The 64,447-nt window shown below is 40.7% G+C and overlaps 5 protein-coding genes across 14 annotated transcripts in view; 2 read left to right on the forward strand and 3 right to left on the reverse strand.

Moving 5' to 3' along the window:
• LOC120421755 (zinc finger protein 883-like) overlaps positions 1–1,789 on the reverse strand; it is a 1,999-nt gene extending 210 nt beyond the window's left edge. Inside the window, exons 1-2 of the mRNA XM_039585028.2 lie at positions 1,617–1,789; positions 1–1,559 (exon numbers count right to left, since the gene is read on the reverse strand). The exon at positions 1–1,559 is cut by the window's left edge and continues 210 nt beyond it. Of these exons, the coding sequence (XP_039440962.1) occupies positions 1–1,539 (1,539 nt within the window). The 5' untranslated portion in view covers positions 1,540–1,559; positions 1,617–1,789. The remainder of the gene's footprint in view (positions 1,560–1,616) is intronic.
• A 723-nt stretch (positions 1,790–2,512) lies between these two features.
• Positions 2,513–4,892, forward strand: LOC120421749 (peptide-N(4)-(N-acetyl-beta-glucosaminyl)asparagine amidase). The gene is made up of 2 exons (XM_039585022.2): positions 2,513–4,351; positions 4,408–4,892. The coding sequence occupies exons 1-2, from the start codon at positions 2,614–2,616 to the stop codon at positions 4,563–4,565; spliced, it is 1,896 nt and encodes a 631-aa protein (XP_039440956.1). The 5' UTR covers positions 2,513–2,613; the 3' UTR covers positions 4,566–4,892.
• Positions 4,893–12,691: 7,799 nt separating this feature from the next.
• Positions 12,692–29,095, forward strand: LOC120421740 (cell division cycle protein 27 homolog). 10 transcript variants are annotated; one of them, XM_039585002.2, is made up of 6 exons: positions 12,692–12,870; positions 13,920–14,543; positions 20,940–21,015; positions 21,084–21,231; positions 21,500–23,297; positions 27,757–29,095. In XM_039585002.2, the coding sequence occupies exons 2-6, from the start codon at positions 14,520–14,522 to the stop codon at positions 28,570–28,572; spliced, it is 2,862 nt and encodes a 953-aa protein (XP_039440936.1). In that variant the 5' UTR covers positions 12,692–12,870; positions 13,920–14,519; the 3' UTR covers positions 28,573–29,095. The 10 variants fall into 10 exon arrangements, with proteins under 10 accessions (XP_039440936.1, XP_052565716.1, XP_039440935.1 ...); XM_052709756.1 differs by having other exon boundaries at positions 13,967–14,543; XM_039585001.2 differs by having other exon boundaries at positions 14,011–14,543.
• A 5,387-nt stretch (positions 29,096–34,482) lies between these two features.
• LOC120421766 (mucin-17-like) lies at positions 34,483–58,788 on the reverse strand. Its single transcript, XM_039585037.2, has 8 exons — positions 58,629–58,788; positions 57,281–58,433; positions 56,855–57,220; positions 42,970–43,086; positions 42,660–42,905; positions 40,791–42,591; positions 40,149–40,738; positions 34,483–35,121 (listed from the first exon to the last, which is right to left on the reverse strand). The coding sequence occupies exons 1-8, from the start codon at positions 58,649–58,651 to the stop codon at positions 34,483–34,485; spliced, it is 4,935 nt and encodes a 1,644-aa protein (XP_039440971.1). The 5' UTR covers positions 58,652–58,788.
• On the reverse strand, positions 54,612–55,772 carry LOC128093424 (uncharacterized). Its single transcript, XM_052710105.1, has one exon. The coding sequence runs from the start codon at positions 55,730–55,732 to the stop codon at positions 54,692–54,694; it is 1,041 nt and encodes a 346-aa protein (XP_052566065.1). The 5' UTR covers positions 55,733–55,772; the 3' UTR covers positions 54,612–54,691.
• Positions 58,789–64,447: the final 5,659 nt, after the last annotated feature.

A 64,447-nucleotide genomic window follows, 5' to 3' on the forward strand; every position in this document is an offset into this window, starting at 1 on the left:
ATCGTGACAGTGAACTTTATAAATGTGCTTGTTGAGATTGTTGGACTGGTTGAACCGCTTCTGGCATATTGTGCACTGGTAGGGTTTGAGTCCCTGATGAATCCGTAGGTGTGTATTGAGGTTGTTTTTCTGGTTGAAAAGACGATCGCACACGAAACATTTGTACGGCTTTTCGCCTGTATGCGTACGGACGTGTGTTTTAAGGTTGTTGGATTGGATAAACTGCTTGTTGCAATACGGACAGCTGAATGGTTTTGGCGATGAATGGACCAGCGAGTGGCGAGCGAATTCTTCCTCGTTCTGGAAGGACCTCGAACAAAAGTGACATTTGAATGGATCCATGAAGATGTGAGTTTTCATGTGCGTTTTGAGATTGTTGGACTGGGTGAAGGTTTTTAAACATATTTGACAGCGATGTGGTTTGACCTGGTTGTGCTGCTTGTTCGTGTGTTCGGTTAGTTCTTCGTTGTTTATAAACACTTTGTTGCACACCGTACAAATGTTCGGCTTGAGGTCTGCGTAGCAAACGCGTACATGTTTGGTCAGTTCTGTTGGGTGATTGAACTGGGCCTGGCAGACCTTGCAGATTAGCGAATGGGTTCGCATGTGTGTAGTCAGATTGTTCTTCTGATTAAATCTTTTTTCGCAAATTGGACATGCGAATGGACGTTCGTTCGTATGGGTGCGGATGTGTGTCTTCAAATTATTTGATTGGCTAAATTGCTTCAAACATATTTCACATTTATACGGTTTAGATCCTGAGTGAATTTTCATATGCGTCGATAAATTGTTTGACTGTATAAAACCTTTGCCGCAAACAGAGCAATTGTAAGGTTTCTTGACTTCTCTGTGCTCACGCAAATGAATCGCTAACGAAGCCGCCGTTGGAAACTTCTTATGACACATAATGCAGTCAACTGGATTTCCATCGCCAGCCTCTTCCGGCTCTTGTTCCTTCACCTGTATCTGCTGCTGCTGCTGCTGGACACTTCCGGCCTGGTACAGAGCCCGGTTACGAAACTCGTTCTCGTGGATTTTCATGTGGGCCTGGAACTGGTCACCCGTGCTGAAGATCTTCTGACAAATTTGACACGCCTGACCAGTCGTAGTTCCGGAACCGGATGCCACCTGAAATCCTGGGTAAATCGGAGGCGACAGCAATTGGAAGGGTTGCGGCTCTGACTTGATGACGGCACCTGAGGCCACCAGCTGTTGTCCATTATAGCCGGAACTTGCGTGCCGGTAGTCTTGTTCGTGTGTGCTCAAGTGAGCCGTTAGGGTGGCCACACTAGCGAAGCACTTTAAACACAGTTGACACTGGTACTGAAGCGTCGTGGACGAGGTGGTGGATCCATCTTCAGCAGATGATGAGTCATTCGGTGGTCGACGGACAGCCGTGGATGGGACTACTGTTGTCGGGGTTGTAACCAAGGAAGGTGCTGGATATAGCGGGGGCGGTGGCACCATCATGGACATTACCACAGGATTTGGTCGATTTCGGGCGGCCTCCGGTGGCTCGCTGTATTTACCACCAAGCATCGTGAGTTGTGTCAGAGGATCTGCAAAATTCATACAAATAGTTGACCAAGAGCAATTTGTAGAGTATGATTACATACCACAACAGCAAAAAAAAGTTTTGATTTGATTGATGCTAGACCTCGGGAACTTAGTTACTTAAAATTACTAAATCTATTTATTTGAAGAAATTTATAATTTTTTACACTTTTGTTTTTATGCTGTTATTGCTCTTGCACTGGAAAAATACTTCTGCCACATTACTTTGACACTTCGTTTTTGTTTAATTTTCATCGACATATCCTTTTTGTGCAGTTGATTTAGGTTTGTCGGAGTTAGAAGGTCGGTCGAAAATGACGCCTCCCACTGAGAATTTTGGCTCGAGCCTCGAGTCCATCTTGCTCGAGATCGAGCCTGAATCGAGTCGAGGCTCGAGCCAAAATTCTCAGTGGGCTGTATAAAAGTCCACTCAATCCATGGTTCAATATACGCGTAGGTTTGTATAAATCTTGGCTTTTATGTATATAAAATACATCGACGCGTTTGCAAATGTATACATCGCTATTATACCGAAGAGAACCGAGAATAAACAACATGAGAATGAAAAGGAAATCTACTTATTTTTCAGACTATTGAACTAATAAGTTTAGCAAAACAAATATAGTGGTACTAAATATAAAATGTGACGTAGTAAAGTAGAGTGTACTCCAAAATGCTATCTGATAAAAATGATGATTACGGCGTATACCGATGCACCAAGAATAATTACTGAACATGTTTTTTTTAATTGCAACGTTTTTCGGAAGCTTGTCAAAAAATCAGCAATGATTTTGGACCAATCCAATAATGGTTGCTGTTCCCTAGTGGCAGTAGTGTCGGAGTTTGTTTTGTTTTGGAAGCCCGTTTTACGGTTTGACGTCTGTTTTTGAGGTATCATCCTTCGTGTTTTGTTTTGTTTTGCTGCTTAGTCATTCTCGAGAGCCGTGTCAGCAAAAAGTGCAGCAGTTTGTTACGAAAATCGTGATCTCCAGCGTCGTGGCCTCAATTCAGCAATCTTAGCGAATCAGAAATAAAGGTTGAGTGATTGAGTAACGCAAAATGACCACCCTGAATGAATCGCTGGTGATTGCACTAGAACGGTCCAACGGACGGGATAGTTTCTTGACCGGAGCGGAAACTCTTCTGCGACTTCTGGACAACATAATTCGAGACCCTCAAAATGGGAAGTTTCGGACGGTGCGCCTGGAGAATAAAACCATTAAGGAAAAATTGCTTGCTTGCAGTGGAATGAAACAGCTTATGTTGGAGATTGGCTACGTTGAAGCGAACGGGACGCTGTCGCTGCCTTCTAATGTGGTTATTGCCAAGCTGCGAAAATATCGGGACTTTATAGCCGAACGAATGGAGTTATGTAAAAATCCCGGGGCTGCGAAACCGTCCACTTCGAAGGACGTCCAGCAGCCGCTGCTGGAGGCCAAGGAGCGGGTTATTAGCGTGCCGAGGCCCACGATCCGGGCCGGGAGTGCTTTCCAGAAACGTATTGCCTTCCCGAAGATCGTGTGTGCGAGGAATGCTTTGTTGCAACAGTTGGAACTGCTTTCGGACCAAGTCATGCAGTACGAGGATGAGGAATTGCTGGAGAGCGGAAGAAATTTGGTTCCACTGGAAACTTTGAAGACACGAGCCAAGGAGAAGCTTCGGCAGGTGCAGAAGCTGGTCAAGGCTGGCACGTTCGACGGAGAGGAGCCGTGGTTGGAGGACTTGATCCTTGAAGAACTGGTTGGCTGGTTCAAGGCAGACTTCTTTCGTTGGGTTAACGCATTGCCTTGTACGGTTTGTGGCAACGAAAAGACCCAACAGGTGGATAGTCGAGTCGAGGACGGCGTTCGAGTTGAGGTCTACAAGTGCTGTAATGAACTGAGAAGATTCTATCGATACAACGACGTCGAGAAACTGTTGCACACTCGGTGCGGACGTTGCGGGGAATGGGCCAACTGCTTCACCTTTCTGTGCCGAGCGTTAGGCTACGAAGCTCGTTTTGTATTCTCTACTGGCGATCACGTGTGGACAGAGGTCTACTCGGCTCGCCAGGGACGTTGGATTCACGTTGACCCGTGTGAAAACGCTATCGATTCTCCGTTGATGTACGAGCACGGTTGGAAGAAAGAGATTTCCTATGTGTTCGCCTTCTCCAAGGAAGATGTTACAGATGTGACGTGGCGATACTCCAACGATCACCAGAAGGTGCTGAAAAGTCGTCGAACTTGTTCCGAAAGTGAACTGCTGGACACGATCCTTAAGCTGAGAGCGAAACGTCGCGGCAAGCTGTCCGAACCAAGAAAGGCCTATCTGCGCAAGCGGACGCTTTGGGAGTGTCTGGATTTGCTGGCGACACGAGCTCCTTCGCAAGCCGAACTAGAAGGACGCAGTTCTGGAAGTATGGACTGGCGGCTGCAGCGTGGCGAGCAGAAGCTCAACACATTTTACATCTTCATTCCGAACGAACAGGAAATTCGTGCAAAGCAATTCAACGTGCGCTACTCCTGCGCAAAGGACACTTATGAGCGATTTTTGAAAGAATCGACCGGAGTTCAGGTGCTGGAAAGTGCCAAGGATTGGCAGAGCCGCCAGTACACCAGCGAAAACGTTTTCAGAAAGGAGGAGCACGATTGGAAGATGGTTTACTTGGCACGGACCGAGGGCACCGAGCGAGGCAGCGTCTGCTGGAAGTTTGATTTTTCTATCCAAGGCATGCGAGTTCGAGATATCAAACTTAAGCTTGACTCGATGGTTTATGAGGGCGCAAAGGTGGAGCTGGTTTATTTTACCGATGAAGGTAAGGGATTAACGGTCTAATGAAACAACCAAACATAATGCTTTTAATTTTCCCAGGCAAGCCCACCACCAATCTACAAAGTTTGGTCGGGTCGGGCAAGTTCACGATTCAGGCGCGGCTTTCCGGAGGCAAGATGTGGCAGCATTCGCAAATTTTCCGCCAAGGAAAACACGCCGAGGACTACCCGTTTGAGCTGAACGTTCAGTTTATGTAACTGTTATCGAACTTATTGTAATAAGCAAGTGCGGCACCACCACCTGTGAATCTTTAATGAGAAAGCACTTTTTGAGCACATTTTACTATTACTTCCTAATACTTAGTAAAGCATTACATCGAAAAAAAATATGTCGCGTAAACGAAATTAACGTTTAATATAAAATAATTCCTATTTGAACCAATACTATGAGGTTATTACAAACAATAATCAATGAACAGTGATTTTCGAGTTTTAGATATTCTAGTCGAGATATGAAGAGTCGGGGATTTTATGACGATGCATTATTCAATAATAAATAGTTTCTATCAATGTAATCCACCTCTGTTAAAACTTAGTAAACTCGTGTGAAAGTCTGATCCGAATTTTCCTTTATTTAAACTTGTTATTGTTGAAATTTGATCAGTGAAATTCGTCATCCATGTAGTAACTACGTCACACTTAAATTGGCCTAATCAAAAATTCAAAATATTAAAAAAAAAATCTACAATTCTTGAGTTGTTTAAGTCCGACGGAATTTTACAGAATATTTTGAATTTCTCAATCAAAATTTTCATTTTTTTTTTAATTATTGACTTTTTGGTTTTGGAACTTTAGACATTTTTAATTGATAAATTTTTGCATTCTTAATATTTTTCAGTTTTTGAATTTCCAAATTTTTGTAGTTTTAAAAAATTTAACATTTAGGTTTTAAAATGCTCCTTTTTTAAATTCTTGAATTTATGAATTTTGACATTTTTAAGTTTATAAATTTAAGAAATATTATAATTTTTGATTTTCTTTAAATTCCTGTTTTTTTTATTTATTATTGCGGCTCTGCTGCGATCGTATTCCGCACTGCGGAAAACGCAGAGGTTCCTTAGCAAGCTTAATGGAGCATTTCCATTCGAGCAGTTTTAGCTTTTTTCTACAATGTATTTCTTAGATTACTTGCAACGCGTCTCTACTTTGTTCTAGCTGTTTCATTTTTCAAATGGAACTGAAACAATCCACCCGCAACCACCAAACCGAAGTGCGCATCTCTTCTGTTGCGCGAAAAAATCTGTTGCGCCGTACATAAATTGAGTGGTTTGTGGCGCAACAGGCTTTGACAGGTTGCGCTTGTATTTTGATTTTTGTCTGCCTTCACAATAAATCGCAGCAGAATCATAATTTATAATCCTGAGAGCCGCAATAATGAGTTTTTTTTATTTTGGAACTTTTACAAAAGGAAGTTTCGCAAAATTTTTGATTTTCTAAATCATTAATTTTCAGATTTTTTTGTTACCTATTGAATTTTTGGTTTTTGGGATTTAGACCATTTGAATTGGTAAATTTGTGAATTCTTATTTTGTTAAGGTTTTTAATTCCCAAATTAAAAGTTCATTAAAAATAACCAATTTTTTTCGTGTACCTGTTTTTTTTTCTGAATAGTCCTCATGAATGCAGCATTTCCATCCGGTGCTCCATACCTACAACTTTGCTTAAGACACCAAATTAATCATAAACTTCCTTGAAAATTAACAGATTTTCGAATATTTACGTATCATCTTTGTATGAACAGCTGCTAAAATTTTATGGAATGGAAACTTTTATTTTTTTCATGACACAAAATGGCTTCATTAGCCATTGAGAAGGCCCCCAAAAAGTTTGAGCCAAATGAAAAAAATATAAGTAAAATCCATTTCCGGGTTTGGTGAAGAATTGCTCAGTTTATACATTTTTAAACAAATGATTGAACCTGTGAATACAAAGAGACGAGTTGTTCCTTTTAATTCCGCTATATATTTTAATATCTTGACAGATACGTATTTCGTCTACTACTTGCAGACTTCATCAGTGTTCTGTTCTCGACTGAAGGTTCATCGCTGGTGTATCCATATTTGTAGTTACTGTAGGTACTACCTCCTCGTTCTTCTTTTTTTTTTTTTTCTTTTTTCCTTTGGGCTGACAGGCTAAGACCGCGGTTGGTCCATCTCGCCTCGTTCTTCTTTTGTGCCTGTATAGGTAACAGCTTAAACAGCCACGTTGAGCCGTTACCTGAATCCTTGTTGAGTAAACGTTTGTTGCCTGCCTTGAAGATTTCCAAACTTTCAGCGACAGCCAGCTTCGATGGGTTAGTGATGTGTCTTAAGATGACCGCGTCGCTAGCTGTGATGTTATGTTTTTCCTCGATGACGTTTACTCAACAAGGATTCAGGTAACGGCTCAACGTGGCTGTTTAAGCTGTTACCTATACAGGCACAAAAGAAGATCGAGGAGGTAGTACCTACAGTAACTACAAATATGGATACACCAGCGATGAACCTTCAGTCGAGAACAGAACACTGATGAAGTCTGCAAGTAGTAGACGAAATACGTATCTGTCAAGATATTAAAATATATAGCGGAATTAAAAGGAACAACTCGTCTCTTTGTATTCACAGTAATGCATTCTGCTAAAACGCTCAACCAAACCACAATTACCATGGCAACCAAGCCTTCGGAGCACAACAAGTTCATCGGACTGAAGAAAATCATCGCAGGTATCCACAAAGACATCGCCTTCTTGAAAAAATGCGTCGAACACCGAGTTACACCAACTAGCCACAAGATTAGGACGAAGGGTCATACGGACAGCAAAATCATCCGGAGGGTGGAGTTAGAGCTTGTCAAAGAGAGCATCAAAAAACTCTACGGCAGACTGAGTATCAAAACTCTCGAATGCTATTCACTCCATCTGAAACTAGCCAAAGAATTCCCCATCGAATTCGAAGCCTTTTTGACGAAGGTTAAGGTAGCCGAGAAGTGCGAATCAGAAAGGAAACGCAAGATACTGGACAACAAATTCCGACAACTGATTTCCCACATTGCCCCTAAACAGGGAAAAATATTCACTACAACGAGGATACACGCTAATCGATATGGTCAAAAAAGTAGAGAACACCATCAAAGAATGTGCAGGCCTTTTGAAATCGGTTGGGAAAACTGCAAAATCGTTGAGAGTACCGAACCCAACTCTACCAAGGATTAAAGCACTACCTAAAGTGCATAAACCAGGCAACGAGATGCGAGAAATCATTTCAGCAGTGGATGCCCCAACCAGTCGGATCGCAAAGTGGCTTGTCGAGGAATTCAAGAGTATGCCGAAACCCTTCCCGAGCCGTTCGATCATCAGTTCGCAGGTGTTCACAAAGGAGCTCTTAGAGTCGGGACCGATAGCTGAGGATGAAATAATGGTTTCCTTCGACGTAACAGCACTGTTCCCAAGCATACCAGTAAAAAACGCAATAGGAACTCTACGGGATTGGCTGCAATCACAATACGAGGGAGAACCATGGAGACAAAAAACGATCCAGTATATAACATTCGTCAAATTATGCATGGAACAGAGCTACTTCCAGTTCAGGGATTGCATCTACCAACAGAGGATGGGAGCATCGATGGGTAACCCACTGTCACCGTTCATGAGCGATGTTTATATGGCAGCTTTGGAACACGAACTACAAACCAAAAACCTACTACCAGAACGTTGGTGGAGATACGTAGATGACATCTTCTGCATCATCAAAAGGGACTCACTAACAACGGTACTGGACACCATAAACAGTGCACGCAGGAGCATCAAGTTCACTTACGAAATGGAAGTCGAAGGAAAGTTACCTTTCTTAGACATCCTGATCCTAAGAGAACCAGGTTGCCCATCTTCGTTTTCTTTCGAGATCTACAGGAAGCCAACAAACACCAGAAGAACAATCCCAGCCACGTCAAACCATTCATTCCAACATAAGATGGCAGCATATCATTATTTTATACATAGGATGACAACTTTACCCCTCAGCGAAGCAGGAAAACAGAAAGAATTGGAGTACATATTTGAAACAGCATTCCTTTGTGGACCATCATTCAGTGAGGTACTCCTGGATTTTAGCTCCTGAAAAGTGCTTAAAAAGTGCTAAAATGCCTCAGGGCAAGAAAAAGAGGCGGTCCTCTCCAGCAGGATCGGCAGATTTGAAGAAGCTAAAGAATGCCGAAGCGCTACCTGCAAAGCCAGGCAGTTTGAGCAAGGACGCTCAAAAATTGTCTGGAAACCAGTTCGCTACCCTCCCTGTGGACGTGAGCGAGAAGGAAGAATTTGAACGACGGGAAAAGTTGCCACCCATTTTTGTGAAAACATCGTCATCGGACTCGGTGCGAAAGTGGCTGACCGGGTTTATCAAATCTGGTGCTTTACGAGCTTCCATTCGCTTGTGTGCTGATGGACTCAAAATTCTGCTACCTACCAGAAAGGATTACAACTACGTTCGGGATTTCCTGAACAACACTAAGATTGAATACTACAGCCATGACGATCCAGGTAAACGTCCCATGAAACAGGTCCTCCGAGGCCTGTACGACATGGATGTGAGTGTGTTGAAAGAAGAGCTCAAAACTCTTAAGTTGAACGTAATCGAAGTCTTCAAGATGACGAGACACAACAAGGACATCAAGTATCGTGATCAACTGTACCTGGTTCATCTCGAGAAAGGATCGACAACGCCGTCTGAGCTGAAAGCAGTTCGGGCAATTTTCAACATCATCGTGACTTGGGAACGTTATCGTCCAGTGCACCGTGACGTGACGCAATGTTCGAACTGCTTACAGTTTGGACATGGTGGAAGGAACTGTTTCATCAAGAGTCGTTGTGCAACCTGCGGAGGTGAGCACAAAACACAAGCTTGCGAAACAATCAACGAGAACATCGAAGCGAAATGCTTCAATTGCGGCGGCGACCATTCTACCAAGAATCGAAGCTGCCCAAAACGTGCTGAGTTTGTGAAAATTCGGCAGCAAGCGACGACGAGGCACCAACCAAATCGTCGCAAAACACCACCAACTTTCACGGACGTGGATTTTCCTGCTTTGGCGTCACCTGGAGCGGGATCTGTTCGAGTGGTTCCAAATCTGCAGCCATTGCCGTTGAATCAGCGGCAAAGAGTTCCAGAGCATACAACACCTCCAGGCTTCAGTCAGCAACCGAGGGAAAACCAACCAACATCAACGGGTGAAGGCAGTAGTGACCTGTTTTCACCACAAGAACTTCTGAACATTTTCATCGAGATGACAACAACTCTGCGTGGGTGCAAAACTCGCCAGGAACAAGTAAGAACTCTTGGAGCATTCATCTTAAAATACAGTTCGTAGTTTAGTTTGAATATTTCAATGGATTTATTTTTTTAGTTTTAGGTTAGGATTAGCTGTTAAAGTGATTTTTTTTTTCTTTTTTTACCCAAATGTATTCAATTCAATGCAATAATGTAAAACAATTTGAAGCAAATAAATAAATGTGATCAGTTAATAATAAAACGAAAAATACAACAAAGATGAAGAGCATTAGGCCATACCACTTATCATGTAAAAGAAATGTAATTATTATAAGAATATTCAATAAAGACATATTTAATTTCAAAAAAAAATATTTGAAACAGCGGAAATCAACGGTTACAGCAGAACAACTATCCAAGCAATCATCGATAAGAAGGAAAGAAAACTGCACAGAACTTCACTCACAACCCTTACGCCATCAGCAGAGCCACTGCGAAGAGCAGCAGTAGAATTCGACTACAGGATAACACGCCCATTACGACAAAAACTGGCTAAATTTGGCATCGATTTAGTGTTCAGCAGTAGAAACAGCCAGTTGGAATCCATCTTAGGTTCAACGAAAGACCCCATACCGACTTTAGGCAAACCCGGCATCTACGAGGTATCCTGCGGCCACTGTGATATGAGCTACATTGGACAAACTAAGAGATTGCTGCAAACCAGGTTGGATGAGCATATACACACATATGTCAAAATTGCCATGGAGGAAAAACGGAAAGGATTTGTCCCCCATTTCAAGTCAGCAGTAACCGAACACATCATCGAGGAAAAACATAACATCACAGCTAGCGACGCGGTCATCTTAAGACACATCACTAACCCATCGAAGCTGGCTGTCGCTGAAAGTTTGGAAATCTTCAAGGCAGGCAACAAACGTTTACTCAACAAGGATTCAGGTAACGGCTCAACGTGGCTGTTTAAGCTGTTACCTATACAGGCACAAAAGAAGAACGAGGAGGTAGTACCTACAGTAACTACAAATATGGATACACCAGCGATGAACCTTCAGTCGAGAACAGAACACTGATGAAGTCTGCAAGTAGTAGACGAAATACGTATCTGTCAAGATATTAAAATATATAGCGGAATTAAAAGGAACAACTCGTCTCTTTGTATTCACAGTAATGCATTCTGCTAAAACGCTCAACCAAACCACAATGATTGAACCTGTTTTCTTAAAAAAGCGGAAACAATGGCTTGATTTTTTTTTAGTTTTGGTTCCTCGGTCAAGGTAGATGAGAAGTACTTTGATTTAATTTTGAGGTTAAATTTTCTAATTTATACGTAATGAATTTTTAAATGTGGGAGTTTGAATAAAATTTTGTATTTGCCTTATTTTAATTTATCATTTCCGTAGTAACAGTTCAATAGGGCGAATCTGCGATTGTAAACAAGCAGTCTATCCCCTCTTACTTCTAGCAAAACATTGTAATAGGGCCGAAGCCGAAGTGTAAACAAAGAGTCTATCTTGCTCGTTCCTAATGTAAACAGCAACTGACATGAGCAGGATAGGGTCTTTGTTTACACTTTGGCTTCGGTCCTTTTACATTGTTTTGCTTGACATTGTCGTGATCGGGGACTTTCTTTTATAATAAAACCCAGATATTTTGCAATTAACAAACAACACGTCTTATTCCACACAAATTAACCACAAAACTGATTTGACAATCTTCATTCTCCCTTTCGTCGGCCGAGCGCATCTCGTTGTTTTCCCGCTCGTTGTTCTCTCTCGCAGCTCGCCAGCGCGCTCTCGCACTCAATCCGCAATCAGCTAACAAGGCAATATTCATGAAGGTGCGCACTTTTTTTTTGCGCTCTAAATTCTTATTTATGAATTATATCAGTCTTATAATAAATACTCATTTAATAATTTATTACATATTCAATCCTGCAACCCATAATCCCTACAGACATGAACTGTCACTTTAGCAAAAGGGATAGACTGCTTGTTTCCAATCTCAGATTCGCCCTATTGAACTGTTACTACGGATTTTATTGTTGTGGAGTGTTGACTGTCTGTTTTTTTGTTTATTTCGTTTGGTAGCGTACACTCAAAGTAAAAAGTATCCTTTTTTCAAGTTCACCCGTCGTCACCCTTTAAAAGGGTATCGAAAATGTACTGAATTTGACATACCCTTTTGAAAGGGTGATCTGATAACCTAAATTTAATTATTTGATTCACTAAAATTAAAAAAAAACTAGAATGACAGAACATATCTGGAGTTTTTTTTTGAAAAGGTCCAATAAACCAAATTTTCAGTTTTTGCTTTTTGGGTGTTTTTTAATACCCCTGACTCAAGACGGTTTCAAAACACCCAAAAAGCAAAAACTGAAAAATTTGGTTTATCGACCCTTTAAAAAAAAACTCCAGATATTTGCTAGCTTAAATCGTCCTTCTCGTTGTCGTCTCGTGTTGCTAAGGGAGCGTTCTTTTATTACGTAACGCAATAGGGGGGGGGAGGGGGTCGGAGGCCGTGTTACGCTCCATACAAAATTATTAAAATTAGTATGGAAATTTTGTTACGAGGGGGGAGGAGGGGGTCTAAAAGTCCGATTTTTCGCGTTACGTAATAAAAGAACGCTCCCTAAACGGTCAAACTAAAAAAATGACCCCGTTCGTTTGATAGCAATAATTGGTGTCAAATCATCGGGGTTTCAGTGTAGTGCAGCGTAGTCGTGCGTCCAAGGTTCATCGAAGGAGATGGAGTTTTGCCCATTGTATGACCTCTTCTAGGGAGCCTTAGGAGCCCGTATCAAGTTAATTTAGAGTAAATTCACTTGAAAAACATAATTGTGTTCAAAACAGAAAATTTATTTTTAAAATATTAATTTTCCTCACCACACTTGTCAACCCCACTGGGTATTCCTGCACGATAGCTGTCAAAATTCGTTAAAGCACAGCTCTGTCGAAAATTCAAAATTCGTCCGCGCTCGAATTATCCCAGCATAGACACAAACCATTTTGGTTCTCGGTTTGACCGCATGGTGGCGCGCACGCATGGGCAAGCCGCAAAAAAAAACTGACGTTTGGTTGAATCGTCGTCGAGAAAAGAAAAAAACGGGAATTTACTCGCGTACGGTTTCAAGTGCAAATTTAAGCGTAATCCGGGCCACTTCCGGCCCCGAACCGTGCTACGTCAGTTGGACGGAAGTCCCGCGCGTCGATTGGTGATTGTGGAAGGTGGATTACGGCAGGGGAAAGGTGCGAAAAAGTGTTTTCAAAGGGGGTGAATTTATGGTCCGAGGGGAGACCGGGGCAAAGTGAACCTTTTTTTCTGTGAGGAGGTCGTTCGTTTGGAAGTTGTTGCCTTGAGACTGGTTGGTTGGTTGGCTGGTTGGAGAGGGGCAGAGAAGTTATTATTTCGTGGCTGCTGCTGCTGTTGGTGGATTGGCCAAACACGGGGCCATGGGCTGTGCAGCGCCGTGGATGTTTGTGGTTTGTGTGGTGTTCGACTGCGGCTGCTGCGATTAGGCAACAATCAAGAGTAATAATACGCAACCGAGGCAGTAGCAGCGCCAACTTGGATGCATGACGGCAGCGCAGCAGCATCGGAGAAGAGCCACCATCGCTGAGGGGGAGTAACATTGCATTGGGGTCGAGGGAGATGGATTTATGATATTTTGCATTATTATTTTCTGCTTAATGCCGTCATTATATTCTAAAAGTATTCGAGCAACTATTTTAATTTTGAATGTCAAATAATAAAACTATTTTAAAAATTTCCTGTCTTCCAATAAAAATATTTTCAAAATTTGCAAAAAAAAAAACAAGTTTGAGATTGAAATTTTTCTGGGCATGCTCAATCTTCCAGAACCAGTTTTAGCGTTTCGATGCCTCTGTGTTCTCTTGCTAACTAGATAGGAAAACCAGCAAGCTTAGTACAAGAGAACACAGAGGCATCGGTTTATGTAATGTTCAAAAAGATACAGCAAATCTAGATTTTTAATGAACCTAGATTAAATCAGCTACTTACAAGTAATAATTTTAAATAAGGAAAAGGAAAATTTGATAAAAAATATTTAGAAATCTTACCTATTCATAATGACAGAATATCTGCCCAATCGTTTTTCTTCAAATCCATTTTGAAACCAAACTTAATTCAAGGATTTATAATCCCAATTTGTAATCCCAATTTATAATCCCATTGCGACATTCTCCCTTATGAAATGTTGCTCCCAAACTCTCTACGAGTGCGTATAATGTTTTTAGAAGGGGACGTCTTTGGCTGATTATTGTGTATCCAACCAAAGATCGGTGAAGCGCCAGCCCAGCCCAACCCAGCAGTTTCTTGCGGCAGCAACCCAACAACCACGTCTCTACTAAACTCAAACCCAACGTTAGTCAGTGTGGATCATATTGTGTAGAGCACTAGTTTGGGAAATAAAATAAAAACATACCCACTACCTAGTGCTGTGTGTGAAGCAAGAAGAGGCAAAATAAAACTAGATTCGTCCGTGAACAATGCTCTTCGCAGCAACAACAGCAACCCCCTCGAAGTGCTCAAACGTATTGATGGTCGTCGTAGCTCCGGTGGCCAACCGCAGCAGCAGCAGCAACTCGTCGCTGAGAAAGTAGTGTTGTAATGTATTTAGTGAAATTTCAACGCGATCGTCGTGTGGAAGTTTGTTGCCTTGAACAGCAAGAGCACCACTGTTGAGGAGACCCTGACTGGAAGAGAGTGAAGAGAAGGGGGTGAGGAAATCCTTTCGATTGTTTTGGTTCTGCGGGGAGGAACCCGGAAAATTCGGGATTGAGTTTGACATACGAGGGCAAGCAAGCAGCCAGTTTACTTCCGGGATATCGAGTTTTGGCTGGCTCGAGGGTGAGGAGGAGCAGACGACGGCGACGAGATGATTGTGCAGGAACCTGTGCAGGTGAGTGAGCTGACAGTTATGTCAACGCGTGAGCCAAGTGAAGGGCGTAGTGTGAAGAAGAAGAAGAAGACGGGCAGGAATAGTTTTAAAGAGGGAGCAGTAAAGTGCCTTTGCATGGGGGTCATCAACTCCAGTCGTCCGGACGCGGGATTCCCGCGAGCCGGTTGGCCAGGAACACGATGGCAGAGAACAAGTTTTGCTATCGTGATTGGCATGAGGAAAGTTTGAAGGTTGCTATTTTGGGGCGGTGTTATGATCAATAAATCGATAAACAGACGAGATAGTTTCAAGGTAGTTTTGAGGAGAGAGTTGCCAATTATGCAATTTAAATTTTTTAGCTCGTTTGTAAGCTATTTCGATCAACCGTTGGCTAATTTTGGAATCACTTGTGAATTGTTTAATTTCCTAGTGTTAACTAATTTTCATTTCAAAATCTTCGAGTGCTAGTCAGTTCTCATGTATTCTCAATAATAATAGTTCTTTCTAGGATTTATTATATACATTTGACCAAAATTGTATTTCAATACATTTAAAGTTTGTGAAAAAAATGTGTGTATACCCCTTAAGCACTACACACAATATGTGCTAAAACTTGCAAAAAATTGAAAGATTTCAGGATAACCACTCAAATCGGAAATATCGGAAATTTGCTAAAATCCTAAAAAAAATCGGAAAGAGTCTAGAAATTTTGTCTTTTGAGCAATTCCAGCTCAAATCGGGAATTTTTCTGGTACTTCTGTACCCGACCCTCTCCGATTTCAATGAAACTTTTAAGACATGTTATCCTAGGCCTATATAAGCCATTTTTGTGTATATGGAGCCAATTGTACTCAAAAATGACATTTGAGAAGGGCGTAAGTTATTTAAATATTTTTGTATTTTGTAATTCAAAAATTACTGTATCTCGAAGCCGTTGCATCGTATCAAAAAGTGGTCAAAGACAAACTTGTAAGAAATTTGATGGGTTTTCTGAAAAAAAAAATACACTGAAAGAAAAATACACGCAAATTTTATGAGAATTTTCAATAAATTTAAAAGTTAAATTTTAAGGTGATGTCATGATTTTTTTCGTTAAAATTTTTTGTGAAAATAGCCTAAAATGTAACAAAAAAAATCACGAAAAATGCAGTATGTCTCTCCTAAAAAAAACAAAAATCATTTACTAAAACTGTTTTTTTGAAAAGTGGTCTAAACGTCAAAATTTTCAAAAATGATAGTGAGAATCGATTCCCCAGACAATTTCACATCAAAGTCTTCATATTGACCATTGTCCTATGTCCAATCCTTGTAAAGATACAGCGGTCTCAAAAAAAAAAAAAAAAAATGAAAAAAAAAGGTTTTTTGCAATTTCTATATGACATACTTGATTTTTCAGTCTCCTAAATATTTTTACCGGAAAGCTCGTCCAATTTCCCATAAGTTTGCCTTTGACAGCTTTTCAATTTGACTCGTTTAAATATTTACATAAGCTTATTTATTATCCAGGTTTTTACCACACTGAAAAAAATATTCAATTTTCAGTATGAGTAAGGCTACCAACTCTTGCTGAGTAAAAATCCGTATACTTTACCGATGTGACACCATGGTATAACAAAAACTGTCAAGGAATTATTTAGATAAATTTGGAATTTAAGAATTAAAAATATTTTTGTTAAACGTTTAAAAGTTTACGAAATGTCAAGTTTGCCTTTACGAATAATATCATTGTTAGTGTTTTCACGAAAACATTTCTAGAGTTTTTATTGGAAAGGTCCTATAAATACAAGCACAACACAAGGTTTTCACAAGCCAAAATTTGATCTTTTATTTAATAAATATGTTTTGTAAGGAATTTGAAAAGAACAATTATTGAAAATCAATTTTGAACTGAGGAAAACCCGGAAAATTTTGCAAACGGAATCGACGTAACACCTTATAATGGACCCTCTTAAACCTTGCGGTTTCGTCAACGGATCCACAGGCGTGTATTATCCGCGCACCACCAAACCGAAGTGCGCAACACTTCTGTTGCGCAAAAAAATCTGTTGCGCCGAACAAAAATGTAGTGGTTTGTCGTTAGCGTGTACATCAACCTGTGGCGCAACAGCTTTGACAGGTTGCGTTCGTATTTTGATTTTTGTCTGCTTTCACAATATCGTTCTTTTTGCGACAAGACTCCGCCTCCCGGGTCTCCTAAGTGTGAAGGTATGGCACGGGGAGAGGGCACCGAATAACTATATTTACACTTAGAATTTTTTGCGCCCTCCTCGGGATTCGAATCGGCGACCTCCGGATTGTAAGTACAGTGCGCGGTCCGATTGATCCACGTAGGCAGACGATTATGCAAGTTATCCCTTTATAATCAAACTGACAGTTGAATAAAAATATCTAATTAGAGAAAGCTTTGGCCCAACTAAAAAAGCAATGAATTTTTTAAAAAGTTGTTAAAATTCCGTACAAATCCGTATTATGCGAAAAATTCCGTACAAAAATTCCGGCCTGTTAAAAATCCGCGGAAATGGTCGAAAATCCGTACGGTAAGGAAAAAATCCGTACAGTTGGTAGCCTTAAGTATGAGCAATGTAATAAAGCTTATATCTGTAAGCCCATACATCCAATAGAAATGCTGTCAAGGGCAATGTTATGGGAAATCGGACGAGCTTTCCGGTAAAAATATTTACGAGACTGAAACATCAAGTCTGTCATATAGAAATTGCAAAAAAACCACCAAAAAACCTATTTTCACAACATTTTTTATTTTTAAAACCGCTGTATCTGTACAAGGATTGGACATAGGACAATGTTCAATATGAAGACTTTTATGTAAAATTGTCTGGGGAATCGATTCTCACTATCATTTTTGAAAATTTTGACGTTTAGACCACTTAAAAAAAAAACGGTTTTAGTAAATGATTTTTTGTATTTTTTAGGAGAGACATACCATCCTGCATTTTTCGTCAGTCTTTTTGTGTCATTTTAGGCTATTTCACAAAAATTGCGAACGAAAAAAAATCTTGACATCACCTTAAAATTTAACTTTTAAACTTAAAAATGGAAAATACTCATAAAATTGGCGTGTATTTTTCTTTCAGTGTATTTTTCAGAAAGCCCATCAAATTTCCTACATGTTTGTCTTTGACCACTTTTTGATACGATGCAACGGCTTCGAGATACTGTCATTTTTGAATTACAAAATACAAAAATATTTAAATAACTTACGCCCTTCTCAAATTAATGTCATTTTTGAGTACAATTGGCTCCATATACACAAAAATGGCTTATATAGGCCTAGGATAACATGTCTACAAAGTTTCATTAAAATCGGAGAGGGTCGGGTACAAAAGTACTAGAAAAATTCCCGATTTGAGCTGGAATTACTCTTTTATCAAAATGTCGAAATTCCAGTACGTTTTGCAAAGCAAAATATTTTCTAGTGCTTGAAGATATTTTTAAAGATTTTGAACAGTAAATAACACATTTGATTAGTTATTCCAGATTTTTTTTGTTCAAATGTGAACCAAAAAAGGGGATTTTTTTCAGTTTACCATTTTTTCTCGAATTGTCCTTACCTGTACCCTAACATTTGCACTTCATCCAAAATACCGTTAGATACCATTTTTGTATGGTTTCTTTGATCAGACCCCTACAATGCTTGAATAATTTTAAAAAAGATACAAAAAATATTCAATCGATGTTTATCATTTCTAAAGCTTGTTTTTTTTTTTACAAAAAAAAACGTTGCTTTATCCACCTTAAGGCGGTTGATGCCTTCCTCACATTAATATACTTTTGATAGTGTTATCAAATCTTCAATATTTTTGGCTAAACCTAAAGGTCATTTGACTACACATCTTGCGATGAGTCGCTTGATTTATCCACTTTTTTTTTTAATTCAAAATATCTGAGACCCGGCCTAAAAAAATACAAATAACACTTAAATGCTCATAACTTTTGATAGGGTTATCAAAACCGGCTCCGTGGCTTAATGGTTGCGGCTTCTGTCTTAAAAGCAGAAGGTTCAGGGATCAAATCCCAGTCGGTTACCTTGAAATTTGGAATCAGGAATTCTAAAGTTTTTTTTTTGAAAAGGACCAATAAACCAAATTTCCAGTTTTTGCTTTTTGGGTATTTTTTAATATACCTGACTCAAGGCGGTTTCAAAAACACACAAAAAGCAAAAACTGAAAATTTGGTTTATTGGACCTTTTTTAAAAAAAACGCCTTTTGCTGTGTTTTTTACTAACATTTCACATATTTTTAGTAAAAAGAAGTATGCAATAATTTTTGTAGTGTCCCAGACTATGTATCTACGCATTTTTTTAACAATTTAAATTATGATGGTGCCATTCTATAGCAAAAAAATGAAAAAGTGACTATAAAATCGTGAAAAAATAGATAGGCAAAATTTAATTACATTAGGTGGTAGAATAGGCCAAATACTACCAAAAACAAACATAAACTAAACAAAATAAATGCCAAATAAAAAACAAAAAATACTACAAGAAAAACATAAAATAAGGGAAGTAATATTATTCGTAGAGCAAATGTCGCTCATAATGACCTCCTAAACACGAGAAAAATAAACATTTTCGAAAAAAAACTGGGCAGTAGAGGGTTAACTGAAAACCAAAAACATTTTAAATCGTTCAAAACTTGACAACTCAACGTTGATTGTGTACTATGAAATAAAATTTATACTGTTTTCCAAATTATCTCCCATTGCATTTTTTACGCGCGTAATTTTGCAGATGTTTTGAAATCTTTAAAAGAACAAAAGTTGTCAACAGTTGTTGAGCATTTTGTAATATTTTTCCGACACGAAGGCACATGCTCTCTCTCTCTCTCTCTCTTTCTCTGTCTCTCTATCTCTTTCTTTCTCTGTTTTCTCTCGCAATCTCTTCTCTTTCTTGCTCGTATCATTTGGATGCAGTCGAGGGGAAGGTTATCGAAATTTCGGCAAAATTTGTAATAAACTAGGGGAAATATGCCCATTTCAAGCCCAATAATAAGCGGTCGTGTTTGAATGATGCTGGATAATCTGGATTGTTCACTAAAACCAAGTACACCAACGAGTAGAGCAACTTTTTGTGAACATTTCTGTTTATTTTCACTTTTATTAAAGGTTATGCTATTCCTTTTACAAGCATTTAATAAAAATATTTCAAAAATGCATTCTAATCGGTCGAGTGCATTGGGCCACGCCCATTTTTCTATTTTCAGCTAAGTTCTTTTTTTTCTTACAGTGCTCTTTTGGGTCTGCTTAGTGCTACCAAAATTGATGAAATTTTGAGCGAACACTCACAAAAAGTAGCATTTATAGAGAAAGTTTCCTGGCAGCACTTGCTCACTCCAACAGGCGCTACACCGGCATGTTGGTGGCCACCCTTTGTTCTTTATTTGCCTTCGCTCCTCGCTCGGTTTTCTTCTGCCTTCGATTGGAATGGGTATTCAAAATTCAATCGTCAGAAGACTTAGCGTGTTTGTTTTTTTGATGGCGCTTGCTAATTATTTACATTTTTCGGGATTATTTTTCAAGTGAGGTACTAAGTAATGGTCAAAAGAACATGTTGCCGGTAGTTGGAAGCAATTTTATATCTTAAGCGCTTTGAAATCGTTAGCGCAAGTCAAAAAAATATTGATGGCAACTTTCGTTAAGCAGTTAACCTCTGATCTTGCGTGTGGATGTGTGTGCCACCAAAATGATGAGAGATAGTCTCGCAAAATAGAAATAATGATCAAAAGTGCATTAAATTTGATCTAAGTGGCATAAATTTGCATGCTTACTCGAGGCGGTGCTGTTGCTGGTAAGTTTACAGCCTAAATAGTATTTTTGAAGCTTTAATCGAGCATCAAACTCTCCATATGACGAAGATAGGTGTTTGATTAGAAAGGGTATATTTCCCCTAGTGATAACTTCGATTTATTGGACCTTTTTTTTAAAAAAAAAACCCTGGTTATTTTCTTTTGTATTTATTAAAAAAGTCTAATGAAATCAAATTATAATTCGCTCAAAACTATTTTTTCAACCTTCTTTGTTTTTTAAAAGTATGGGAAAGAAAAGAAAAATATAAACATAAGTATGCAGAGTAGTGAGGTAGATCGCTTTGCAATGTTCTACAAATAAATTACTCAGGATGTCGTGATTTTTCATAGATGAGGATAAGTCTATATGGCTATCGGAGTTATGAGGAAATAGTTAAAAGAATATCGAGCATAATAATATGAATATTAAAAGTTATTCAAAGGGAAACTGTCGAGATGCTGTCCCGACAGAGATGAACAAACTTCATTATTCCCATCCCATCTTCGAAAATAGTTTCCGTGTGACGTAAATGCCAGATTATCGATCGAAACGTGAACTATATTTATAGTAAATAAAAACGCCTTCGCGCTTTTCGTCTTCCCTTTTATTTCCAGGCCGCAATATGGCACTGCCTGAACCATTACGACTACCAGGATGCCATCTTCCTGGCGGAACGCCTCTGTGCGGAAGGTAAATAACGGTGTTTGATTTACGCTAATTGGTCCGGATATTAACTGAGTTTGTTTGTTGTTTTTCAGTGGAATCCGAGGAGAGTCTGTTCCTGTTGGCGACCTGCTACTACCGGGCCGGCCAGAAACACCAGGCCCACTGGCTGCTGTCGACGAAGAGCGTCCGCTCGACGCAGTGCCGGTTCCTGCTGTCCAAGTGTGCCTTCGATCTGAAGCAGTAAGTAGTTGGTACCTTTTTGTTTGGTTTGGTTTAGTTTGATAAGGAGCAAATTGAGTCACAACAAATGCAAACGTGGACAAGTGACCTTTTCTTTGTTTGCTTGTCCCACCACACCCCAGACTGTAAAATGTAGAGTGGTGAGGGTAGTTTGTTGGCTTTATGATACGAACACTGGATTGTAACACGATACACGTGAGTCGTCTCGCAGGTGTCACGTTGTTGTAGGAGAAACTATTCTGACCGGTGAAACATTTTTCCATTCCAGATATTCCGAGGCGGAGCACACGCTGATCAACGATGACCACCTGCGGGCTCGGCACCTGGACGAGGTCGCGAAGGAGTTTGGCGAGATTGGCTGCTTCGCGTTGGAGCTGCTGTCGAAGATTTGTCTCAAGACTGAGCAGGCAAAGCTGGCGAACGATGCCAGCCGGAGGGCGGTCAAGCTGAACCCGTTTATGTGGCAATCGTTTGCCGATCTGTGCAACCGGGGTGAAAAGCCCGACCCGGCCGCGGTCTTCCAGCTGTCCAGTACGGATGTATTTGCGACTAGCCAAGCGCCTCATCCGGCACTCAACTCGTCGGTCATGTGGTTCGGGAATGCTGGCAGCGGTGGGGGAGGAGGAGGAGGAGGAGGGACATTACTGGAAGAGTCACTTATTGGAGGTGGCCTTGGCGGTCATCCGTCTACGCCGATCGATCAGGTTTCACAGTGTCTGATTCAGAACATTATCAATACACCAAATAATCCTCCACAACAGCAACCTCAGTCCCATCAGCAGAGCAGTATAGCTAGCTTCAGGACGGCATCGTCGACGATGGCCACCGGAGGGAATCTCAGTGACGAGCAGACGCCAAACGCCGACATCGGAACGCCCTTCCGAAAGCAGCAGTTCAAATATCTGACCGCGTTGAGTCCGACGACGCCCAGCTTTGGCGTGCTTCCAATCATGCATAGTCCGGCGACAATCGGAGATCAGTCGGCACTCATAATGACCCCCTCGCCGCAGCAGCTATCCACGGCAACCGGTGGAACCTTCCAGCAGATCGGAGGATCGGCAGCGGCGATAGGCGGCAGTCAACAGTCGCAACAGATTATTCCCGAAAGCGAACAGCAAAAAATTGCCCTGCTGAGCAGCAACAAGAAGCTGCGTGGCCATCACAACCTCGGAACGATGGGCAACATCATCAACCGGAAAAACGACGCGACGGCGGCGACGATGCTGCTGCAGTCGCAAAGTGCAAACACCAAACCGATCTTGTTTAGCCAAACTGGCAACCAGCTGCCGACGCCGCGGACACCCAACACGACGGGTGGAGCCCTCCAGGCGCAGAATGTCCGCCGAAGCTCGCGCCTCTTCAGCAACAGCAACTACTCCGTCAAGGAGAACACCAAAAGCCCCCAACTCAACAACAAATTCGTTGCGCCCAGGTCACCTCCTCGCAAGTCCAAGCAGCGCATATCCAAAAACCTCAACAGCAGCACCAACAGTCTGCTGGAGAACGTCGTCGAACGGAAAGGATCCACCGACGGCAAAGAAAAAATCGAAACCATCACGTCGAACGAGACGCTCAGCGAAAAAGTACTCTTCAACAACAGCATCAACAGTGCCCAAAAGATGGCCCAGCACGTGCTGGCCATGAAGAAGCAGAGTGCCGACGGACTGATGACCCTCCTTCGAGAACTCGGCCAGGGCTACCTCCGACTGCAGAGTTACGACTGCGACAAGGCCATCGACGCCTTCTCCAACGTGTCCCCCCATCACTACACCAGCAGCTGGGTCCAAAGTATGATCGCCCTGGCGTACCACGAGCAGCGTGACTACGAGTCGGCCGTCAACATCTTCCGGGAGATTCACGAGCGCGAACCGCACCGGCTGCAGTACATGGAGATTTACAGCACGGACCTGTGGCACCTGCAGAAGGACGTGGTGCTGTCGGCGCTGGCCCAAGATCTGATGGCCCAGGACAAGAACTCGCCCATCACGTGGTGCGTGGCCGGGAACTGCTTTTCCGCCCACAAGGAGCACGAGACGGCCATCAAGTTCTTCTTTCGTGCAATACAGGTGAGTTTGGGGCTTTTGCGGGTTTGACTGTTCCTGATTTTGTTTGTCTAACTTTAAAATATGTCAAAAATATCGAGTTTCAATTACTGAACAGTTTGCTAAATCAAATCTACCGAATTCGGTAAAATCTTAACTCTACTGTTTATCGCTTAACCGGTTTTCGGTAAAATATTGTTCGTTTTGACAGACGGTTGCCGACTATTCACCGATTTTTCATTTACCGGATTCGGTAAAAAATCTATGTTTTACCTCAGTTTCAGCCGATCTAAATATTTAAAATACTCTAAAAGTATTCTAGAGTTTTTTTTAATGGGTTCTAATAAACATATGAAACACAATAGCTTATCGAGAAATTAAAAGTGAGAGTGTGTGCGTGCAACATGGAGTTAAACTTTTCGATGTGCCTTGGAAAACTTCACAGAAGGTTTAACTTCATGTTGCAGAAAAAAACTAGATATGAACAAACCTTCTCAACACTCTGAGAACAAAAAAAAAAGGCTCAATGGTCCAACAATTTAAAATATAATTAAAATTTTTAATTCTTTTGGTGAATGAAATTCTCAAATTTAAAAATTCAGGAATGTTTAAGAGCGAGTCCACGAGCAAAGCATACCCATCTCGCATCGACCTCACCAATCTGCCTGATATTTTCAGGGGTTGTTTGTACATATAAAACTAGCATCTGGCCAAAATATGAGCACTCTAGGTCAACGGGAAGTGGGGCAAATCGGGACACAAAGTTTGAAGGTTCAAAAACGTCAAAAATCTTAAAAAGGCTATAACTTTGGCAAAATTCAATTTAATTTCAAAATTCAAAATGCATCTTAAAGGGCTTCAAAAATGCAACAAAATGCAGGGTAGAACATCCCAATTGGTTAATTCTAAAGGGAGTTATTGGCATTTTAGTGAAAAAATAGCATAATTTTCAAACTCAAATAAAAAAGTGTTCCATCCAGTTATCAACTCGGATCGACCTGCAGCTTGTAGGGGACATCTGGGACTACCATTTGAGACTGAAAACACTTTGGGTAAGGCAGTTTATCATATTGAATAGACACTTTTACTTTTAGTGAATTTTTTGGTATTAAATTTTTGCTCGGAGGACCCCTTAGATCCCATTTTCTGGTGATAATTTTATCATAATCGTGTTCCTGAGACAATTTCACATTAAAAACATGCATAAAAATGCTTGTTTTGGTCCATTTTAACCCTTTAAAAAATGAAAGTTAAAAAAAAAACTTTGATTCACATTTATTGAAAATCAAGTTCGTTTCCAAGGATACTAGATGACACCAGAAAAAAGCAGCTTCTTAATTTTTCTATCTTTCATTTTTTAAAGGATTGAAATGGATGATAATATACATTTTTATGTATGTTTCTATTGTGAAATTGTCTCAGGAACACGAATATGATAAAATTATCACCAGAAAATGGGATCTAAGGGGTCCTCCGAGCAAAAATTTACTACCAAAAAATTCACTAAAAGAAAAAGTGTCTGTTCAATATGATAAACTGCCTTACCCAAAGTGTTCTCAGTCTCAGATGGTAGTCCCAGATGTCCCCTACAAGCTGCAGGTCGATCCGAGTTGATATCTGGATGGAACACTTTTTTATTTGAGTTTGAAAATTATGCTATTTTTTCACTAAAATGCCAATAACTCCCTTTAGAATTAACCAATTGGGATGTTCTACCCTGCATTTTGTTGCATTTTTGAAGTCCTTTAAGATGCATTTTGAATTTTGAAATTAAATTGAATTTTGCCAAAGTTATAGCCCTTTTAAGATTTTTGACGTTTTTGAACCTTCAAACTTTGTGTCCCGATTTGCCCCACTTCCCGTTGACCTAGAGTGCTCATATTTTGACCAGATGCTAGTTTTATATGTACAAACAACCCCTGAAAATTTCAGGCAGATTGGTGAGGTCCAAACGACGTCCCATACAAAGGGGTATGCCCTATTCGTGGACTCGCTCTTAAGTTGTTTCATGTCATGTTTTTTTAAGTTAGGAATTTTGAGATTTTAAAAATTTTGTGAATCTACCGAATTTACGAAACTTAGCGAATAAAAGAATTTTTAGAATTTAAGATTATTGATAAATTTGAGAATTTAAGAAATTTAAGAATTCAAGAATTTTGCGTGTTTAAAAATAATAGATTTTTGAGAATTAAAGAATTTAAAAACAGAGAATTAAAAAAAATGACAATTTTATGTGTTTGTGAGTTTAAGAACCTTGCGAGTTAAGAAATTTGGGAATTCACAAGATTAAGAGTTTGAGAATTTAGGAATTTTGAGAGTAAAAGCATTCTTAGACTATTAGAATTTTAAACATTTTGAGAATTGTTAGAATTTTTGTAATTTTTAGATATTTTATATACAAAGAAACCTTTTTTTTATTTTTTTTTTTTTATAATTCCAAGATTTGTTTTAAGTTTTAGAATCTTTAGAATTTCAAGAATTTATTTTTTTAAAGAATTTTAAAATTATCAAAAACATTAGAAATTTTGGGATCTTTTGTTTTTTTTTAATTTTAGGAATTCTATAGATTTTTAAAATTCCTTAACTTTTTCACAAAAACTAAAATCCCTGAAATTATTAAAATTCTTAAAAAAAATTCTTGAAATTCAAAAAAATTATAATAAAAACAATAAAAAATATGTTTTAGAGATTTAGTAAATTTTTGAGAATTTCGAAAATATTCTGAATTTTAGGAAATCTCAAAGTAGGGGAAATATACCCATTTTAATCACACTAAGCCGTTCGACCAATTCTCATCACTTTTGCCGTTTTCCGCTTTTAAATCAACATTTTCAGATGTATCAACAATGATGAGTTGCTTGCTCACTTTTATTTGAGCTATTTATTACTTTGGAATAGTCAAAAACATTTTATTTAAGCTGTAATTCATGATCAAAGTGCTGATAGGCCGATAATAGAAATTGGCTGAGAAAGGGTATAGTTCCCCTATGAAAGTTTTTTGTGAATTTTAAGAATGTTTAGAGTGCTAAATTTTAAGAATTTTAAAAAATTTTAAAATTCGAAACTATTTAAAAATTTAAAATATTTGAAATATTTTAAGAATTTTAAGAATGTCATGAATTTTAAGAATATTAAGAATTTTAAAACAATAAGAACTTTAGAAAATTTAAAAGTATGTAGAATTTTAGGAAATTTAAGGGTTTTTTTTTAGAATTTAAGTTAAATTTAAGAATTTAAGAATTAAGCGTATTTAAGTATTAGAGAATTTAAGAATTTTGAGAGTTTTTAACCAAACCACAGTTTTTAAGAGTTTTAAGAATTTTAGGAATTTTAAAAATATAGAGAACTTTGAAAAATTTAAAAAAATTAACTTTAAGAATTTTAGGAATTTTATGAATTTTATAAATTTTAAGAAAATTAAGAAAAAAAACTCATCAATTTCGACAATAACAATTTTTTAAAAAGGGTCTGATAAGCTTTTGTGTTTCGTATGTTTATAGGACCTTTTCAAAAACAAAACAAAAAACTAGATATTAAGATTTGTAAGGGCTTTGTGAATTTATGGAATTTTAAGACCTCAAGGATTTTTAGAATTTAAGAGTTTTTTGGATTCTAAGAAATTTAAGAATTTTTCGTATTCACGAATTTGGGAATTTAAGAATTTTGAGAACTTTAAGAATTTGAGAATTTAAACAATTTGAGAGTTTTTAAGTGTTTTGAAAATTTCGATAATTTTAAGAATTTTATGAATTCGAAAAGTTGTCTTGAGGATTCAAGAATTTTGATAGTTTAAGAATTTTGAGAACATAACAAATGAAAGAATGTAGGAGTTTTGAGAATTCTAGAATTTTTTGAACTTAAATTCAAATTTATAAGCTTTGAAACTACTTTAAATAAATTAACCAAATTTATAAACTACGAATTTAATACTTCAATCAGAAAATAATAATAATTGTGGTTTGAAATCCACAAAGGCGTAATGCTTGAAATTTCGAAATATATAGAAAATTAAAAAAAAAAATATGCTCAAAAACTATGTACAATTTCAAAAAAAAATCTAAAAAAATCCCTAAATAAAAAACTAATTTTGTCCGGTATTTTTTTAATTGTAATTTTCTCTTGCAATCTTAAGAATTTGAGAACTTCATAATTTTAAGAGTTAAGAGATTTGAATAACTAATTTAACAATGTTGAGATTTATTTTATGCAGATTGAGATTTAAATTTACATTTTGAGGATTCAGAGAAAAAAAATCAAAGACAGAATGTTGAAAAAGAGTGTTGTTCAGACCATTTTTTTTATATTTAGTATTTGATATTTTTCAAATGTTTTTTTTTTTCTGGCAGTAATCAGGGTCTAACATGTAGATCACAGATTTAAATATTTATTTTTGAATTTGAAAGTCGTTGATCAAAATATTTCGATCGTAAATTTACGATTGGCAAATGAGAAATAACCATGAAGTTAATCTCGTCGTTTCCAGGTGGACGAGGACTTCCCGTACAGCTACACCCTGCTCGGCCATGAGTTGGTCATGACAGAGGAGCTGGAAAAGGCACTGTCGATGTACCGGTACGCGATCCTGCGGGATCCACGCCACTACAACGCGTGGTTCGGCATCGGAACGATCTTCAGCAAGCAGGAGCGGTACGAGCTGGCCGAGTTGCACTACCGGAAGGCGTTGGCCATCAACCCGCGGAATTCGGTCATTATGGTGCACATCGGAGCGACGCAGTTCTTCCTGCGCAAAATGGACCAGGCGTTGCGGACGTTGAACGCGGCCATCGCCCTCGATCCGAAGAATCCGCTGTGCAAGTTCCACCGGGGGTCGATGTACTTTACGATGGGTCGCTACCAGGAGGCGCTCCGGGAGTTGGAAGAGCTGAAGCAAATCGTGCCAAAGGAAGCCGTCGTGTACTACGTCATGGGCAAGATCTACAAAAAGCTGGGCAACGTCGACCTGGCCCTGATGCATCTCAGCTGGGCAACCGATCTCGGCTCGAAGGGAGCCAACAACCAGATCAAGGACAACTTTGATTCGATCATGCGAACGCAGGACGGAACGGCTGCGACGACGACGTCGGCGGCGGAAGGAACCGACGAGGATGGGGCGGAAGCAGGCGCAAGCACCGGCCAAGGACTGAACGAGGCGGACATTGGCAGCAGCAGTGCGGACCCGGACTATTCGATCGGCGGAGAGCAGGCCTCTAGCGACGACTCGACGGCTGCGGCGACCAACGCACGGAACGAGTCCCTCGACGTAATTAGCGGTAATCTGTACGACAGCGATAGTTACTAAAAAAAACAAGTTCTGCGTGCGTGTGCGAGATTTTATTCCAAGTCTGCGCGAGAAATAGCTTTGTGTTTAGTGCGAGATTGTTGTGTTGGTAAATGAAAATATATCTAGCTTAAAACAGAACAGAACCTCTGGTCTGGTCCTCCCCCATACAATTCTTCGCGATGCGTTGATCGACTGACGTGGCAGAACTAAACATTAGTGTAGAGTAATTGAATTGTCGCTCCCCCACAGAAAACACCCCCCGGAAACATACACAACTTAAGCTTAGCCCACCACAGTAAAAAAAGAGCAACCAAAAGCGGTATCGAACAAAACAGAAACAAGTTTTTGAACAACCAATTCAGGAGAAACTTACTAAAAAACAACTATCGTAATATAGAAACCGAAACAAATTAGAAATCAACGGATGAAATAGTCATTGTGAAGGAAAAAAAGAAATACACACACAAACACACCTCAAATTTGAATTAAATCTGTATGTGTTGAAGCGTTGTAGTGTTTCACTTTCGTAAAACAAAAATAATCCACCCTCTCTCGTTCTACACGCTATTATCTATATCTCTTAAAAAATGCAAACTTCCCGGGAAAACAAAAAGTCATTGCTGTCGAATGTCTTCTGCCTTTACCTACGTTTTTTTTTTCTCCAACAAACAGTGAGGCGCTCTCGATTCCCTTGACAAAAAAAAAGAAACGTAAAAAATCTCGATGTAATGATGTGCAGCGGCAGCCAGGCAGAGTTAGCGAAATAAACACAAAACATTAAAGTGAATTCAAAGTAAATGATAAATAAATAAATAATGGAGCTTGTGGGAGTGCGAGTGAAAATAAAAAAAAAACGTGCGAATGAGTGCCCGAATTTGTGTGCGGTTTGTAGAAGGAATGAAGGGAAGAAAAAACTTTTGGAGAGAAAAATAAAAGCTAAACATACATCAGTGGACGACAGTTTGTATGAATGATTCAACCGTAGCTGAGTGTTGTTTTTTTTTCAATTGAGAAAATATGGCCGATTATAGAAAAACGTTTTTCGAATGGCTTTGAACAATAATTATTGAATAATTTTGCTGCGTCGCTAAAAAAATAAATTTCTCATTGTATTTTTAAAGGTTTTTTTTTACTGATGTTACTTCAGCAGGCAAAATTTTTATTCTCGTTTTGGCCACCACATAGCGTCATTGAAATCCACTTTACCTGTTCACTTCTAAAAGTTATTGATTTTTTTAAAATTCGATTTCTTTTTTTATTTCTTTATATTTTTGTTTAAAAATCCTTATTTCTCATTAAAGTTTTGAATTCTAGAATTTTAAAATTCTTCAGTTTTGAAATGCTTAGATTGCAAAATTAAAGAATTTTTAATTTTTTAGATCTAACATATCAAAGCTTTCTAAAATTTAAAGATAAATTTTTGATTTAAAAAAGTCATTCAAAACTTTAAAAAATCACATACTTCTAAAATATAAATATAAACAAAAAAACTCTACTCACAAAACATTAAAAAATTAAACAAAATGGAAAAAAATATCAAAAAAATGCTAATTTAAATATTATAAAAATATGAGGCGTTAGGTATCCAAATTTAGCGAGCACAGCTATTTTTCATTTCCTTTTGGGGTCCTAAACAACTCCCCTAAGTTTGGGAACGATTGGTTTAGTCCTCGCTTTGCGCAAAGAGATTCAATTTCCCATATAAATGTGTATGGGAAAAACATTTTTTTTGGATTTTGATATTTATAAAAACCACGTTTCACGCTGTACTAAAACCGGATTCATATTCGGATGCTTTGGAAGGTGTTCTACAACTTTCCCGAAGAGAGTATGGTGCTAACTTGCTCCTGAAAAAAGATACAGCGTGTTCAAAACTCGTCTAAAACGTGTTTTTTGATCGAAAATCACGTTTGAGACGAGTTTTGAGGACGCTGTATCTTCTTTCAGGAGCAAGTTAGCACCATACTCTCTTCGGGAAAGTTGTAGAACACCTTCCAAAGCATCCGAATATGAATCCGGTTTTAGTACAGCGTGAAACGTGGGTTTTATAAATATCAAAATCCAAAAAAAATGTTTTTCCCATACACATTTATATGGGAAATTGAATCTCTTTGCGCAAAGCGAGGACTAAACCAATCGTTCCCAAACTTTGGGGAGTTGTTTAGGACCCCAAAAGGAACTGAAAAATTGCTGTGCTGGAAAATCGATTTTGATATTACACCCTAGTGACGCATGTCGTTTGGCTCTTGAACGGCAATAGGCCCCTAAAACCAAAGCTAAAAACACGACTCGCCATCTACATTCGAGTAGGAGAACTTTGGTGGAAGGTTACGTTTACGTTTTTGCGCGATAAGTACATACCTATGGGAGTGAAAACTATTTTTAAGATTTTTACCATGAAAACTGGTCTTTTGGAATAAAATAAAGTCAACAGGAGGTAAGAAATAAAAAGTATTATCGATTGACTTATTGAGTTTTTTGCTAAGTTGCCATTTTAATTGAAAATTCTGAGATCCGGATTCAAAACGCGAGAGTGAGGTTAGATTGCTTATTTTGAAAATCAATCCAATTTCAATTTTTGAGACAGAGTTTTTCTTTAAGGTAAAAATGCCTTTAAAAAACATTTGTCCACTTGAACAAACTTACTTTCTGGTTTCCGTTGATTGACAAAATTCCTTATTTTGAATCAAATAATGAACAGGTTAAATCGGCCATCACAAAAATATTTTTGTTTATATCAATGAAGCTCTTTATTTCTTACCCTAAAATGGTATAATGTTTAACAAATTTCGTTTTGACGATAAAATAAATCAATTTCAAATTTCAAACCGATTTGCTCTCTTTAGGATATAATGAAAACATCACCCCAAGTTTCAGCGCCCTCTAGTGGGGGGTAATTTTGACGTTTGTTCGCCTATCGAGAAATTAAAAAGAGAGATGTGAGCCGGTAACATGGAGTGAAACTTTCTCAGCTGTCATGGAATCCTTCACAGCAGCTTGACAGAAAGTTTAACTCCATGTTGCACTTTTAATTTCTCGATACGTATACGTTTACGTTTTTGCGCGATAAGTGCAAAGGGGAGTGAACATTATTTTAAGATTTTTTTTAATGAAAACTGTTCTTTTGGATTAAAATAAAGTCAACAGGAGGTAAAAAATGAAAAGTATTGTCGATTGACTATTTGAATTTTTTGCTAAGTTGCCATTTTCATTAAAAATTCTGAGATCCGGATTGAAAACGCGAGAATGAGGTTAGATTGCTATACTTTTGATCCAATTAAAATTTTTGAGACAGAGTTTTTCTTTTGCGGGAAAAAAGACTTTAAAAAACATAAGTTTACTTGAAGAACTCACTTTCTCAACTAATTACACTCAAACCCCGATGGTTTGACACCAACTGTTGTCAAACGAACGGGGTCACTTTTTAGTTTGACACCCCTTTTACACGGAGTCATGGTACGAAAACAACATTACACTAAATATCTCTCTAAATTTAAAGATCAAGACTTTTCCTTCAAATTATCACACAAAATACACTCTTTTAAAATATTTTTCTTGGCCTGTATCTCAGCAACAAAAGAATGGATCAAAAATGTTCAAAAAAGAATGTAGTAAAGAATTTTCTCAACCATTTGTTTTTTTAGAGATAAAATAGAATTGTTTTTTAATTGAAAATAGCTACAACTTCAAAAAAGTATGTGTAGTATGTTTAAATCTGAAAAAATATAAAAATTCAAAGAACAAGCCATAGTCTCAACATTTGAATGCAAAAAGTGTTAAAAAATGCATTTTACGCTAGTTCAGTTGTTTTGCAATCATTAGTCTTCAAAAAATGTAAGATTTGACGAAAACAAAAAAATTAACGAAAAAAAACTTAAGATCGAAAATTTTCAAAAATTCAAAAGATTATTAAATCAACTCAAACATGCTTAAAAATGATTCTAGACTCAAGGGAATGCATTTTAAATTTCACTTAAATTTCCATTAAAATTTTGATGTTTTTTGAAAAAAAATAATAATAATTTTTTGTCCCGATTTTTCGGGGCAGCAAAAACTTTGAATGAAATTTGTACCCGCCTTATGTGTTGTTGAAAAAATCACAGCACGGTAATTTTTTAATTGTTTTTACCATTATGTGTTTTGGGTTTTTTAGAAAGTTTTTTTTCATTAAAATTATTCTAAAAAGAAAGTTTCAAGGTATCGATTTTTTTTACATTTGTATGACACTTTTCCTGCACTGCTGCCAAAGTGTATCGAGAAATTAAAAAGAGAGATGTGAGCCGGTAACATGGAGTGAAACTTTCGCAGCTGTCATGGTAAACTTCACAGCAGCTCGACAGAAAGTTTAACTCCATGTTGCACTTTTAATTTCTCGATACATTTTTGTTTGGACTAATGATGCAAAAAGACTTTTTTTAATAAAAAGAAAGTACTCACATAATTTTACCAAAAAAAAAAAATCACAGAAATTGATAATTCTTGGAAGAATTGTTCTTTTTGAATTCACAAAACCTTTTTTCAAAGTAAATTAACGAGCGTTTACATCAATGTTGATAACAATGTATTTTTGTAAATCTATTTTACAAAATTATTAAGTTCTATTAATAATTTATCTCATTTTAAAAAATAAAAACGATTTTTGATGAAAAAAACCCAATCGAGAAATTAAAAAGAGAGATGTGAGCCGGTAACATGGAGTTAAACTTTCGCAACTGTCATGGTAAACTTCACAGAAGCTTGACAGAAAGTTTGACGCCATGTTGCACTTTTAATTTCTCGATAAGTTGAAAATTAGATGTTTGATTGATAACAGATAAAAACGGCTTCGTTTACAACTTACTTACTTTTTACTCAAGATTTGAAAGCTTTCTTGAGGAATTCAAACTTTGAACCAAATGTATGCGTTCAAAAAGTATGATGAAAAAAATGAAAACATTGTAATTTGGTTTAAAAACATTCCGGAAAATTCCTTCTGGTCTCGGGAGAAAACCGGGAAAAAACCGGGAAACTGAAAATCGAAATCTGGTGGCAACCCTGTAGTAATGGTATAATCACAGTCACTAGTCTGTGGTATAATGTTTTACAAATGTCGATTTTACGATAAAATAAATCAATTTCAAATTTCAAACCGATTTGCTCTCTTTAGGATATACCTAATGAAAACATCACCCCAATTTTCAGCGCCCTCTAGTGGCGGATGATTTTGACGTTTGATTCGCGATTAAAAGCTCAAAAATTCCGACAGATGGCGCAAAGCATCGAAGAATGACGATTCAAATTATCGCTGTTCGGTTACATAGGGAGCGTTCTTTTATTACGTAACGCAGTAGGGGGGGAGGGGGGGGTCGGAGGCCGTGTTACGCTCCACACAAATTTTTTTAAAATTTGTATGGAAATTTTGTTACGAGGGGGGGGGGGAGGGGGTCTAAAAGTCCGATTTTTCGCGTTACGTAATAAAAGAACGCTCCCATAGGAATGCAAACTTAAAATTGAATAGAGATATCTACGCGCGAGAATGTGTTAGTTTGTAACAAAATTTACACGCAGACATAGGCAAATCGAGTAGAATGATTCGTCTGTCAAAATCAGCTGTGTCCTTTGTTATACCACGAGCACGTGGTTAACAGCTGTTTTTTACAGCCGATTGATCTACTCGATTTTCCTATGTCTGCGTAAAAAAAGTGTAAACAAAATCAGCTGCTTGGAATTCAGCCAATCACAATCGTTCAAAACCAAAACAATACTTCAAATACAAATACTAACACAGAATGATGGTGTGCGTGAGAGAAACCGTGGAGATCTCTATTTACAGCTGTAATTTTATTTAGTAACGACATAACAGTTAATCTCTCGACGCATCGGATAACAAGATTTTTTAGGAAAATTAAAGGCAGATCACGACCAGTCTCTGAAAAACACAATCACACTTCATTTGTACAGTTCGGTGCGCACCCGCTGCTGGCGTCTCTTCCGCACGGGCAATACCACCGACGGTGAGTCCTCCGAGTCGGACAGACAAATCGCAACGGGCGAGTTGCTCTGCACCGTATAGCTGTTGGAGCCGGCTTCGCTGATCTTGATCCGCTTCGGCGCTGGCGACCCGCCGCCGCCTTCAACCGATGCCGACGACTCGAGCACAATGTTCCATTTGCGTTCCACCAGTACCGGACGATGCGAACGGTTAACGGCCTGCTGGGCTAGTTCCAGCTCTTGCGGCGTCAGTCCGTACGCGATTCGAATGACCAACGGGTCTACCATGGCGCGCATTTGAAGAACGCGGACGGCGTTCGTTGGTTTTAGGACGGGGAATAGTGTGGCGGTGATGGCGTCGTTGAGTGAGTTCACGTTGCTGAAGACGTCGGCTGTCGTGCGGTGGAATAGTTGGGGCCAGCGATGGCGGAGGGTGGCGACCAGGGCCAGGTGACGGCGGATGACCGGCTCGAGGGTTTGGTGGGGAGCGAGCCAGCGACGGAACACGATCCACGGGACCGTTGGGCGAACTGGTTTCGATTTCGACCTGTCTCGTGAGTCGTCTTGCACGCTGTCGTCCTCTTCCCAATAAAACGCCTGAAACAAACTCAGAGCGTTAATATTCGTGAAAAAAAACTTGACTTTTCGCAAACTTAGTTTAACAAGAAAATTTTTAAGGCGATAAAATAAAAAATAGCAATAATTCAATTCAATTAGTGTTTATTAGTAAATAATCAATTTACAATTTAGTGTTTCTTATAACCTAATAGAGTTTTGGAGTTCCTTTCAACTATGGTTTACACTATAATTCATTTAGATGTAATTGGATATTCTAACAATGGATTTGGCAAGAGAAGGAAAAATAAAAAAAAAAACCTTCGAGATTTGCTAAGGAAAAGGATAGAAATAGGAAAAGCTTAAAACTAAATCACAGTTTGTATTGTCTGTTGACGTCGAAAAACTTCGCTGCACAAGGCAGCTTATCCGTTGTAGATGTACTTCATCATCAGCTCACTGAGAGCTTGGAATTGTTCTGCCTTGTTTCGGCAGGCACGAAAGCGCGTGAGCATCTCTCCAGCAAGGGCGAAAAACTCAGGAAGCGTGAAGAGATCATCACCAGTAACATCAGCTTGTCCCGGGGGAGTACCGACGCCAGAAGCGGCTACTCTAGCGTATGAACCTCCCCAACCGGGAGGGAACGCTGGGTTGGTCGATGGAACCGCTCCGCCGCCAGCTGCTGCAGCGTTCGAGCTCAAAGTCTTCGGAGGTTGGCGGGACGCTGGCGCTTTCTTCTTCTTGTCCTGCTCCTCGAGGTACTTTTTCCGCGCGGCACAGCCACGGAAATTCGCCGTGTGGTTTCCACCACAGTTCGCGCACTTGACGCGCGCTTTGTGCTGCTGGGCGTTTTCCCCCAGCTGGTCTTTCCGCGGAAGATTGCACCTTTCGGTGAAGTGGGTCTCACCGCACTTTACGCACCGGGGCGGAAGATTGCAGTTTCTTGAACCGTGTCCGAACTTTTGACAGCGGTGGCATTGCGCTGCGTCGGTCGGATTTTTCGTGTAGAATCGCCACGTCACGAAGAAGCCGTCCAGTGCTTTAATCCGCCGTAGATCCTGGATTTTGACGGACCCACGATCGAAGTACAGGAGGTACAAAGTGTACGTACCTGTCACTGTAGTCGATTTCGAGAGCACCTTTATCTCTCGAGGCTTTACCTTGACGCCCGTCAGGTGTTCTTCCAGGTCGGAAATCGGGCGGTCCGGATATCCCTGAAGGACGATCTTCACTGGGACCTTCTCTGCAGGGTCAAATGTGAAGAATTTGAAGTTTCGCAACTTCAACTTCTTCACCACCAAGTCGAAATTCAGTTTGTTATGTGTAATAACTTGCACTGACGTTTTACCTATTTTCAGACAATATTGGAGGCCCTCAAGCAACTCGTCAACATCGTCTGCCAGCGTATCCAAAATAAAAATTGGAGGTGGACGTCGTTCCTTCGGAGAGTTACATTTTTTCTTCTTTTCTTGCTTGCGCGCAAGTTCATCATCGTCATCGTCGTCGCTAGCACTGCTGCTGTCACTGGCGGTGTTGTTTTCTTCTCCACTCAGCATCTCAAATTCGTTGCTGGTGGGAACGTTGGAAGTGGTTGTTGTCGTGGTGCTTGTGGACGGCTGCTGCTGCTGCTGCTGGCCGGAAGTGCTTCCGGATGCCCGAGTCGATTGTCTCGTCCGTACAGGGGACTCACGTGGACGGTATGACACGTGTAAAAACGATGGATCGGTGACGTCACTGGGCACGCTCCCGTGCGCGATGGCGGTCGATGCGGCGTTGGTGTGTTTACCTTTCTGCACTCTGCCGGTAGATGAGCTTCGCGGGTTTTTCGAGGCCGCACTCGAACTGCCACGGCCACGGCCGGCCCTTGGCATGCTGGAGCAGCAAACTCGCGGGTAATCACGGTAAATTACGGCGAAAAAATCGAAAAGTTTGAAGAGCTCCGAACACTTGACTGTTGCTGGCTGGTGTTGCCAGTCCCGATAAAAAAAAAAAAAAAAAAAAAAAAAAAAAAAAAAATAGCAATAAAAAAAAGCTTAACGCTTTTTCTTATACAGTGCTTGAGCATGAGCATGAGAGATCACCCATGGTTGTCCTTCTCCGTTGCTGAACAGGACCATAATATCCCATCAGCACAACCGGTCACACGCTTCAACGATCAAATGATGTTTCCCTTATCAACAGCATGCATGAATGCGCTGAAAAGATAAAACATCACGATCATCAAAACTAGAGCCGGTGCGAATAGGAAACAGTCGTTGGCCACCAACGGCGCCCGCCATGTCAGTTTGTAGATCTCGAGGGAATGGGACGGGAATGTAAGTTAGCACAGGCTGCTACCAAGGGTGGGTTCTATACGATATCCACACCCCCGCGTGTGCCGGAAAACTACTTCTACTTGGGATTTTGTCAGTGGGTAAGGGTAATGGCCAGGATTCAACATAGAGGATGATGATGCGACCCAATAATCAATAAATTTTGTTTAATGGTGTGATGTATTATGCATTCTCAAGGCAAACAGTCGGAGTATGCGGATGAGACTATTCCTGGTTATTTGGTGTTGAGTTTAGCATAAATGATTTAATCTTAGACAGCCGGCTATGGATAAAACCAACTAAAATGCGAAAACGCGAAACCGCCCGGATCGAAGTACACGCACAATCGGGGGGACAACAAAGGTGCGAATCTTGGGTGAGTTTTCAAAAAGTCGTAAGAGCCACCGTGGCCTCCGACACTAATATTCGTTTTTCTCTAAATTGTATCAAAATTTAATTTATTTTTAGTTCGGGGCACTTGAAAGGCGTGTAGATGAACAATCTTAAGCATTTTTGAAATTAGTTTTTCGTAAGTAGGTCGAAGACCTATGCAAACAAAGGCTTCGTTTACCATTGGTTCTGACGTCTTTTTGAAAACTAATCCGAGAAATAAACGTAACAAAAACTATTTTCGAATTTTATTATCAATATAATTGTAAGTAATGAAATGAACCTTAAAAAAATAAAAGATTTTTTTAAGCTTGCTGTTAGCATCCATTTTTTACGTTGGTCTTTTAACTGGGCAATAAACTAGTTATCGAGCGTTAAACAACGCCCAATCACCAGACAAGTGCTGTACTAGAAGTCATGTCGAATAAGTGTTTGGATTTTTGCTCAGCCTAAGCGGGTTTAGGATCGTATATAAGTACAGTTCAGACTCAGATGTGTGATGTAAATTTTAAATATTTGAAAATAACAAATTCGAAAATTAAAAAAAATTTAAAGGCTAAAAAACGTTAATTATCAATTTCTTTAAATTTAAAAATTCAAAAATTTAAATTTTAAGCTTTAAAAACATTATTTTTTTAAAATCCAGGAGTTCGAAATATTTAATAACTCTACAGTTTTAAATAATAGCTAAAATTTTAAATTTTAAAAATAAAAAAAAAACATCAATCAATCAATCAATTTAAAAATATTAAATTTCAAAAAATCTCTAAATTGGAAATATAAAAATCTAGGTATCATTTTCAATATTTGAAAATTTAAAAAATCGAACAACTGAACATTTAAAAAAAATAAACTTATAGAAGTTTTTCTCAATTCAAAAAATAAAAAAATCTATAGTTCTGATATCAAAAATATCAAATTTTAAAAGTTCGAAATTTAAAAATCGAATATTTTTTAAAAATTTGAAATTTTGGAAATAAGAGCATCTGAAAATACTCAAAGAAGTTTTTCTTGATTTGAAAGTACAGTCCAGACTCGATTATCCGAAGGCCTCGGAAAAAAAAATCACTTCGGATAATCGAATCACGAAATACATTTTTTTTTTCGTTGTCCAATTTTTGATTGTCGAGCCTTTCTGAAAATCTTCGGGACGTACGGAAAAATCGTTTTTAAGCATAACTTTTGAAGTACTTAACTAAACTTTCTGATTTCAAATAGAGATCTATGGGACCCCAAGACGGATCGAATGAGACTAATACGGTCAAAATCCGTTCATCCAGTTTGGCGATAATCGAGTGACAATTTGTTGTCCACCCACCTACACACATCCACACAGACATTTGCTCAGAACATGATTCTGAGTCGATATCTATACGTGAAGGCATATTCAATTTGTTAAAAGTAAGTTGGTCATGATTCGACTATCCGAAGTCCCATACAAACCTTCGGATAATCGAACTTCGGATAATCGAGGCTTCGGATAATCGAGTCTGGACTGTACAAAAATAAAAAATAAAAAAGGAAAAATTTAAAATTCAAAAATTTATTTGATTAATAAAACTTAATATCAAAAATTTTAAATTTCAAAAATAAAAAAAAAAACTAAAAAATTTTAATATTGATCCTTGCACTGTAACTTGGATTTAGCCCGCACTTTTCTCTCGCACTTTTGACAACAAGAATTCGAAAAACTAGGCAACCAGCAGTTGTTTATTTACATTTCCAGTCGCAGTTTCCACCAAACTGGAAATTCGCACTTTAAAATTGCGATTGACAGGTGAGTAACATCGGCTCGCTTTGATCTTTTTTGAGAAAATTAAAATTTCCCGAGCCAGTTTGGCAAGTCGCAATAGTGCGATCGATAGCAATAATGTAGTGCGAAGTCCAAGTTAGTGAGAATTGCGCAATATATCAATAATTTAGAGATTCAAGAATAAAAAGAAAAGAAGATAAAAAAAAATCAAAGTTAATTTCAATAATTTAAAGAAAAAACAATACAAATATTTATAATTTGAAAAATTCTAGAAATCAAAGAGTTTTCATTTGAACAAGATTAAAAAAAACTAAGAAACGTTAAAAAATAAGTTTTTTTTAATTCAGAAAATATCAGAAATTAAAAAAAAACATGTAAAGTCATCAGGGGTGCCATTGGGTCATACAATAATGCCGAAATTTGTATGACCCGATCTCACCCCTCAGACCCAATGTCACCCCTGATGACGGTACCTAAAATTTTTAAACATTAGGCAAGCTTCGAACACAATTCGCAATTCTCTCAATCGTAAATCGAGGAATTACGATCGATTTCTACCACCATCATAAAATCAGCTCTACTTGAGAAAAAGGTTGAACCACTTGAGTACTTACACCCGGAACGAGTTCACCGGAGGTTGATGCTTGTGACCGGTATTGTGCTGAACTGTTTGGAAGGCTCTCTTCGCTGACTGATGTAGCTTTGGACGTCGATGTTACAGTGTTACCCTGCGGAACGGAAGTCTGGATCACGTTTTCACTTCCGGGGCTACTCTGAACGGCTAGGTTGCCTCCGGGCCCGATGACCGGATCGGGTTGACCCGTTGCGCGCTGCTCGGTTGAGATCGACTCGGAGTTGATCGGTGGATCCTTTGCACTAGAGGTAGCGGTCTCACTGGCGTCAACTGATGGTGTTATTTGTTTCGCGGTCGCGATCTCGATAGCAGGCGATACTACCGGTCCAACAACCTCTGCGGGTCGAGCGGGAGGATCTTCGGTGGGAGGCAAAGTTGAGTCGACGGTTGGTCGACTTCCCTCTGCTGTCGACGGTTCTTCTTGCGGAATCAAGGTTGGAGGTTGACTCTTGGCCACGAGGTTCTCTTCACGGATGATACTGCTTGTCTCTTCCGGAGCGTTGTTGTGGAGTTGTTGAGGTACATTTTCACGATCAGTGTTACGCTGAACCGTTGGGTTGCCTCCAGGCCCTTGAGTGTGTTCATTGATTGGTCCCACAACTGATGGTTGGATTTGATCGACGGTTGCACACGAGTACAGTGTCGGAGCAGCACGGAGCGCCTTTCGTACCGGAGTTCGCAACTGAAGGAGCGGGGGAATCGCTGTCACTGTCGCTGTCAAAGTCGCCGTATAGCTCTATAAATTTATTGATCGCCGCCGACAAGCTCGAAGAACTAGTCGTCTTGACTTTCTCGGACGGTTCCGCCTTCACAACCTTTGCGGGTCGAGCTGGAGGATCTTCGGTGGGAGGCAAAGTTGCGTCGGCGGTTGGTCGACTTCCCTCTGCTGTCGACGGTTCTTCTTGCGGTATCAAGCTCGGAGGTTGACGCTTGGCCACGAGGTCCTCCTCACGGATGATCTCAATGCTGCTCGTCTTTTCCGGAGCCTTGTTGTGGAGTTGTTGAGGTACATCTACACGACCGGAGCTACTCGGTACATTGATCGGCTTCACAACATCGGATTGACCCGTTGCGCGCTGCTCGGTTGAGATCGGTCCGGAGTTGATCTGTGGATCCTTTGCACTAAAGGTAGCGATCTCACCGGCGTCCGGGCTGCATGGACCGCTTTTCGTGCCGGAGTTTGCAACTGAAGGAGCGGGGGAATCGCTGTCACTGTCGTCGTACAGCGCTAAATATTTATCGATCGACGCCAACAAGCTCGAAAAACCAGCCTCCGACGGTTCCGCCTTCACAACAGCTGGTTGGATTTGTTCCGCGGTCGGCGCCATTCCGGCAGGCGGAACTTCGTGCACAAATTCTGTTGAGGATCGATTGGGAGGACTTTTGGTGGGAAGTGAAGCTACGTCGGCAGTTGGCCGACTTCCCTCTGCTGGCGATGGTTCGCCTTGCGGAATCAAGTTCGGTGGTTGACTCTTGGCCACGCGGTCCTCCTCACGGATTACCTTCGAAGTCTTCTTGTGGAGTTGTTGAAGCACATTTTCACGATCAGAGCTACTCTGAACCGCTGGGTCGCCTCCAGGCCCTTCAGCGTGTTCATTGACCGGCCTCACAACTCCTGGTTGGATTTGCTTCGCGTTCGCAACCATTTCAGAAGTGCTTCCAGTGATCTTCCCGGTTTCATTCTGTTGGGGTTGGACGATCTCAACGGCAGGTGGAACTTCGTGTTCAGTGTCCGTTGACCCACTCACGGAGCCATTTAGAACCGCAAGAATCTCTGCGGGTTGAGCGCTAGGATCTGCAGTTGGTCGACTTCCCTCTGCGAGGTCCTCTTCACGAACGATCTTCGAAGATCCAACTTGCGATCCCTGCTCGACACTGCTCGCATTTTCCGGAGCCTCGTTGTGGAGGTGTAGAGGCACATTTTCAGGATCGGAGCTACTCTGAACCGCTGGGTTGCCTTCAGTTTGTTCATTGACCGGACTCACAACTCCTGGTTGGATTTGCTTGGCGATCGCGCTCTCAACGACAGGCGGAACAATGTTTTCAGCGTCGGTTGACGCACTCACGGAGCCAACCTGTGCGGGTCGAGCGTCAGGATCTGCTGTCGACGGTTCTTCTTGCGGTATCAAGCTCGGAGGTTGACTCTTGGCCGCGAGGTCCTCTTCACGAACGATCTTCGCTGATCCAACTTGCGATCCCTGCTCGACACTGCTAGTCTTTTCCGGAGTCTTGCTGTGGAGTTGTTGAGTTGTAGTGTGTTCACTGACCGGCCTGGCAACGTCGGGTTGGCTCATCTTCGCACTGGAAGACTGGATCACGTGTACGGCGTCGAATGACGACGCCGATCGTGTTCCACTAACAGTGATCGTAGCATGATAGCCGTCGAACATTGCGTCAAGTTTATCGAATACCGCCAGCAAGCTCTGGAAAACCAATAAAAACGAAAATTTTAAGAAGCAATATTCAAGATTGCGACCGCCGCTTTCCTTACAGCCGAAATGGTCATCTTCGGTTTGGCACTGTCCGGCGGTTCCACCTTCACAACTGCTGGTTGGACTTTCTTCGCGGTCCCAGCAATTTCAGGTTGCGTTTGTACGATCTCAACGGAGGGAGCGTGGAGTTCGTTTTCAGCGTTGGATGACGGCACCGGGGGTTCCTCACTTTGAACCGCTGCTGAGTCGCCTCCAGGTCCGTCAGTTACTGTGCCGGATAGTCTGTTGAAAAGGTCTTCCGCATTCTAGAAAACAGAAAAAAAACATTTGTTAATGCATGGATTCAGTTACGACGGCGGATTTCCGTACCTTGATCGGCGGTGATGCCACCTCCACCACGGTTGGCCGTTTTTCCTCCACGGTCTTGGTAGAAACCTGCTCAGCAGTAATGGTACGCTGTTCGGTCGGAATCGTTCCGGTTGTGCTCTGTTGATCAAAAAGTTAAATTAGTCACCCCTGGTAATTTCAAGCGATCGTAACACAGTCCAGACTCGATTATCCGAAGTTGCCTTTCGAAGCTCGACAATCAAAAATAAGACAAACAAAAAAAATAATTATTGATTCGAATTAGAGGGTGACGATTCTCGAGATTTTCAATTTCCCGGGAATCGAGAGTTGTATTTTGCTATTTTCCGGGAATTCCCGGGACCCGGGAATTATTTTTTAAACTATGCAATAGTGCCAATAATTTAACAGAAATGTAATAAATTTGTTCAGTAACATGTTATGTTATAAACTAATTCAGTTACAATTAATTCAAACTTATTTTTAAACGTTAATTTAAGTAGCCTCGTTTTATAGTTCACAGTTCTACATTTTGATATATTTTTTCTGAATTCTGAAGCTTTTTGCATGAACTTTTTATTAGATTTTAAAAAATTTAAAATTAGCTAATATATTATTTCCCAGTATCTTTATTTTTGCAATTTTATAAATAACGACTCAAAAGAACAATTTCAAAATGTTTTTCCTTCTTGGGCCAACTGTAAATATTAAATGAAGAAATATTAACAGTTATCCGGAAAACCAGAATTTTAACAATTGGCGGACCTAAACATTACAAAGAGTTGCAGAGTTATTTTTCCAAAATGTTATTTAATATTGAGGTTGATGCTAAACCCAATACTACTATTGACATCAAAAAGGAAATTACCTTGATACAGCGAAATTAACTTACTTAGAATTAAAAAAAAACTAAATTATAAGGTTTGCTATGCTTGAGAGATGATATAGAAAATGAACTTATTTTAAAAATGCTTTCCCTTCTTAGAAATAATAAATTGAAATAATATAAAAAAAACTTGAGTTTTTTTTATTTCTGGGGTCTTTTTGCAAAGTATGCTTCAATGTAAATTTTGTTTACACTCAATTATAGTTATTGGAATTTTTTGACATGTTAAAATTTACACTTTCTAAATAAGAAGATTATAAAACCATTGGTTTATTCGGACTTAAATATCGACCATTGAATACTCAATGTTCTGTACAATTTCGATTTTTTCAAATGGTTTTCTGATTAGTTTATATAATTTGGCTTTCATATTTATAAGAATAAAATTTCCCGGGAGTCTCGACCAAATTTCCCGGGAATCGAGAGGTCCAAAAATGATCGATTTCCCGGGAATTTTTTCCCGGGAATTCCCGCTCGTCACCCTCTAATTCGAATAATCGAGTCCGAATTGTTAAGTCATCAACATATTTGGATCATCGACCGTAGACTGTTCTTTATGTTGCTATTTGAATAGCTAAGAAGGCATTAGACTATGACAATCAAACAAACTCGCAAACAGGCATGCAGGCGGCCGTTTCTGCAAACAAAGCCGACAAACTGCAAAACTCTCAAAAAGTGCGAGTTTGTTTGTCGTAGTCTGATATTTCCTTTGGCTTAAATTTCAAAATTTGAGATTTTTTTCAATGTTTATGATAACACAGAACTGAAGAAAATCCATTTTAATTAACACAATGACCACCAACTGCATTCAAAACGGGACCACAAGTGAAACAAAAGAAATGCAAAAAAGAAATCAACCACGCGGTTGCACTCCTTCCACAGAATTCCCAAGCTCGAGAAAAGGCGGAATTTCCATACAAATTCCCCTCTTTCTCGAGCTTCGGGGTGTTTTAATAGGCAATCCGACCATTAAAATTTTACTAATATAGGTGTTGTTTGTAAAAGCATTTTTCATATCGTGATTAGTTTTTCATTAGAATTTACTATTTCTGGGCTCTGTATCCAGAACCATCGTTAACAGTCATTAATCCAAAATTGAATGACACCATCTACGACAGGGGTGCTCAAAGTTTTCGAGTGGCGGGCTAAATTTGAAGCTCACATAAGCTTGCGGGCCAAATGCAAAAAAATGTTTCTTTAAAAAATTAAATTGTAGGTATTTTTTTCGTCATTTAAATATTATTGTGGTGCATTGGCACCAAGATCAACAAACACACCTATACGATATCATCTTGGTAAGCCAACGTAGCGGGGAGAGATAAACCATTGTAGCAGTGGATAGGCAGACGTGTACGGAAAGCGAGAGAAGGCAGACGTGCGGCGGAGAGCCGTCGTGGATTAGAGGTGGAATAAAGAGTTTAGCTATCACAAATTGGCGACTGTGGATGGGTTGCGGAATACACCACGCGATTGGTAAGATTTTGTTCTTTATCGTTGAACGTTTTTTCTTCCAGCGTCAAATTCTGCAGGGCGGAGCCCCTCCATATGCTTTGACCTGTTACACACACACACACAGTGATGCCAAACGGGTCCGGCACCGGAAGGAGTGGTCGAAGAGAGTGAAAACTCACACGCCGTGGCTTCGAGTCGGAAAAAATGGTCAAAGGCCTTGGGCCGGCGACGAGACTTCGAGTCAGAAACGAAAAGACTGGACTCGGAATCGAGTAGAGGCTTCGAGCCAGGTTACAACAAAGGCCCTGAGCCAGGTGTTGGAAAGGCCTAGAGCCAGGGAAAGTTGGTTAAATCCACAAAAAAAAAAGAAGAAGAAAGAAATTGAGCTGAGTTGTCAAAACAACAGGCCACCCAGGCTGACAGACATTTCTCTGTAACAGCATTCGGAAAAGTCTGCGATTAAAAGTTCTATCGACAGCTTGGCAACCCAGCCAACTGTCAAGCTGAAAACAGACAACGAAACGAGAACCAGATGTAAACATTGTGTAATCGAAAAAATTGTATTGTTACAGATAATACATGATTTCGAGTTACCAGAAGGCTTACTGAAACAAGGGTTTCGGGTAAGATCAGACTGACCGGTAAGAAAAACAACATTTGAGTTGTGTAAACTGTAAATACATGAGTAAATGACATTGCAGGACGAAAGCAGAAAAAAGCGAAGTCAACTGAGTGCGCTGTCAACTAGTGGAGAGCGATATCGATTAGCCCAGGTAATTTTTACAGTCTGACGAATGTATGAGAAAAAGCTGAGAAAGTTGTGATTTCAGCAAGCACCATGGACAAGTTTGACATACCGCCGTTTAAGTTCAAACAAATGCCGCCAAACGAAGTGCGCGAGGAGTGGACTCGCTACAAACGAAACTTCGAGTACATGGCTCTGGCGAACGCAGTGACGAATAAGACCAGGCTGAAGCATATCTTCCTCGCCCGAGCTGGAGTCGACGTCCAAGACGTGTTCAGCAGCATTCCAGACGCTGACGTCGAAGAGCGCCTGGGCGTCGACCCGTTCAGAATCGCTATCAACAAGCTGGACGAGTACTTCGCACCTAAGCAACACGAAGCCTACCAGAGATTCTTGTTCTGGTCACAGAAAATGAAGGACGGAGAATCACTGGACAAGTTTATGCTGCGCGCTATGGACTTGGCTTCGAAGTGTAACTTCGGGAATACCCAACAGGAAGCACGAGACATAAGCGTAATCGACAAAGTCATCCAAATGGCCCCTGACGACCTGCGCGAAAAGCTTCTGCAGAAGGAGCACCTGAGCGTTGATTCGGTGACCAAGACCGTTAACGCTTATCAGTCCGTCAAATTCCAAGCGGGACAGATGGCAGGTCACTCGAACCAGCCCAAACCGTTTCAAGAGGTGAACGTGGTGAACAATGACGCGGCCGGCGCGGTCGGCGAATGCTCGCGGTGCGGCTATCCAGGTCATTTCCACTACGATGAAAGATGTCCGGCGCGGGACCGGACCTGCAAGGTCTGCGGAAATGTGGGCCATTTTGGAATCAAATGCCGTTCGAGAAAAGCTCGAAAGCGCAAGTTCAATGGACCAACTGGACAACGGAAGCGAGTGAAGTTCGAGCGGGTGCGAGCGGTGGACACCGAGGAAGAAGGTAAAAGCACTGATTTTATTTTCACGATCGGTGATGGTGATGAGCTCATCTGGGTGACACTTGGAGGCATCGTCGTACAAATGCTGATCGACTCGGGCTGCGAGAAAAACATTGTTGACAGCGGAACGTGGGACAAGTTGAAAAACCAAGGAGTTTCAGTATCGGACATGCGCACGGACTCCCGAGTAAACTTCCGGGCATACGGACACACGGATCCCCTAAAGGTCAGCCGGGTATTCGAGGCATCCATCGCGGTGGGGGACAACGGTGAACGTGCCAAGACGATGGCAACTTTCTACGTGGTGGAGGGCGGTCAACAACCTTTATTGGGCCGCGCCACAGCGAAAGTGTTGGGTGTTCTAGTGTTGGGATTACCTAGCACTCGTCCCCCAGAGCTGTACCAGATGAGCTGCGAGCAAAAGCGGCCGTTTCCAAAAATAAAAGGCGTCAAAGTAGTCATACCAATTGACCCGACGGTATCACCCGTCGCGCAACATGCCCGACGCCCACCCCTGGCGTTGCTTGATAAAATTGAATGTAAGATTGATTCTTTGCTGGCCTCGGACATTATTGAACCTGTTGAAGAGTACAGTCCGTGGGTGTCGCCGCTGGTTGCCGTGCTGAAGGACAACGGAGAGATTCGACTCTGCGTAGACATGCGAAGAGCTAATTTCGCAATCAAGCGCGAGTCGCATCTGATGCCCACATTCGAAGATTTTCTTCCAAGGCTGAAGGAAGCACGCGTGTTCAGCCGTCTGGACATCAAAGATGCCTTCCATCAGCTGGAGCTGGACGAGTCATGCCGTCAAATTACGACGTTCATCTCTCACAAGGGGATGTTCCGATACAAACGGTTGATGTTCGGACTTTCGAATGCATCTGAGGTTTTCCAAAAGATCGTGGAACAGATGTTGGCAGGATGTCCGAATGCCTTGAACTACATTGACGACATTCTGGTCTACGGCAAGAATGAGGAGGAACACGACGCGGCGTTGGCGAAGGTGATGGACAAACTGAAGGCGAAAAATGTGCTGCTCAACCACAAGAAGTGCGTTTTCAGGGTATCCGAGGTTGTGTTCTTGGGTCACCATATTTCAGGAACGGGTATTCGGCCAGCAGAGGAGAAATTAAGCGCATTGAAATCGTTTCGAGCCCCGCAGACCGTCGAAGAGCTCCGGAGTTTTCTGGGCCTCGTTACGTACGTTGGCCGTTTCCTTCCGGATCTGGCCACAGCTACGGCTGCTTTAAGAAAGCTCACGCACGCAGGGGAGAAGTTCCGCTGGGAGCAGGAACACGAAAATGCCTTCCAGAAGGTGAAGCGGTTGATTTGTGATCTGAAGACGTTGCAATACTTTGACAACAAGCTACGAACCCGTGTGATCGCTGACGCATCTCCCGTGGGACTGGGAGCTGTACTTGTTCAATTCACGGACTACAGAAATGATTCGGAGGTGCGGGTGATCGGTTACGCTAGTAAAAGCCTCAGTCCAACCGAAAAGAGGTACTGCCAAACGGAGAAAGAAGCCCTCGCATTAGTGTGGGCAGTTGAGCGTTTTTCGGTGTACTTGCTTGGACGTCATTTCGAACTAGAAACGGATCACAAGCCGCTGGAGATTATTTTCTCTCCCAGTTCGAGTCCGTGCCCTAGAATCGAGCGTTGGGTCCTGAGGCTGCAAGCATACCGGTTTGCAGTTAAGTATCGGAAGGGCAGCAGTAACATCGCAGATCCGTTCTCGAGACTGTGCACGCTGGATGAAGGCGTGGACTTCGACAGCGACAGTAAGTTTCTGGTGTTGGCAATCGCTGAGTCAGCAGCTATCGATACGAACGAACTGGAGAGAGCCTCACAGGGAGATGGAGAGCTGGCAGCAGTCCGCGAGTGCGTCCGTAGCGGCGTATGGAACCAACCTGATGCTAAGCCGTACGAGAGATTCCAGGGGGAGCTCGGCGTGCTAGGAGAATCACTGCTGGTTCGAGGGTCAAAGCTAGTTGTTCCGCGGGCGTTGCGACCGAGGATGCTTGACCTCGGACATGAAGGTCATCCGGGAGAGACAGTCATGAAGCGTCGGCTAAGAGATAGGGTGTGGTGGCCTAACATGGACGGTGACATCGTTAAACACGTAACAGGTTGCGAGGGATGCAGACTGATCGGCCTGCCGAGTAAGCCCGAACCGATGTGCCGTAGGGAGCTTCCGACGAAACCATGGGTGGACGTCGCAATCGACTTCCTGGGTCCGTTGCCGTCTGGAGAATACCTGCTAGTGATCGTGGATTATTACAGCCGGTATAAGGAGATCGAGGTAATGAAGCACATAACCGCTGAGGAAACTACGAAACGGCTGCACAGGATATTCACTCGTCTGGGTTTTCCGGTCACTATCACTCTGGACAATGGCAGACAATTTGTGAGCACACATTTCGATCATTACTGCAAGCAACATGGAATATCACTGAACTACTCAACTCCTTACTGGCCACAAGAGAACGGCCTCGTCGAGCGCCAGAATCGATCCCTGATCAAGCGACTGCAGATCAGCCACGCGTTGGGACGCGACTGGAAAGAGGATTTGGCGGGCTATTTGTTGATGTACTACACGACTCCACACTCAACAACGGGGAAGACGCCGACTGAGCTGTGCTACGGCAGAACCATCAGATCGAAAATTCCCAGCTTGATCGACGTGGAGTCGACTCCTAATGACGAGGACTTCCGAGAAAAGGACCGTTTGCTGAAACAAAAAGGGAAAGAATTGGAGGACAAGAAACGCCACGCCAGACCATCTGATCTACAACCGGGAGACACAGTCCTAATGAAAAATGTACTTCCGGGCAACAAGCTGACGACGGCCTACAGTCCAAAGGAACATGTCGTTTTGAGCAAGGAGGGCGGTCGCGTCACCGTGCAAGACAAGGAGTCACGGAAGGTATACAAACGGAACGTCACACATTTGAAGCGAGTGCCAGTCGAGGCACCGAGCGAATCTTCGGTGGCGGGAAGTGTGGAAGCGCCCCAGGAAGATCCAGTGCCCCCAGTCGAACTCAGACCATCACCGATAGCGGAGGAAGCTCAAGCAGATAATCATTTCAGGAACCGACGCGAAGTGAAACGACCAACTAGATTCAGGGACTACATTGTTTCTCACCTAGTTGACGATTAGAGTCTAGAAAGAAAAGGAGATGTGGTGCATTGGCACCAAGATCAACAAACACACCTATACGATATCATCTTGGTAAGCCAACGTAGCGGGGAGAGATAAACCATTGTAGCAGTGGATAGGCAGACGTGTACGGAAAGCGAGAGAAGGCAGACGTGCGGCGGAGAGCCGTCGTGGATTAGAGGTGGAATAAAGAGTTTAGCTATCACAATTATAAATAAAAAAAATTCAACAGTTGGTTCAACTTTAAATTAAAAACAAATATCAAAAATTGTGCAATTTTATGCCTAAGGTTAACCAATATTTTTTTAAATAAAATATATTCCACGGTCTGGTCTAGGTTGATGGATGATTGATACTTTTGTGACTGAAAACAATCGTTGTTGAAAAAATTTAATAAAAGAAAAAAAAAATTTTCTTATCTTGTTTTTTTCAATTTTTTTTTTTGGAAAAAAGTTCTAAAGGAGATTTTAAATGAATTATTTTTATGTAAATTGATATTCTTCCATGGCACAGTGTTCGGAATGGCAAAATTAAGTGGAATAAATTGATAACTCCTTTATTTGACGTCCTAGCCAAATGGTGTCTTCGGAAGAGTTGTTGTACTTGATAAGGGCTATCTTTTAAAGTTATTGACATACAGGGTGACGACCTTCCAGGGTGTCAACCAAAAACTAACTTTGTTGGATGACGTTGTAGGGCTTTAGTTTTTAGCTCTTAATTTACTCGAGATATACGCCATAAAAAACGATCAATTTACCCTTCAATATTCCGATTATTACCACGATTTCAATAAGATTCCGCTTAAAATTTATAAACAAATTAATTAAAAACCGTCAAATTCAAATTGACTTATCAAAAAACAGACACCGATAGACACGGAGATATTTTCAGGAAATGAGCATGAGCATGAGCATGAGCATGAGAGATCACCCATGGTTGCCCCTCCGTTGCTGAACAGAACCGTAATATCCTTTCAGCACTACTGATTATATGCTTCGACGATCTAGTGGTGTTTCCCTTATCAACAGCATGTATGAATGCGCTGAAAAGATAAAACACCATGATTGCTAAAGCTAGATCAGTTGCGAATAGGTAACAGTCATTGGCCACCAACGGCGCCCGCCATGTCAGTTTGTAGATCTCGATTTTAAGGGACGGGAATGTTAGTTAGCGCAGGTTGCTACTAGGGCAGCTGATTTACTCTGTGCTTACACCCCACATGCGCCAGGAACCTGAAAATTTGTTAGTAGGATAGGGTGTTTGGTCAGGATTCACCATAGAAGATGATGATGCGACCCAAAATCATAGTGTTTGTTGAAAGGTATTATGTTTTAATCTCAAGGCAAGCAATCGGATGCTGCGGATGAGTCATTTCCCGTTTATCGGCTGTTAACTTTTAATTGAAATGGATTTATCTTAGACAGCCGGCTGTGGAAAGATAGAACCAAAATTATTTGTAATTAAATGATGAAGAATTTAACAGTCTGACTTTTTAATTGAGATGTTTTTACGAGTTTTACATGATTCATGTTTAGTGGGGTACTGATTAACGAAGCGAACGACGAGTTACGATGTTTATCGAGCTGAAATGGTATGATAAGGTTTTGTTGTTATTGCACACCGACGACGAACGCGAAAAAACCCTGCGACCCGACCGAAAGGCATCGCAAATAAGACTGGCTCAATTGTCATCGATGACAACCAGAACCAGCCGCACTTTTACACACATACACGCACGCGAAAAAAAAAAAAAACAAAAAACACACCGACGACGAACGCGAAAAAAAAAACACGACCCGACGGAAAGGCATCGCAAATCAAACTGAGGAAATGGAGAGAAAGAAAATAACATAAAAAATAAAACCTACTCACATAAAACCAATCACCCCATGCACACAAATAGCAACACAAAAGAGACGAAAATTATCACGAAAAAACAGAACTGCGCGTCCCAAGAAGCACTGCACTTTTGATGGCATTATTCAATTATTATGCCCAATCACCTCATGCACACAAAGAGCGACACAAAAGAGACGAAAATTATCACAAAAAAACAGGACTGCGCGTCCACCGAAGCACCGCACTTCTCACGGAGATATTTTCAGGAAATGTAGTTGAAAGTGTGTACTTTCAGGTGTATTGTTCGGTTTTGCGCCAAAATGCGCCATTTTGAAAACCTAGCAACTTGAAAATAGGCTCAAAATCACTTAAAAATGGTAATAACTTCTCAATAAAGGCCCAAAAATTTGTGCTGTCTTCGGCAAAGATGTGTAACTTTATGTCATAAACAACTCTTCAGAACATAGTAGGCCGCTAAAATGCTAACATTTTGAGTTATCACCAAAGAAGTGCTTTTTTGACATTTTTTGCAAAAATGGCGTATATCTCGAGTAAATTAATAGCTAAAAATTTGGCGCTTTCGACAAACTTTCATGAAATTTTCTCCTCTACAACTTTGCCGAAGACACCAAAGCCCTACAACGTCATGCAACAAAGTTAGTTTTTGGTTGACACCATGGAAGGTCGTCACCCTGTTTGTCAATAACTTTAAAAGATAGCCCTTATCAAGTACAACAACTCTTCCGAAGACACCATTTGGCTAGGACGTCAAATAAAGGAGTTATCAATTTATTCCACTTAATTTTGCCATTCCGAACACTGTGCAAGGGTGCATGATACTGATGATACTCGTCGGTTGACACCCAGGCGAGGAACATCCCGGAAGGAGCCCAACTACATCCGTAGTGCTGTTTGGACAAAACAGCATGGCTCTGGTTCCTTGCAAGTGTCCTATTTTCTTACCTCCACGTTGGCTTGGTTTAATCATCATGATGACAAGGTGTAACCTAGCTGGTGGCCTGTGGAAACGGCTCGTAAACCTTTGACCGCCGTGGGTCAGAATCGAGACGGCTAAATGAAAGGGGCGCGCCAATGTGGGACAGGAAAGTAATTTGTGATTGTAGACGGTATTGTTTTGATTCGCAGTATGTTGATTCAACTGCTGTGGATGTACCTGAAACATCGCACAACGCGGTTTCTCTTCTCTTCATTCTCAGCTACCACCTACCTTCTGTTTATTTTGTTTCACTGATTTTCTACGCGGCTTGTGTTTACTATCCTCCATTTGATTTCGATTTTACTCATTATTTCTCAACGCTTTTCCACTCTATTTTACCAATTGATGCTGCTGTAACAAACTGTCTGCTTTCCCTTAATATGGCAGCGATGTCAATTTTGTTTATCATGTGCCATTTATTTATTTATCTATTTGAATAATTTCTCATTTTCCCTGTAAATTGTCCTCAATACAATCTAAGCTTGTTTGTTGCCTCTATTTATTAACTATTGTTAATTTCTTTATCTACTTCATAAATTACTATCTTTCTTTTACTATTGATTCTTTACATAGTATATTTCCTTCACTGTTCATTGTTTTCAATCTTGACCCTTTTCTTCAAACAAATGAGGTTCGAGCCCTTACTCAATTTATGGAATGGTTAAAGGATTAACACAAATATTACTATTGTATTTTTGGTAAACTTTTATAACATGCTTAGGACCAAAACTTGTAACAAAACACCGCGACAAAAGAAATAGCAACAGATAAACAGACTCAACAATAGGGAAGATTTCAGGAGAAAACAATACACAGTAAATAACAATTAGTTTTTGAATTCAAACTAAAAATATAACAGTTTTTGCCTTAAATGAAAGTTGTTAGACACACTTTAAATTGTTAGGCGCTTATACTTGCATCAAACCCTACGTAATGTACCACCCCCGGCCGAGTTAAAATGCATAACCGGAAAAGAAGGTGTGCATGCCTGGCACGAACACTCAAAGCGTGTTCTAGCGTGTTGCTCGTACTGACTCAGAGCAAGGGTGAGATGTAGGTGTAAGGGCAGTGCGTGTTCGTCGGGAACCTAGTGCATAAGATCGGTCAAAGCCCGTTCTTACACTGAAAATTGCGAATTGCGAAAATGATATTCTTCCAATTTTAATAATATTTCATAAAATTTAGGTCAGCCTGAATCACATGATACGTACTCAATTCGTAACCAAAATGTCACGAGTTCGAATCCCAAGGAGGGGCTTTTATAAGTGCCTAAAAAGTTTGGGGCTCAGCCCATACAAATGTTGCGTCATGACTCTTCAATTAATATGGAATACTTTTATTTTTGCTGTCTTTGCAGTTTTCCACATTAGTAAATTCTGAACGTTTCAGAACCCATAAATTTTTTTAAAAGTTTTTGATGAAATTTACTGTTTTCAATCACATTTACACGTGTAAAATTGTTTCAATAAAATAGATTCAACAAAATATCTATTTCGTTAGTTTTATATTAACAAGAAAATAAATGTTAACTAAACCTTAATTTTAAGAATTATAAAATCACTTAACAGGTGATCATTCAAAATTTTTTTTTTTTTTTTTTTTTTTTTTTTTTTTTTTTTTCTTTTTTTTTATATATTAGAGTTACTGGCCTTTTGTTGCCATAATTTGGCCAAGTTTTGAAAAATAATACAATAATAATAATAATAATAATACATTTTATCGACGTAGTTCTACGTCAAACAGTTTGCTTCCAAACTCTTCTTTTTGGCGTGGTTGTTGTTGGTAGTCCAATCAGATGTCCATTATCATTGCGTTGGTCGTTATCGAGAGTTGGTGATTTGTCGTCGTCGTCGTCGTCCAAGCACGATCTTTTTTCTTCGGGTGCTTGCTTCTCTTCCAACTGCCTCTTTGTTTTGCCTTTCTTTACAACAGTAATAAATCCGTCATTACCATTGTCCTCGTGAGTGTGAGGAACAACGACTTGGGATTGTACTGCTGCTAGATCGGCGATAGGCAAAACAGGGCCAGATGGAGATGGATTTTTTTGTGGTTTCGGCTTCGGTTGCTGTTTTTTAGCCGCCTCGGAGCAGCTTTTCGACACGTGTCGCTGGAATCCACATCGTCGGCACGTGGAAATCTGACCCGTGTGTGTGGCCAAACTGCTAAGGCCGCAAATCGTGACGTACGAGGGAACGGGCTTGGAGATCTTCATTTTTAGCACCCGCACACCATTGGGTACGCCGGCGAAAATGTCTCTCCAAACCTCGTCCCTGATCGTCAAAACTTCGCCGTACTGGAGCATTGCTTCGGCGATCTGCATGTTGGACATGTCCGGCGGGAGATCGTGGATCCGAACGTCGACGATGTCATCGTCGACGTAGACCGGAATCGCGATCTTCTTCGTCGGGCTGATCCGGAAGGCGTGCTTGAGGTGATGCTGCACTGCTACTTCAACGGCGGCTGCTGGATCCGCCATCTGGATGAGCACGCAATGGCGAATGTTGTGCAGCTGGATGCTTCTCAAGTCAGTGGGATTTAGTCCCAGACTTTTTTCCACAAACCGCTGCACCATGTCCAGCTTGGGACGCTCTGGGAGGACGCTGAAGTCCACGACGAGCGTATTTTTGCGGACAGTACTCATTTCAGAGTCTTCCACAACGCGTTGTTTGTTTGTTCGAGCAACAATAGCGAATTTTTGAACGCGGAGCACAAAGCTACGTCTGGTGCACACGCGAGTACAGAGCCGACTGTCATTCAAAATGGGTCCGCGGGCCATACTGAAGTCACCCCTGATCTACGACCTTAAAAGTAAGGAAATAAAAAAATACGATTTGTTTTGTTCGCTATCCATTATCTAATGTCCCTTACAAATAATACAAATACAAATAAATAATCGAAACTTTCGAAAATTGATGCTTCGGATAAAAGAGTCTGGTCTGTATTTAAGAATTTTCATTATATAATGATTAATGATTAATATTTAATAATATTTAATAATTTATTATTTAATAACTAAAGAATTTTAGAATTTAGAAATTTTAGTTATATATTTAATATTTTTGAGTTTTTTTAATTTGAAAATTTATAAATAAAAAAAAATAAATTCAATTAGAGTGAGTGTATTTTTTAATTTTAAATTTTAAAAATTTACATGTCTAAAGTTTATATTATTAGGTCCTATAAACACATGAGAGACAATAGTTTATTGGTCCTTTAGAAAAAATTCTGGAAGTTAATATATTTAAAAGATACAGATATCGTTTTTTTAGATACTGAATTTTAATATTTCAATCAACTATCAAAGTATACAAATGTTTTAGTTTTAGAAAAAAAAAGAATTTATTGATTTTAACGAATTATTTTTTGAAATTTTAGATTTTTTCAATGAATTAATTTACGATTTGTTAATTTTTTTATTCAGTTTTTATTGAAATTTCTACCTTTATGAAATTTTAAAACATTCTTAAGGTGAAACTGGACGTTGGCCAACAAAAAACTTCTATGCGACTTAAGTCAATGTTCAAACTCGACAGCTTGTTTGCCTACGGCTTCTTATCCATCTGCCAAACAGAGAACTTTTTAAGATATGATGGTTTTCTTAAAAATGCATTCAAAAAACGAGAGTCGTGGAATCAACATGGCGGACCTTCCCGTATCCCCTTAAGTTCATGGCTAGAGACCATCCATAAACCACGTGGACATTTTTTTTAGAAATTTGGATTTTTTTCGGAGATGGAAGGCCTCTAAATACTTGAAAAAAGAAAAATCTTAGGAAGGTGGAGAAATAATATGGGCGGTTTGAAAGTGTTACGTCGTTTATGGACAACCCCTTACCTTTTTTTGTGCATGATCTCCAATCTAAATATTTTAATCATTTGATCTTATAAGTGAAACGTACCTTTGCATTCGAAGCGTCGGCAGTCCGGGCCACACATCCGGTGTTGGTCGACGGCACAGCTAATTCCCCACTCCCGGATCCACTCGGTACCGCTGGGTTGTTTCCAACCTTTTTCGCCGACCGGGCGGGAGGATCGTCCAGCGATTCCTCTTTCACCGTCACCGGTGGTCGACTTTCCCCTGCCGGCGATGGTTCTTCCTTCAGAATCAACGTCGGAGGTTGACTCTTGGCCACGAGGTCCTCCGCACGAATAATCTCCGATGACGCTGGCGCTGTCGACCTCTCTTCGTCAATCGGAGCCTTGTTGGGGAGTTGTAGAGGCACTTCGTGTTGGTTTGTTATTGCAGCGATGTCGGCCATTAATGTCTAGAAAAGATAAAATATTCAAGATTTTATCGGCGATTTTCTTCCACCGGTCAGGATTACCTTCGCACTGGAGGAAGATTGAACCACGGGTACGGCGTCGGATGACACATTTTGAACCTCTGCCTTTCTAGCGGGCTCCTGCGAAACAGTTTGCTCCGGTTCTACAGGATGTTCGGAGTTGTTCTTGGCGCTCTCACCGCTGGACGGCGTAAACAGAGGTTCGGACGTAACTGTGTCCTTTTCTCCACCTTCTTGGGACTCTTGGGAGTTGGCCTCAAGCTGGGCGTTGGACATTTGCAACGGATCATGGGTGGCATTGATTAGAGAGTTTGCGAATTGATCGTTTGGATCTACGAACACGATGCTGTTCTGGCATTCACTGTCGGACGAGGTCAAATCGATGACACTTGTTGCTTCTAATTCGTCCTGCTCCTCTTCGGAATCAACGGTACTGTCTATAGTGAAGCGACGCCTTTTGGGTAGCGACGGAAGCTGCGGTTCGAGGGAATCTTTCATCATCTGCTCGTACTCCTGGGTGTTGATATCGAGCGATTCGTCGTCCAGCAGTCTTCGGACGGAACCATTCGCTTTCTGCACTGGACTGGCGACCTGTTCGATCACCACCGGATCACCCTCCGTGCCACCCACTCGTGAACCGCTGGCCGCATCGTGCCACACGCCAGCTTCCAACTGGCGGACTGGTTTGTGCTTACGTGCCCTTCGTTGCTCGATTTGCATCAGCAGCTCTCGCTGGTCGGCGCGCAGCTTGTACCGTGGGTCGTTCACGTTGATGTAGACGAAAACCCTCCTTCCTTTGCATGCGTAACGCTTGTACACGGCCACCACAGCCGGATCGTACGTTCCATCGAGGACAGATTTGGTGAAAAGTACGTTGTCTTCGGCGTTTTCCTTTTCATTCGGGGCCTTGTCCACGAAGCTGACGGTGATGGAGTACACCTTCCGTAGGTACGGATACTGAAGGCGGTCGATCAGCTCCTGATCGTCGGTGAATCGCGTTTTGGAAAGTTTAAACACGAGACTTCTCTTGAAGTATGCCCGCAGCTCTTGCCAGCTTTGCAGCGGCACGCCGTCGAAATCGTTCAGCTCAAGGGCGATCCGCTTCCAGCCACTCTGTTCGTCCCGTTGGACTTCCTCGAAATGTTTGGCCAATGTTTCGATCAACTTCTTGCTGAAGGCAAAGCTGTACTGAGGACTGAAATAAAGTTAGAACAATAATTTAAAAGATCAGTCAAGCTAGGAAAAAGACTATAAAACGGAAATTTAGGTCGCTCCGGAATAAGATCCGGCACCAAGTTCGCATGGGTTTACGTTTGGTTGTTGAAAAAGTTTCGTGCTTTCCACAATATTGAGGAGGGCTTTAAGCATGTTTAATTTACTAATCACTTACTTGGTCATTTTAGCACAATTCATTGAAGTAATAAATAGCCAACATTTTTCTAATACACATATTTCCCGTAACTTTTTAGATAAGTTTTAAGTTTTGTTGTCAAAATTCGCACGGTAACTTCAAAGCCGGTTTCTGTTTTGTTTTGACAGCTCTTTCTTCGCTTCAAACAAGCAAATCTGTTTACTTCGATACACGCCAAACGTGAAATGTAAAAAAATCAAAATTGACTTACTTATTCCATAGTTTGTTCAACGAATGTTTCAACAAACCTGTTGAAAAATTTAGAAATTCAAAATAAAAATTACAATATTTTTTTAAATACAAGCTCAACAAAATCTGGAGTTTTTTTTAAAAGGCCCTATAAACCAAATTTTCATTGTTTGCTTTTTGGGTGTTTTTGAATACCCCTGACTCAAGGCGTTTCTAAAAACACCCAAAAAGCAAAAATTGAAAATTTGGTTTATAGGACCTTTTTTTTTAAAAAAAATCCAGAATTGTTGTTTTTTTGCTCTAGAAAACGTATTGATCGTAGCGAAAGATCAAACTGCAAATCAGTTATATGTTCATTGTTTTAACAATTTTTGTTTAGCGTACAGAGTCGACAGCGTTTCATCCGAGACACACACCTTTGTCGACTTTGTGTGAGTCGCTGCTAAATCAAGGTGGGCTTGATATTTTATTTAATAGAGGAAAATCTCTTAAGAATTAAAAAAAAAAATATTTTTTTCTTGTCACCCTTTGTACACAAAAAATCTCTAGCAACATTTGAAAGGGGCGGTACAACATTGCTCTTACGGCCTTTAGTCCAATTTAAACGCGTGTATTGAGAGGCCGTAAGAGCAATGTCGTACCGCCCCTTTCAAATGTTGCTCCAGAAATACTCAAATACGGTCAGCTGTAAATTTGATTGGCATTTGAAAGTCCTATCAAAGTTACCACGGGATATCAATATCTCCCCAGTTTACGATTATTACATGATTTTGCTTAATCGATGCAAAAGTTTACATTGTAAAGGCTCGAGTAAAAATCTGTGAGGGATTAATTCAAAGATTTTTTGTACGAAAGTTCAGAGCTTCCAACTTGCTGAGTTTTACGCTTTTTTGCTTTTTTTATGACTTGAAAGTCTTCTTTCCCAAGAGATTCCTTTCTGGGGGATGCTGGTCTCGGGTATGTTGTGCCCTTTGAGCAAAGGCCAAAGGATTAACCGCACTGCTGGCCTGGGCTGACCACGTTTTCCCGGTTGCACGTGCACGTGGTGCAAAAACCTCATCATCGGGAGTTTGTTCGAGGTCAACCAGGTTCAATTGGTCCGACTTTTGGTGTTGCTGGACTTTCAAGAATAACGTCTCTGCATCCTATGAATCCTTTTATTCATGGCTGTTATTGAGTTGCTATAAAATTTTATTTTAAACCAAATCTTATTCATAAGCTAAGATAAAAAAAGTCTCATCCTCTCAAGCTCAGCCTTGAGCGTTATGCAAAGACCCCGCAGATCGCATCCCAGGTGTCTTCTCGATCAGACTGGAATTCCAGCAGCAGCAGCAGCGCAAACAATCCTCAGGTGTTCAATAAATACTCCATCGGCAAGCAAGCCAAAGGATGTGAGTACAACCTCGATGATAAAAAAAGGCGAACGCATTTCAGCAGCCTCCAAGAAACCAGTCAACCATCCCAAACCGCGCGCTCGACACACCTTATAAGGCATCGTCGGACCGCGGAGAAGAGAATCAACATCAAGTTCAAGGCAAACCGTAAGTCTGCCTAGCATGTGGCTGAGGACGGAGATGGTCCAAGTCGGGGATGCTAGAGCGCACTAATGGCGGCGTATCATGATTTTTGGACCACTTCAAAAAAGTCGTCGTCGTTTTCGGACGACCAACGCGGCCCGATGGCATCCCGCTGCGTTTGTTAGTATCTAAGGCCATTTATGGAAGCTAAATTGGTTCTTTTTTCTGTACCGTGGCCACCAACCACAGACGGGTGGGGAGTAATCAGAACGTTGTGGTTGGGCTTTTCTAAAGTTCTTTGGCATGAAGTGGATGAAAATGTGACTAAATGATTCATAATCTTCTATATAAAAAATTTCGACGGTTTTGTTCGAACGCGAATCAATTCAACACGGAAGGTCGGATCGAGATGCTCTTTGTTGCGTTGGGTTCGTATAAGTCCAAGGAAGGTTTATACGCTAACTTATTGACACTTTGGCCACTCCGGAACCGATTCCCGAGTATCGGCAAATGGTATGAAGAAAGTTGCGTAAAAACAAATTTTGATGACAGGAGGCGGAATTAGCAAAGAAGCAAGAAACGTCAGGAAACCAAAACAGGGCAGGACGAAGTTTGCTGGGTAAGGCTTATTTTATATACAGTCGACTCTCTGGCTGTCGATCTTCTCGATATCAATATTGCTCCATCTATCGATGAATTCTTCAGTCCCTTCAAATTGCATACTTCGATTGGCTTTATTCCTCGATATTTTATCTTGCTTGAAGGATCTCTTCCTCGACGGTCCCTTGAATTCTGTTTGCTTTAGAAATCTCTTCCAGTTGTCAATATTGTCACTATCTCATGGCTTGCATAGACATGTTTCTTCGCGAAACGAAGCTTTGAAGGGTGTTTGTCATTAGTTTGTTTTTGTTTGCTGGACGTTGCCATGATTCTCTCCCATAGCTGGGTACCAAGAAAAACATATTTTCAATCGAGTCTTCATTTTGCATCGTTCTGTAAACTGATGATTCTCTTCCTCGATGGTCCCTTGGATATTGACAACCAGAGAGTCGACTGTATTAAAAAAATCTTCAAAAACTCCGACGATTTGCCAGAGTTCATGAGTACTATTTCTTTGACTTAAGAAGTAATTTTAGGTTCATTAGAAAAAAAGAAATATTCAAGATCTGGGAGGGTTTGAGATTTCAAAAAAGTGTCAACGTGGTTTATAAACGTGGTTTATGGATGGCCCCTTATGTGTGGGACAAATTTTCGTTGCATTTTTCTCAGGTTGTTGTTTTTACAGATTTGACATTTATGCGAACATGGGCAGTGTAGGCTTATAAAGTAATACTTCGAAATACTATGTCATTTGCATACATATTTTCAGTGCTGCTTTTGCTTCATATTTTTTTTCAAAATAAAACATTTAAATCAACATCGAAAAAAAAAATCTCACTGTCAACTGGGGCGAATTAGCGGGTGAAAGTATAGTCTGAATAGGGACAGCAGATTAAAAAGCCCCTAAATGTTTCAAAATCTGAAATAGATATATACTAATTTTGTTGTTGTTTAGATTTTATATAGGAATTTTCGATATTTTCCTCAAGAAACAAATTTCAAGAAAATTTTTGTAAAATTATTGTTTCATGAAACATTGCCAATGTTTAAATTTTTTTTTTGGTCAGGTAATATAAAAAATCACCCAACAATGAATAATTAAAAAAAATTAACGTTGATTTTTGGCAAGTAAACATATTTGAAAAATTCGTTTTGCCAAAATGGGATGGCACTGTAATAGACGAAAACTTTAAGGCAGACCTTTCTAAAATAGAACAAATTATACCTACTTCGCAGAAAAACACATCCCATAACCAGTAAGTACTTTTAATAACCATTCCAAAACCACCCGGCACAGTTCCCACCGAATTCGGCCAAGGAAACGCAAGGTGTTTTGCCAAAAATGTTCCCATGGTCCTGGTTGCTGTCCTCTGCTTTGCTTTCTTCCGCTTTTGGGCAATTTAAAGTGCCTTGCTTGCTATTTAAACCCGAATCTTGGCCTATTCCGCTTCTCTCAGCTTGTCCTTGTCCTCCTCCTTCTCTTCTCTCTCACTCTTTATTTTTTCCGTTTTCTCACGCATATGATTTTTACCTTTTTTATGCCGTACGTTTTTGTGTTTTCACCTGTTTTCCCACATTTTTGGCCGGATCGGATCGTCGTCGTTCGCCAAAAAAGGAGGCTGTTTACACACAAGACGATGATTCTAGTCAGAAACTTCTGTACTGTACTGTTTTCGTGTAGTTTTTGCCACAGTTTATGTTGTCTAGTTTTCCCACTCTACGTTACATGTAAACACACACATATTTGTAAATAACAGAACACAAACAGGACGAAGAGGTCAGTGAACTTGTCCTGACCGTACATTTTCTTGTAGGAAAACCACCTCAGAACAGTCCCATTCCCTGACAGACCTCAGAGCAGGTCAGAACAGTTAATTTACTGCAAAATAGAGCCAAGTTGACGCGAATAAAGTCTTTTTGTTGTAACCAGTTTTGTTATCTGTAATCTTAGTGTTTAAATTTGTATTTACCGGGAAAAGAAGTGCGACAGGATCAACAGACGTTCTTATGTGCGCAATCATAAAATGGTCCTTCGAGCCGGATCATGTCGCACCTGTCACTGCGAGCTCCACCAGCTGTCAGTGAAGAGAAGAGCTGGGAGCTATTTCGCCGCATCAGGAAAAAGTCTGCAGAAAGCTACTGCAGAAGTTTACACTCCAGAAGTTTCGTCTAAAAAGCTAAGTCGTGATAAATCCCGGTTTCAAAATCTCATGTAATTGTGTACTGCATCCTCCATTTTGTTTTGTGTCGCCATTTTGTCCACGCGAGGAGAAAAAATATTACCGAAGGTGAGCAAACTCGATCAAGTTGCAAAATTGTGTGTGCCGGTGTAATACCGCACAGCTCTGCCGTCGGGCGAAAATTGAATGGCGAACTGGCATCGCTGCTCTGCAGTGACAGTTCTAATCGGAGAAGAGAAACGTCAAACGGATCGGTTTGTTTACGAAACGGGTGAGACGACGATGAAGAAAAGCAGAAATCGGTTGGTTTGAAAAGTGCAGCTTGGTGCTCGGTCGTCGCCGTCGTCGCTGCGATTCGATTCGCGAAGTCGCAGAAGTGCGTTCCGCTGCAAAAATACTGCGATTCGGTGCAGTGCAAAACGGTCGTGATGCGAGGAAGTTTACGGACCGGGTGCGGTGTTGTGGCCAGCAGAGACCACCGGTAAACGACGAGACGGACGAAACCGTCGCGCAAACTGTGAAACGACTACGGTGAAGAAACCCGGGCAGACGTTGGTGCACGAAAAAGTGTTTGGAGGCTGGTGAAGATTATTTGCTGAGCCAGAAGAGGACCGCAAAGTGTCAACGCCCTCGGAAAAGATCCGAGACTGCAAGTGCACAGTTCGATCGCTCATCGCCGGTGTGCTCAGAGCGCACGCACATCACACGCACACGCAGCTGCGGATTATTATCTGGCCGGTGCACAACAACAAACATCAGAGGTGTCGTCGGAGTTCTGATCGACGCGCCCCAACAAACCAGCAGAATGTTCAGCACGTCTCAAGCTGATAGGAGGATCCAGCGTAAAGGCCTAAGGGGTGGCGCGTTCGTGGTCGGACGGACCAGAACAGCCCCCCACCGCCAACCCAAGTTAAGTACACATCTTATTTCTTTCAACGACCAGTTGTTAAGTGCTCTACAACTTAGGTGTGGCGTCGCTGGATCGCTCGAGTAATGACAGCAACGTTCGATTTCGCGTTGCATCTGAGTCGATTGCCGTGGAGATCGGCGATGCAGTCAGCAATTCATCGTTCTTCGCACGGAGCTGTACCAGCAGCACGCGCACGTACAGCAGTGAACCGCAGCAGCATCTTCGAACGCGGTCGCGGAGGAATTCTACCGGGATGGTAGACCTCACGAGCAGCCGCAACCTGGAAACCAGAACATCACACCTTGTCCGGCAAGTCAACTTGTCGGAGATTCATCGCCTACGGGTAGCGGCAGCAGTCGCTCAAGTATGCAGATGTTCGTGGTTCCAGCAAAAAGCCTAATG

This window comes from Culex pipiens, chromosome 3 (genome assembly GCF_016801865.2).
Source record: "Culex pipiens pallens isolate TS chromosome 3, TS_CPP_V2, whole genome shotgun sequence".
In the NCBI taxonomy this organism is placed as follows: domain Eukaryota; kingdom Metazoa; phylum Arthropoda; class Insecta; order Diptera; family Culicidae; genus Culex; species Culex pipiens.

Bases quoted from the DNA above. Each gene is read 5' to 3' on its own strand.
- LOC120421740 (XM_039585002.2), top strand. From the start codon at position 14,520: ATGATTGTGCAGGAACCTGTGCAG. The intron at 21,016-21,083 runs GTAAATAACGGT...GTTGTTTTTCAG, and splicing joins GGAACGCCTCTGTGCGGAAG to TGGAATCCGAGGAGAGTCTG. The intron at 21,232-21,499 runs GTAAGTAGTTGG...TTTCCATTCCAG, and splicing joins TGTGCCTTCGATCTGAAGCA to ATATTCCGAGGCGGAGCACA.
- LOC120421749 (XM_039585022.2), top strand. From the start codon at position 2,614: ATGACCACCCTGAATGAATCGCTGGTGATTGCACTAGAACGGTCCAAC. The intron at 4,352-4,407 runs GTAAGGGATTAA...TAATTTTCCCAG, and splicing joins GGTTTATTTTACCGATGAAG to GCAAGCCCACCACCAATCTA.
- LOC120421766 (XM_039585037.2), bottom strand. From the start codon at position 58,651: ATGAATTGTGCTAAAATGACCAA. The intron at 57,221-57,280 runs GTAATCCTGACC...TATCTTTTCTAG, and splicing joins AATCTTCCTCCAGTGCGAAG to ACATTAATGGCCGACATCGC. The intron at 42,906-42,969 runs GTACGGAAATCC...TCTGTTTTCTAG, and splicing joins TGGCATCACCGCCGATCAAG to AATGCGGAAGACCTTTTCAA.
- LOC128093424 (XM_052710105.1), bottom strand. From the start codon at position 55,732: ATGGCCCGCGGACCCATTTTGAATGACAGTCGGCTCTGTACTCGCGTG.